Source organism: Salmo trutta, chromosome 33 (genome assembly GCF_901001165.1).
Source record: "Salmo trutta chromosome 33, fSalTru1.1, whole genome shotgun sequence".
In the NCBI taxonomy this organism is placed as follows: Eukaryota; Metazoa; Chordata; class Actinopteri; order Salmoniformes; family Salmonidae; genus Salmo; species Salmo trutta.
In genome coordinates this window covers 33279972-33349718 of record NC_042989.1, presented here as the reverse complement: position 1 = coordinate 33349718, position 69747 = coordinate 33279972, and the positions used below count along the sequence as shown (strand labels likewise).

Genomic DNA, 69747 nt, shown 5'->3' with positions numbered 1-69747 from the left:
CCCCACCCTCCCTTCGGAAAATCAGATCACACTTCCATTCTGCTCCTCCCCACCTATAGGCAGAAACGTAAACAGGAAGCACCCATGGTAAGGACTGTTCAACGTTGGTCTGACCAATCGGAATATATGCTTCAAAATTGTTTTGATCACGTGGACTGGGAAATGTTCCGGGTCGCCTCTGAGAATAGTATCAACGTATACACTGACTCAGTGACGGGGTTCATCAGGATGTAGAGGATGTAGCTCTCACTGTGACGATTAGAACTTATCCAAACCAAAAACTGGGGATAGATGGCAGCATTCGCCCAAAACTGAAAGTGCAAACCGCCGCATTTAAAGGTCCCGTGATGCAGTTCACAGCAGCACTGACTGCGTCAGAGTTTTGAACGACTCTTTCCCCCTTTTGTTCCATACTGACTGAAGACCTATCTAGCCAGTAACTAGCTAACACCAAACACAGATGAAAGGCAAGACATATAATTACAGAATCTTTGCCATGGATGAATAGTGTAAACTTAAAATTATATTTCTTGACACCCTACAGTGAAATTTTGACACCAGTAGAGTAGCTATCTAGCTATATAAACCCCGCCCCTCCGCAAACACGCCTTCTCTGATGTTGGTTACAAGGCGGTACTTATTTAAATTAGGTAAAGAAATATCATGTCACTATTGGTGTATTAAAATGAGAGTTAGGGTGATGTCACCCTATCCCCTTAATAATCCAGCCTCCTGAATCCAAGTGTTTGACATGGGGGAGGGGACCAGTAACTTTATGATCAAACTTTATCAATGTAGAAGCAATAGTAATTTTTCATACTTTGGTCATCATACTTTGTTTCATCTGGTTTAATCCAAATATCATCAAACTTCATGAAAAACATGATTTTGACTGTTCATGACCTTTAACCATGGCAGGGTGACTGGGAACATGGACGTGTACAAACAGACTAACTACGGCCTCCATAAGGCAATCAAAGAGGCAAAACGACAGTACAGGGACAAAGTGGAGTTGCAATTCAACAGCTCAGACACGAGACATATGTGGCAGGGACTCCAATCAATCACGGATTATAAAGGGAAAGCCAGCCACGTTGCGGACTGCGGCGCCTCACTCCTGGACAAACTAAACACCTTCCCTTGCCCACTTCGAGGAAAACAACATTGAGCCACCGACGCGGGCCCCCTGACGCTCACAAGGACAGTGTCCTTTAGTTCTCCGTGGCTGACGTGAGTTAGTCATTTAAGCGTGCTAACTCTCACAAGCCGCATCCTCAGAGCATGTGTAGACCAGCTGGATAGAGTGTTTACGGACATATTCAATCTCCCAGTCTGTCGTCCACATGTGCTTCAAGATGTCCATCACTGTTCCTGTACCCAAGAAAGCGAAGGTTATTGAACTAAAGTGGAGTGCTATGAAAGGCTAGTTAAGGACCATATCAGCTTCACCTTACCCGACACCCTAGACCCACTAAAATTCACATACCGCCCCAACAGATCCACGGACGACTACAAAGTGCCGCATCCTACCTAGACAAGAGAAATACCTATGTAAGAATGCTGTTCATTGACTGCAGTTCAGCCTTCAACACCATAGTGCCCTCCAAGTGAAGGTGGGCAACAACACCAACGCCACGCTGATCCTCAACACGGGGGCCCACAGGGGTGCGTGCTCAGCCCCCTACTGTACTACCTGTTTATGACTGGGTGGCCACACATGTCTCCAACTCAATCATCAAGTTTGCTGATGAAATAACAGTGGTAGGCCTGATTACCAACAACGATGAGACAGCCTACAGGGAGGAGGAGACAGCGGAGTAAAATAACCTTTCCCTCAACGTCAACAAAACAAAGGAGCTGATCGTGGGCTACAGGAAACAGCAGAAAGAGCACACCACCATCCACATCGACGTGCCGCAGTGGAGTAGGTCAAAAGCTTAAAATGGTCCCTTCACACAGACAGTGTGGTGAAGAAGGTATAACAGCGCATCTTCAACCTCAGGAGGCTGAAGAAATTCAGCCTGGCCCCTGACATAGGGCCTGTTCACCCCACTACCATCTAGAAGGCAGGGACAGTACAGGTGCATCAAAGCTGGGACCGAGACTGAGAAACAGCTTATCTCGAGGCCATCAGACTGTTAAACAGTCACCACTGGCCTTAGTCACTGTTCTAGCCGGGCTATCTCCTCGGTACTCTACCCTGCACCTTGAGACTGCTGCCCTATGTACATAGAACCATGGAACACTGGTAACTTTAATAATGTTGACATACCACTTTACCTACTTCTTATGTATACAGCTCTGGAAAAAATTAAGAGTCCACTGCAAAATGATCAGTTTCTCTGGTTTTACTATTTATAGGTATGCGTTTTGGGTAATATGAACATTTTTGTTTTATTTAAATAAACTACTGGCATTTCTCAGAAATCCCAAATAAAAATATTGTCATTTAGGTCATTTATTTGCAGAAAATGACAACTGGTCAAAATAACAAAAAAGATGCAGTGTTGTTAGACCTCGAATAATGCAAATAAAATAAGTTCATATTCATTTTTAAACAACACAATACTAATACTAGTCCTCCATCCACACCTTGATTGACCTGGCTGTGTGGCATGGAGCATTATCCTGCTGGATCCTCCACCAAATTTAACAGTGAGAGCGAGACCTGGAGAGGCCTACATGCCACAGTGTCTCGCACCCACTGTGAAATTTGGTGGAGGATCGATGATGACCTGTGGGTGCTTCAGCAAGGCTGGAATCGGACAGATTTGTCTTTGTGAAGGACGCATGAATCAAGCCACGTACAAGGTTGTCCTGGAAGAAAACTTGCTTCCTTCTGCTCTGACAATGTTCCCCAACTCTGAGGATAGTTTTTTCCAGAGAAACTGATAATTTTGCAGTGGTCTCGATTTTTTCCAGAGCTGTATTTATATTAGGATCTCTGACATTGCTCCTTCTGATACTTTTTTGTGTGTGTATCGTTGTTGTTTTTGTATTTCTAGGTATTACTGCACTGTAGGAGATAGAAACACAAGCATTTCTCTGCACCTGCGATAACATCTGCAAATCTGTGTACGCAACCAATAAACTTTGATTTGATTTGAGATGAATTGAACATGGCATTATCCAGGATACAATGTGGACCAGTCTATGTGGTCTAAAACTGGCTTTAAAGCTTCTGTTGCTGTTTTGGATCTGCTTCCAGCAGTTCTGACCTACATTCCTAATCTACATTTAAAGAGCTTTTACTAATGCAATTGGATTCATGCAAACCATGCAAGTCATAATTGAAATGAAATTTAAGTAATTAAAGCTGATAATGTCTCAAATATAATAATCTGATCTTCATGCACAAGTGCCATGCATGTATAGCCATGGTAAAAATGGTAAAACTATGCGAGGGAGTTAATTTTTCCACAAGCCTTTTACTCATGACAAATTAATTCAACTGTAAACACACTCGCTAGCAAGCATACTCGAGCCAGTAGCATACTCGAGCCAGTAGCACACTGGACAACCAATTAAAATGTTTAGACCTATCTTCTCGTCTTAACGGAAAAACACGTAAGCCTACTTGAGTTGCAAGGTAGCCTACCTAATTTGCTGAATGAAGGACTGCAAATGCCATTTGAGTTGAGCCATGACTCGTGTTACCGAAACAGGTATCTTTCTCATCAATAGGCCTGCAACTATTCACCGTTTACTCCCTTTTAACAGGGTGTAATTTACTTAATATTGGTATTTGAGACATATTTGAGACAGAGCATTAGAAAGCTCAAATTCTTTCCTTTTTAACCATTACATCCTCTGTGTTTGATTTGTGAGCTTAAACTTGATATGATGGGCAGGCTTCTGTTAAACATTAAACAAAGTAGTAGACTAATGAATACGCTATTTGCCTTCATCAAAACATTATTTTTGTTGCATATTTTAGTCTGGATCTTGCCCAGGTTTAGGGGGGTTGTAACCAATGATTTATATAAACCCTAGATTGTTGATGCTATGTATTGGCCAGTGACATATATACTGCTCAAAAAAATAAAGGGAACACTTAAACAACACAATGTAACTCCAAGTCAATCACACTTCTGTGAAATCAAACTGTCCACTTAGGAAGCAACACTGATTGACAATACATTTCACATGCTGTTGTGCAAATGGAATAGACAACAGGGGGAAATTATAGGCAATAAGCAAGACACCCCCAATAAAGGAGTGGTTCTGCAGGTGGAGACCACAGACCACTTCTCAGTTCCTATGCTTCCTGGCTGATGTTTTGGTCACTTTTGAATGCTGGCGGTGCTTTCACTCTAGTGGTAGCATGAGACAGAGTCTACAACCCACACAAGTGGCTCAGGTAGTGCAGCTCATCCAGGATGGCACATTAATGTGAGCTGTGGCAAGAAGGTTTGCTGTGTCTGTCAGCGTAGTGTCCAGAGCATGGAGGCGCTACCAGGAGACAGGCCAGTACATCAGGAGATGTGGAGGAGGCCGTAGGAGGGCAACAACCCAGCAGCAGGACCGCTACCTCCGCCTTTGTGCAAGGAGGAGCAGGAGAAGCACTGACAGAGCCCTGCAAAATGACCTCCAGCAGGCCACAAATGTGCATGTGTCTGCTCAAACGGTCAGAAACAGACTCCACGAAGATGGTATGAGGGCCCGACGTCCACAGGTGGGGGTTGTGCTTACAGCCCAACACCGTGCAGGACGTTTGGCATTTGCCAGAGAACACCAAGATTGGCAAATTCACCACTGGCGCCCTGTGCTCTTCACAGATGAAAGCAGGTTCACACTGAGCACGTGACAAAAATGACAGAGTCTGGAGACGCCGTGGAGAACGTTCTGCTGCCTGCAACATCTTCCAGCATGACCGTTTTGGCGGTGGGTCAGTCATGGTGTGGGGTGGCATTTCTTTGGGGGGCCGCACAGCCCTCCATGTGCTCGCCAGAGGTAGCCTGACTGCCATTAGGTACAGAGATGAGATCCTCAGACCCCTTGTGAGACCATATGCTGGTGCGGTTGGCCCTGGGTTCCTCCTAATGCAAGACAATGCTAGACCTCATGTGGCTGGAGTGTGTCAGCAGTTCCTGCAAGAGGAAGGCATTGATGCTATGGACTGGCCCGCCCATTCCCCAGACCTGAATCCAATTGAGCACATCTGGGACATCATGTCTCGCTCCATCCACCAACGCCACCTTGCACCACAGACTGTCCAGGAGTTGGCGGATGCTTTAGTCCAGGTCTGGGAGGAGATCCCTCAGGAGACCATCCGCCACCTCATCAGGAGCATGCCCAGGCGTTGTAGGGAGGTCATACAGGCACGTGGAGGCCACACACACTACTGAGCCTCATTTTGACTTGTTTTAAGGACATTACATCAAAGTTGGATCAGCCTGTAGTGTGGTTTTCCACTTTAATTTTGAGTGTGACTCCAAATCCAGACCTCCATGGGTTGATAAATTGGATTTCCATTGATTATTTTTGTGTGATTTTGTTGTCAGCACATTCAACTATGTAAAGAAAAAAGTATTTAATAAGATTATTTCTTTCATTCAGATCTAGGATGTGTTGTTTAAGTGTTCCCTTTATTTTTTTGAGCAGTGTATATATGTTTAGCTCACGAAATATAATTTAAAAGCATGCATTAAGGTGACTGTAATAGTATAAACGTGGCAAAAACAAATTTACACAGTAGGCCTAAGACCTGATAAAGATATACCACCGTTCAAAAGGTCCTTCTTTTCAAAAAAAAACTAAAAAAAACATTGTCAATTAAAATAACATCAAATTGATCAGAAATACAGTGTAGACAGTGTTAATGTTGTAAATGATTATTGTAGCTGGAAACAGATGCCTCACAAGTCCTCAGATGGCAGCTTCATTAAATAGTACCCGCAAAACACCAGTCTCAACGTCAACAGTGAAGAGGCGACTCCGGGATGCTGGCCTGTACCCAGTCAACACACTGGGCTCAGGCCTATTCCGTTTGACACTTAGGGGACTAGACATGGACTCGGACTCAGGGAGCTCAGGCCGAGCACTTCCCGATTCCAGTAGAATCATATTACTCTAGTCTCCGCATTGATGCGAGTAACCAGTCTTGTTCAGTACATTGCAATACATCCGGGTATCTCAAGCACACCGGTAAAAACACTGGAGTTGCAGTAATTAACATTTACCAACAGATGGCATCACCGTGCCATTTTAGACCCATACCATCTTCCCTTTTATAAAATAGGAGAGCAGCTGTCAATTCCTTAACAAAACAAACCTAGTAATAATTTCCAACATGAACAGTTTAGTTGTTTTTTTTCTGAATTATTTTCTTCAGGTAACAACCTACAGATTAAGTATTTTTGGTGGCTGGGACAGACACCCGCAGCGTGAAAAGACGGGGCTTGTCTGCGAGGACTGCGGGTTCCTGCACAGGCGTCACCTGACTGTATACGGGGAGTATTGATGGGCGAGGGAGTGGCCGACCTGTGATCACCTGGCTCTTCACCCAGTGCCTCAGGCCCCATGTGACTTGCTGGGGTTCCGTCTTTTGTCATGCGACCCCTATGACCTTCAGGGTTCTGAATAGGTGCTGGCTCAGCAATCCGAAGGTCAACCCTGTTACGATGGTACAGTGATCCATTCACTTCAACCAAGTAGGAGTATGGTGCCACTTTCTGTACACAGGATCCGAGTCTCCAGAGGCCCGTCCGGTCTTTTTGCAGAGGTTCTTTGCGATTTTGACTGCCGACTCCGCCTTCCCATTAGGTTTTGGGTGTCGTGGCTTCATTCGCACTGTTTCACCCACCCTGAGCTCAGGTAAGTCTTTTGCTGATTTGTCATAGATGAACTTGGAGACCTGTCTTCTGTGAAGTAGCTTCACCAGCACATCTGTCTGTCACCACACATGGCTCCAGGAGAGTGCTGGCTACTGGCAGAGCTGCTTTTAAGCGCCGTGCCATGAGGCGCTGGGCCGGGCTGCTATCCATGCCTTCTGTCGGGGTATTGCACCACTGCAGGATTGCTTTCCAGGCATCTTTGCCCTCTCGCAGAGCTTTTTTGCAGAGGTTCTTTGTGATTTTGACTGCGGACTCTGCCTTCCCATTAGGTTTTGGGTGTCGTGGTGATGAGGTGATGTGCTCAAATTCCCATTCTGCAGCAAATTTTCGGAACTCAAATCCAGTGAATTGGGGTCCATTATCTGAAATGACCCTATCTGGCTGGCCATAGCGGGCAAACTGAGCCTTGCAGCGTTTGATCGCTGTCTCTGCTGTGAGGTCGGGGAGGAGGTCTATCTCCCAGAAGTCTGAGTAATGATCGACTACCAGCAGAAAGACTTTGCCACTGTGCTGGAAGAGATCTAGACATACTATCTGCCTGGGGCGCATTGGCAGCTCCTCTTTGACTGGCCAATATTCTCTGATGGCTAAAGCAGTTTCTTCCTTGCAGTCGGGCCAGCCCATCAGAATCACAGACCTCAATGCCTGGAGTTGCTCGTCCCTGTCTGTGTGCTGTCTGATTTGTATAAGGTGCTGGTCCATAACACTGAGGTAGTCAGCCTGGTTGATGTGTTCAACATCCACTTGCTGTTTGTAAGCTGCCACATGTTGTTCATGCGTGTGTGTGTGTGTGTGCCTGATGCAGTAGCCCTGCTGAGCGTGTCACTCACATACATCGCTGGCCCTGGCTTAATCACCACCTTGAGGTTGTAGTTTTGTAGGGCCAGTAGCATGCTCTGCAGTCATTTCAGGGCATTCAGCAGAGACAGCCTTCACTTTCTCAGGATACACCTTCAATCCGGTGGAGGACAAGATGTACCCATGAAAGCGGACCTCTGGCACTTTAAACTGAAGCTTTTTTATGCTTAGCCTTAGCTTTGACCTGTCTGCATCTGTCCATCATGGCCAGCAGCTTGGCGTCATGGTCACATTCTACCTCCTCATCACTGTCCCCATAGCTCACTAAGAGGATGTCATCTGCTATGGGTTCCATGGCACTGAGTCCCACCAACAGCTCGTGCTGTTTCCGCTGATAAACCTCTGGAGCCACAGAGACCCCAAACGGGAGCTTCAACCACCTCTTCCTGCCCCAGGGTGTCCAAAAGGTGGTCATGTGTCACATCCTGACCAGTAAAAGGGGTTATTTGTTATAGTAGTTTGGTCAGGGCGTGGCAGGGCATGTTTGTTTTGTGTGTTTTGTGGCTTTGATGTATGTTCTATATTTTAGATTTCTATGTTCATTCTATGTTCCCTATCTATGTTTTGTATTTCTGTGTTTTGGCCTGGTATGGCTCTCAATCAGGGACAGCTGTACTTCGTTGTCGCTGATTGGGAGCCATACTTAGGTAGCCCTTTTTCCACCTGTCTTTTGTGGGAAGTTGATTTTTCATTGCTGTTAGTAGCCTGTGAAACTGTTCATTCGTTGTGTTGCTTCTTGTTTTTGCTAGTTCACCGTTTATATTATTAAAATATGATGAACCCAACCCACGCTGCGCCTTGGTCTCACTCTAACGACGGACGTTACAGAACTTCCCACCACAAGCGGACCAAGCAGCGTGGAAAGGAGGACTGGGCATGGGAGGACATCCTGGACGGCAAGGGATCCTACACTTGGGAAGAGATCCTGGCCGGAAGGGATCGCCTCCCATGGGAACAGGTGGAGGCACTCAGAAGAGCGGAGGCAGCAGGAGAAAAGGACCAACGGCAACGGTATGAGGGAACACGGCTGGCAAGGAAGCCCGAGAGGCAGGACCAACGGCAATGGTACGAGGGAACACGGCTGGCAAGGAAGCCCGAGAGGCAGCCGGGGCACATGGGGAGTTTGGCAGAGTCAGGTTGGAGACCTGAGCCAGCTCCCCGTGCTTACCGTGGCATGCGTTGTACTGGTCAGACACCGTGTTATGCGGTGGAGGGCACGGTGTCTCCAGTGTGTGCTCATAGCCCGGTGCGCTATATCCCAGCCCCCCGCAAGTGCCGTGCTAGAGTGGGCATCCAGCCAGGAAGGAGTATGCCTGCGCAGCACATCTGGCCACCAGTGCGTCTCCTAGGCCCAGGCTACCCTGCGCCTGCTCTACGCACGGCAGCAATCAGTCCTCTGCACAGCCCAGTTCACCCTGTGCCAGCACTCCGCCCGTGCAGGGCTACAGTTACAACCCAGCCAGGACGGGTTGTGCAGGCTGTGCGCTACAGACCTCCAGTACGTCTTCGAGACCCAGTCTATCCTGTGCCTGCTCCCAGAGCCACGCCTCCTGCATGTCTCCCCAGCCTGGTGAGTTCTGTGCCTGCTCCCAGAGCCAGGCCTCCTGCATGTCTCTCCAGCCTGGTGAATCCTGTGCCTGCTCCCAGAGCCAGGCCTCCTAAATGTCTCCCCAGCCTGGTGAGTCCTGTGCCTGCTCCCAGAGCTAGGCCTCCTGCATGTCTCTCCAGCCTGGTGAATCCTGTCCCTGCTCCCAGAGCCAGGCCTCCTGCATGTCTCCCCAGCCTGGTGAATCCTGTGCCTGCGCCCAGAGCCGCCAGAGCCACCCGCCAGTCCGGCGCCAGAGTTGCCCGCCAGTCCGGCGTCGGCGGCGAGGGACCCCGCTCTAAAGGCGCCACCAAAGTGTGGTGAGCCAGTGGTGGAGCGGGGTCTGCGTCCCGCTCCTGAGCCACCTCCATAGGGGGGAGGATTGGAAAGGGGTGGGTGTAGCACAAGAACTGTCGTTGACGGTGGCCACCCTCCCTTCCCTCCCTTTAGTTTGGGGTTATTATTTTGAGTTTTTGTTTCAGGTGCATTCGGGGACTGCACCTTTGGGGGGGGGGGTACTGTCACGTCCTGACCAGTAAAAGGGGTTATTTGTTATAGTAGTTTGGTCAGGGCGTGGCAGGGGGTGTTTGTTTGGTGTGTTTTGATGTATGTTCTATATTTTATATTTCTAAGTTCATTCTATGTTCCCTATCTATGTTTTGTATTTCTATATTTTGGCCTGGTATGGCTCTCAATCAGGGACAGCTGTACTTCGTTGTCGCTAATTGGGAGCCATACTTAGGTAGCCCTTTTTCCACCTGTCTTTTGTGGGAAGTTGATTTTTCATTGCTGTTAGTAGCCTGCGAAACTGTTTGTTCGTTGTGTTGCTTCTTGCTTTTGCTGGTTCACCGTTTATATTGTTAAAATATGATGAACCCAACCCACGCTGCGCCTTGGTCTCACTCTAACGACGGACGTTACATCATGTAGCTGCTGGGCTTGTCGAGCTTGCACTGCAGGAAGGCATCTGTGGTGTCCACGAGCGTGAAGACTGGCCTTCGGGAACTTGTAAAGAACATCCTCCAACGTGGGCATAATGTAATGTGAACGTCGCAGCCTGATTAACTTTTTCAGGAGTAGGGCCATTTGAAGTTTTTATTTGGCAGGTAACTTAGTGAATACCTTTGGTAATGGTTAATCATGGTTAATGGTTCATCTATGTCTTTACAGTTCCTGAATCATGTCAATGACCTTATGCATGGCCACTACTGCAGTGGTTAGCCACCCACTCAGTTACCAGGGACCTATTCTGCCACATCCCAAGGAAAGGAGAGTGAACCACCCCTCCTTAAATCTATAGCCATTGACTATGATACACGCTAAGAAAATAATTACATAAAATGGTTCTTCGGTAGTCCCTATAGTAGAACCCTTTAAAGAATCCCTTTTTGGTTCCAGGTAGAACCCTTTTGGTTCTAGGTAGAACCCTTACCTGGAAACAAAAAGGCTTATCCAATGGAGACAGCCAAACAACCCTTTTGGAAGCCTTTTTTCTAAGACTGTAATCTGATCTTCAATGTGGACAGAGGAGCAAATGCCTTTGCTACCACTCATGCACACCAGTGTAGTTGCTAAGTTACATGTGAGTTGAGACATTTAACATAGACAATGAGACATTTTTTGTAGATTCTGACTGTTAAATATACAGCATTTTACTGTGCGTTACTGTTCTGTGGTGTCTTGCATGTCTACATTATGCCAATAGGTAATTTATTTTCTTCTATTTTTATGCTTACAGTAAGTGTCATGAAAAGCCAAAAAACTCAGGAGGTTGATGTGTTGCGGGCCCTCTGGAAAGTCCTAATATACACCCCTGACCGTCGTAATGAAGCTGATTCTCTTCACAACAGATCTGACTCATCACACCACTCTTGAAGAAGGCCACCCCGCTCCAGTTCGCCTTCTGTGCTCAGAGATCCTTGATGAGGATCTACCCCATCACACCATTCATCATTAATACTATGCATGCAATGTCTGTGGGTGAATCTTGAAACAATTACTGTATGCAGATGTGCAAAAAATTGTGATGTAGATTTGTTTTTGCCATTGCTTGATCTAATAGGGGCGGCAGGTAGCCTAGCGGTTACAAGGTAAAAATCTGTCTTTCTGCCCCTGAACAAGGTAGTTAACCTACTGTAGGCCGTCATTGTAAATAAGAATTTGTTCTTAACTGACTTGCCTAGTTAAATAAATGTTAAGAATATGTTGCAGATTTCAACTTTCATTGGTGCCTATGGAAACAAATAGAAAGGTAACGAACAATGTATTCAATTTCCAACTTTATCCTCTGCCATACTTTTTGCAGCAGGTGGGCATTATCAGGTTATGATGAGGTCTTAACTATGACCACATAACATAGTGGTCAGAGTTAACAATTATGGTAACAATTATGGCCAACTGGTCGTATGGTGGTCAGAAAAAATATGTCATATTCTGGTCAGTAAAAAGATGTACAAAAAACAACGTCCATTTCAACCAGTTTGTGACCAGAAGAAGACGTCTTTTCAACCAAGTTTTGCCCACTGGGTAGTCTTTTGAATGTGAAACATTTTAGTGCCTACAGCTACTATGATATAAATGGAGCTATGAATTTGCTATGACAGCAAAATTCAGATTAGTTTTCTCAACTCCATAAGTGGAAAAGTGAAGTTATATTAATAAATATTCAATTAGCTACTGGGCATTGACGTGGATTTTTTTTACAAAACAAAGCAACAAATTGAATTCCAGAGAATCATAGAGCTGTCACTCCCTGATCTGTTTCACCTGACTTGTGCTTGTCTCCACCCCCCCATCAAGTGTATCCCATTTTTCCCCCATTATCCCCTGTGTACTTATATTTGCGTCCACTGTTGGTCTGTTGCCAGTTCCTCTTGTCAAGTCTTACCAGCATGTTTCCCGTATCTCTAGTTTCTGTTTTCTAGTCCTCCTGGTTCTGACCATTCTGCCTGCCCTGACCCTGAGCCTGCCTGCCTGCCATTCTGTCCCTAATTGAAGCTGCCTTGGATTACTGACCTCTGCCTGCCCTAAACCTTCCGTTTGCCTGCCCCGTTTTGTAATAAACATCTGAGATTTGAACTGTCTGCCTCCTGTGTCTGCATCTGGGACTATCCTGAGTCGTGTTAAGAGCAACAAATTGAATCCCAGAGAATCATAGAGCAATAAATGTAATTCCAGAGAGAAATAACTCCAACACTGGAAGCTGATATGCAATTGGAGTAAGCTCAAAGAGCTTCAGGCTCGAACCCAAAGAATTTATAATGGGGTCTGTAGTGGTTTAGACTAGAGACAGAGCTCTTGTTTTCACCTCTAAAAGGCAATTGCCAGGCAGCTATTTTTGCTAATCCTTACGACACATTACATTTGATAAAAGTAGTGTTTAGAGTAAGTTTCTGTAAACTAAGGCTTTTGATAATGAACAGAATTAACTATTTTTGGTATTCTGAATCGTATACTGTATTCTTTCTCCAAGTAACTCAAAGTTTCTTCCAACTCCAAAGTTAACTTCTCTAACTGTGTATTGAGGGATACAGTGCTTTTCTCTCTACCTAAACTCACCCAGACACTGACGTTTGCTTTCCACATCTTAATCCCCACAGGGATTTGGTGAGACCTGAATCAGAGGGAGAGAAAGACAGTGAAAGAGAACAATGGTTTGGGAAGAAAACATCCTAAACTTACCCCGTAGTCCTTACAGCTGCCTCTGTCTGGGAGCCCCACCTAGCAAGTCCACATCGTGACAAGACTGGGTCGGGGCCACCTCGGACACGCACCCTGATAGATAAGCCAGGTGACAAAAGCAAGGAGTTAAAATACGATAGAGAAGTACCTACATCACTCCTCCTGGAAGTCATCTGAAATTAATCAGATTCTTTTCTTGATTCCTTTTTGTTTTTTGGAACCACAGGGTTGAGAATTAAAACGGTTTGGTCGTGAATTTCTAAAGTTAGGTGTAGCTAGTGCTTTGGCACCATTTGGTTGTTGAATCTTTTGTAGCATGGTAATAATCGATTGTATTTTGCTTCTGGTTGAGTGATCATTTGATTCTAATTGCAAAATTGCATTGCATTGCAAATTGAGCATAAAATATATATTCTGTACATGATATTATCCAGTGTTTATCAATTAATTTGAAGCAAATTAGCAACATTCAGATCCTTATTCAGAGATAAGGGTGCTTGTGTGAGCCAAAGTTTGATGAATTTACATAGGACTTCCACTTCATAGTCATATACAGCATCAACAAGACAACTCTCAAAATCTTACATTGCAGTTCCATGGCATTAAAAGTGTTTGTAACATACAAGAGATAACAGGGCAAAATAAATGTGGAACAATATACAGTACCAGTCAAAAGTTTGGACACACCTACTCATTCAACGTTTTTTTTCTTTATTTTTTAAAATTTTCTACATTGTAGAATAATAGTGAAGACATCGAAATGATGAAATAACACATATGGAATCATTGTAGTAAGCAAAAATGTGTTAAACAAATATATTTTTGATTCTTCAAAGTAGTCTTGATGACAGCTTTGCACACTCTTGGCATTCTCTCAACCAGCTTCAAGAAGAATGCTTTTCCAACAGTCTTGAAGGAGTTCCCACATATGCTGAGCACTTGTTGGCTGCTTTTCCAGCTGTTTTTCCTTCACTCTGCTGTCCAACTCATCCCAAACCATCTCAATTGGGTTGAGGTCGGGTGATTGTGGAGGCCAGGTCATCTGATGCAGCACTCCATCTCTCTCCTTCTTGCTCAAATAGCCCTTACACAGCCTGGAGGTGTGTTGGGTCATTTCCTGTTGAAAAACAAATGATAGTCCCACTAAACCCAAACCAGATGGGATGGATTATCGCTGCAGAACGCTGTGGTAGCCATGCTGGTTAGTGTGCCTTGAATACTAAATAAATCACAGACAGTGTCACCAGCAAAGCACCTCCACACCATCACACCTCCTCATCCATGCTTCACGGTGGGAACCACACATGCGGAGATCATTGGAACCAAAAATCTCAAATTTGGACTCATCAGACCAAAGGACAGATTTCCACCGGTCTAATGTCCATTGCTCATGTTTCTTGGTCCAAGCAAGTCTCTTGTTCTTATTGGTGTCCTTAGTAGTAGTTTCTTTGCAGCAATTTGACCATGAAGGCCTGATTCACGCAATCTCCTCTGAACAGTTGATGTTGAGATGTGTCTGCTACTTGAACTCTGTGAAGCATTTATTTGGGCTGCAATTTCTGAGGCTGGTAACTCTAATGAACTTATCCTATGCAGCAGAGGTAAATCTGGGTCTTCCTTTCTTCCTGGGGTCCTCACGAGAGTCAGTTTCATCATAGCACTTGATAGTTTTTGAAAAAACTTGAAACTTTCAAAGTTCTTGAAATTTTCCGCAATGACTGACCTTCATGTCTTAAAGTAATGATGGACTGTCATTTCTCTTTACTTATTTGAGCTGTCCTTGCCATAATATGGACTTGATCTTTGACTAAATAGGGCTATCTTTTGTATACCATGTCACAACAAAACTAATTGGCTCAAATGCATTAAGAATGAAAAATTCCACAAATTAACTTTTAACAAGGCACACTTGTTAATTTAAATGCATTCCAGGTGACTACCTCATGAAGCTGGTTGAGAGAATGCCAAGAGTGTGCAAAGCTGTCATCAAGGCAATGGGTGGCTACTTTGAAGACTCAAATAAAAAATATATTTTGATTTGTTTAACCCTTTTTTGGTTACTACAGGATTCCATGTGTTATTTCATAGTGTCGATGACTTCACTATTATTCTACAATGTAGAAAAAAAGTACAAATAATGCAAAACCCTTGAATGAGTGGGTGTGTCCAAACTTTTGACTGGTACTCTATAGGTATACAAATTTCACATAAAGATGCCTGGGGCCATATGTGTGCAGGGACCATCATGTATTTATTTTAGCATAAGATAGCACTTGCACAGATGCACATTAGGGCACGGGTCAAAACTATACGATACGGAACGGTGGAGGGCTGATATGTCAGGAATAACACCGAGTAAAAATTCCGAGCCCACTCCAGGATATGACTCAGGAACTGAGAGCAGCCTGAGATCTCCATTGAAAAGATAAATAAATAAGCATATCCAATAGATTGCCTCACAGTTGAATCAAACAGCAATAGGTACAACAACAGGATTTACTCTGGGGTTGGGTACGGTCAGATACTTAGCTACTTTTCATTTTCCTTTTGAAATGTATTAGGATTGAACATGATTGCTAGCTGTGAATGAGAGGAGGTGAGTATCCAGCCTGGAGCGCTGTAAGCTGGATAATCAATTATAATAAATGTATTATGTAATATATAATACATTTAATTTTTGAACATTCAAGCCTATATTAATAATGAACAGAATGTGATTATATTATCATAGTTGGCTCTCTTATAAAAGTCGACCATCAACTGTATTAGGAGAAAAAAACTCATACCAGACGCCATTGTATTGAAAACACTAACACATCAAATATCTCTATTCACTAACCTCCAACATGATGATAAACACTAGACAAGCGGTCCTATTCTAAACAAAACGTAATCTGTCTATAATACAACAGTAGCAGGCTATCGTCTTTATTCCGTCCAGCTAAATCAGCATGGAACTCTGTGCCCAATAATCTGTCAGAAAACAGCTATCTGATGAGGGAAGTAATGTGAGTGTATAAACAGATGACTTAGGGGGGTTGTTGGTTCAACTCCAAGGCATACAATTTCTGTGCCCTTAAACTGATTAAGTTTGGCAAATTTGAATAGATGTATATCTGAATAAGCCCTAGACAGGGTGCCAGAGTAGAGACAATGAACAGCGATCATAAAGTTCATATGTACTTCCAAAGATCCATTATGGGGCAACAGCATCCAATCTGTCAGTACAAACAGATTAGCCAATCGTGTGGTCCTTCCACGAGACGTTCAGCAGACATAAGATTCCAATTGCATTAGTCCTCCAGATTCCAAATGGTGAGCAGGATAACATTTATCTCTATCTTCAGATTTGTTTGGCCAAATTTAGACATGAGCATTTGGAACATGTGGCCATGATAGGTCAATAAAGCAGGATTGTCCCAAGTGCAGGACACAGTTGAATGTTGGCTTTAATTCCCTCTTTTCAGGTGAACTCAAACAAAAAAATGGCTAACGCAGCACTTACACGTAATCACAGGATAGTCTTTTTCATCTGCCCTCTTTTATGATTCTCGTTCAGGATGGCAGTGAACTTTTGACTTTCAACAATCAAGTGATATGCTAATACAGCATATACACACAGACTGATCCTTTTTCATCTGCCCCCTTTTTGTTTTTGTTAAGGACAGCAGTGAACTTTTAACTTTCAACAAAGGGTGACACCTAATCTGCATAACCTGTACTTAGAATATATCTTTGGTCTCTGGCAAGGTAGCCTAATAAAGGCAGCGCTAGTTTGGGGAAGCTTTGTGACTGTAGTCCTCATACGAGGAGAGAGCTATTTTCTATGTTCTGCTCAGTAAACACACCACTGCATTATCTGTGTTCACGCATAAACCTCTAAGTATTAAGCAGAATTTCCCATTCACCTTACCACAATTTGTTTTACTAGAGGTGTTTACCAGAAAACGAATTGAGTCATTTTCAACATGATTTAACATCAGATACTAGCTGATGTAATAAAACTGGTGCATTATTTTACTGAGCAAAACAAGTGAAGTGGGCCGAGCCCCTCAGCAGAGGAGAGTAGCGCCAGTTTAGCGGTGAAGAGGTAAACCAGGCTCACCCTTCTTTGGGGAAGAACACAGCAGAGAATAGATGTGTTCCTCACTCACTCAACCGCTGCCGTTCTCGCGTCTTCACCTGGGGTAATTCGGAATAAAAGGAGAAACTTAAACAAACAAAACACAAAATAAAACTGTTAAGTTGTAATAAAATGGGAGAGTAGCTAAATAAGAAATCAAAAGGATAAAAAAATTATCCGAAAAATATGCTGTACTATTTATATTGCCGGGAAATGGAGGGGCCAGGAAATAGCACATTTGCGTGAATTGCCAGTTGTTCGGTGTAAATGTTTTGATGTCACTTTACACTATTTGGTGTAAAGATGCCCAAATTGGAATAGCAAAACATCAGTCAAATAACTATATGATCTTAATAAAAGCAGTTGCTTTGTGTCTTTCATAAAATAATTCAGATCACTCACATTCAAGGCCAAACATGGAGGTCAAAATTAGTCTAATCATGACACGACTTGACACAACTGAATTTGAAATTGCTGATAATTGAATGAAGTATGGTTGAGTTTTATTGAAATGTAACAAGAACATTTTTATAAATACAAACACATCAAAGAGCAAATTGTCTTGGCGATTAAGGTTTTGCCAGACCCATTATCTAAAAGGGCAAATTTGAGAGAGTTGTAGTAATACGTTTAGAAAAACACAGTTTGTCTACTTCTACGAATGCTTAACATACAACTTTTACGTAACTATTCCGGTACATGAAAAAGTGCAATTTTCCTCTCCTTTTTTCCCCACCTCTGCAACAAAACTGAAAATAAAGCTTTCAGTTTAAAGCCTTTATGTACAAGCAAAGTCCTATGCCTACCTATCAGAAATCTGGGAGGGAAAATGTCCAATGGGGAGAGGGGTCTGGGAATGGGTTGGTGGCCAGTCACTGAACGATTCTCATGATTGCAAATGCTTTCTCAAAGAATTTTTCTCTTCTTTTTTTTTATGATCGTCCAATTTTTCCTGTAAATGCCAGCTTAAAAAAGCTAAACAAAAAAATCTTAAATTTTAAAAAGAATAAAATAATGGTAAAAAATGTCCCAAGTAGCCACAAGCAAAGCAAAAAAGGATTAGCACAAATTATTAAGCAAGCTTATGTATGTACATTCATATTTTGCTCCATATTGGTACTGTAGTGCAACAAATCCATATTTCTAATGTTATTTATGCATTTTGATTCATTTTTTATTTTTTTTCTATTTCTTTTGAATGTGAAGGGTGATATATACACACAGCCAATCAAAGGTTGCTGTCAAAGCCCAATCCGTTCATGTTTTGTCTACTTCCATTGGTGCCCATAAGAATCTTGGTAAAACTCCTGGTTGTCATTATTGTAACCATAGTTACCAGAGTAGTCGCCACCTTGTTGCAGGGGTTGCTGGGCAATGGGTTGGGAGCCCCAGTTCTGGTTGTTGGTCTGCCGGCGCTTGGAGTCCGGTTGGTTGTAACCGTCAGCCTTCCTCTTCCCGCCCAAGTTGTCCCCGCGGTTTCCCCTGGCCCCTCTGATGCCGCGGCCCCTCTGCTGGGGCGGGCCTCCCCGGCTCCCACGGCTTCCCCTCGGTACACCCATAGGAGCCCCCCTTTGGACGTAGCCACCTCTGCCACGAGGGGGTGGTGCTCCTCGGCCTCTAGGGGGAGGGGGGGCACCTCGACTCACCCTGCCCCCCCTTCCTCTCGGCACGTAGACATCATCGTATCCCCCATAGTAAGGGTCATCGTAGCCACCTCGGTAGTCATGGTAGTCGTAACCACCACCGTAGTAATCATCGTAGTAGTCCTCGTAACCGTAGTAGTCTGGAGGGTAGGCATAGCCACCTCTCCCACCTCGGCCTCTGCCTCGCATGGGAGGCGGCATGCGTGGAGCAGGATAATAGTAGTAATCATCATATCTGTGACAACAACAAAGCAAACAGGGACATAGGAAATAAGATAAATGGCATATATATAGAACAGGAAAAAAATATCATAATACAGTCATACCAGCCACTCCCAGCGGACTGGGCGTGGCTAGGTGCGGTCAACCTCTACTCACCCTGTGGTCCTAGTTGGCTGTCTCTGGGCCTGCCGCTCTTTCCTCTTCCTGTCCGGAGGCTTTGCCAGAACAATCTCTATCTCCTCGCCTTCCAATTCTTTGCCATTCATTTGCTGCATTGCCTAAACAGTGATGGGTTTCCCCAAGTGAATTTCCCAGAGATTCTCTACAAGCACAAGGCAAACACATAGCATGCATACTCCAAGGAGGTGTAGAAGATGCCAGTACTCACCTTCACGGCAGCATCTCTGTCCTCAAAGTGTACAAAGGCATAGTCCTTCAGCTTCTTGACCCGCTCCAACTTCCCAAACTGGGAGAAGGTTTTCTCTAGGAGCTCCTCTGTGACTGGTGTAGCCAGGTTCCTCACAAACAGCACCTTTACCTGGTGGAAGACCAACACAGAGAGTTTAGAAGTTGTTCTCTGGCATAGGACGGCCAGTTCTCTCAGTGTAATGTTTCTACATGAAAGATATCTGGGTATTTCCTCTACTCCCTAGTATCTGTGATTTAACATCCTTGTCTGTAGTCAGACACTAGCTTGATGGAGGGGGGGGATCTTCAGGACCTTACCTTTGCCATAATCTCTGGGTCCGGTTCGTCTACTGGATCTGCCCACTCAACAGTAACAGGGTTCCCCCACACCTTCACCTTGCCACTCATGAGGCGGCGACGGGCCTGGGCTGCAGTTTTGTGGTCCTCGTATTCTAAGAAGCAGAAGCCACGGTTCTTCTTTTTATCATCTGGCTGGTGGTAGAGTATCACCTCCACAAGGCCCTCTGGTGGAGGCACACATATGTGCATGGTCAAAAAGAATCACAGGAAAAGCCTCCATTACACTGATTATATAATATGAGTGTAATATGATTGACTAGGACATGAGGTCACCGGTAAGAATAGATTCATGAAATCATTTGGGATGAATGTCAGAACACACAGGGCTGCACCAACTAATATACGGTATGAAGATAGGGAAAGAATGGCAGATCTTTATATCTAGGTGGGGTACCCAGGTATTCAAGCATGAATCAGAAAATCTCTATGAAAGTATGTAAGAATCTCCAATTTCCTTGTACTTGTCAGCCGATGTTTCAAATATAAAACCTTATTTAGATTGAGGCACCAAAAAAGATGACATAACAATGGTACTGATTTTCTCTAACCTGTGACTTTGCTGAAATCTTCCAATATGCTTTCTCTTGTCTTGTTCTTTGGAATTGACCCAACAAACAGACGATTGTTTGCGACAGAGATGCAGACACCCAGGTATTTGCCCGACCGGATTTCATAATTATCACACTAGAACAAAAATATAAACAAAAAGTGTTCTCAAAATTGACCCCCACACAGATAAGTCATGCAGTTACACTTCCCAGATAACTCTGGCATGATGATACACAGTGACCAACCTGTCTACAACGTTCATGGCTAGCAAAGCAAACACCATAAATGACCAAGTCATGCTCTTTACTTGTGGCGATTAAAAGGGGAAATCTTACAAGCTTGACGGCCTCTAGGGCAGCATCTTTATTGCAGAAGGTGATGAAGGCATATCCTCTGTTCTGACCCGAAAGGAGGGGGTCCATCATTAGACGCAGGTCCCAAATGGGCCCGGCTTTCTCAAACAGAGGCACCAGCTCATCCTCATACAAGTCTCTGGGGATCTTGCCAACAAATACCTGCATTGATAAGATCAAATTGGCAAATTACAAGCATACTGTGTAGCTTTGATTGTATTCAATGCATTTTTGACTTGGACAAGATGGAGCACTCTAGAAACTTTAGAGGTCGATTTGTGAAAAGGCATATTAGATAATATTATAACTTTAAAGGCTGAGTAAGATGTTTCAGAAGCTTGTAGATTCATTACTTACCAACAACAGCTGCAAATCCCAATAAAACTACATCAAGTTTTAAAGTTGACTTTCCTTCCGTTGTCTACCTATACTAAAAATGTTGTGGTTCAAAGTGCGGTATTTATTTTGTTCCAATAGCACCAATGTTTGCTAGCAAGTTTCTAACTGCATTGTGGCATTAACTAACCATTAATTACTTACATATAACAGATTTTAAAAAAAATCTGACTTATTGCACCTTAAAAATGTTGAACCGTAATAAAATTGCATTCGTTTCCATAAGGTTGCGAATATTTTTTTCAACAGCCCAAAATTGAGAGGAGGACACCTCCTTAACAGCCAATAGCCTGCATGAGAAGACTGACAGGCAATAGAAAATAGGTTGTGCTTCTTGCCTCTGTTCCGATTCCAGGCTGGGCCCCTGAGTACACCTCGTCAGGTGGAGGCCCCCCATACTTCCTCTGTCCTGTGGTGACGTCCAAAGTGTAACCTGTTCTTTCCAGAAGAGCCTAGACAGTATCAAAGACAGATACATTCACTCAGAGACCTTTAGTCCATATGTCCATCATTGTTAAAACATAAGCTTATGGCACTTAATGGGAAAAGAAGAAACAATTTGTTCACCTTTATCTTAGTCTCATCAGGACCCTTTGTGGATTCTTGAACTTTACTTCCTTGCTTTTCTCGCTGTCTGTATGTCTTCATCACACCACAGAGAAATGCACTTTTGTTCTGAGAGAGAGAGGACCAATAGCGTTTAGTGTAAATCACTTTTATACCTTGTTGCGTCTTTGTATGACTACTCTTGAGGGACGATGTGGACAGGACCACTCACCTGCACATGTGACAGGTCACTCTCCCTGAACTGCTGTAACACTGACAGGGCTCCCTCCTCATTGAACTCCCTCAGGGCGTCGATGGCTCTCTCGTCCAGGTCAGCGTAAGCCACCAGTCCTGGGATGCACACACACAACCACACAACACACAGAGAGAGACAGAGACAGAGTGAGACAGAGACAGAGAGAGAGAGAGAGAGAGAGAGAGAAAACATTTTATTTAGGCCGAGTCTGCGGATCCATAGGTAACCACCCCGCCCCCTTGTTTTTTTTGCCCCGAGAGCTGAAGATCCAATTTACGTTCTTTCGCGTGTATTATTTTACAGACACATTTTTTTTAACATAGCTGCTGCTCAACCTCCCCCTTCACATTTCTCTCTTTACCCACCCTCTTCTGAACCCTCAAACAATTTGATCTACATGATCATGTAGGCTTCGTCTCTGCCTCATATTTATGAACATGCAGCTATTTGAATGAACATTCCCCCCAAAAAAAGAAAGTTGGCTAATTTAGGGTGTAGGCTACAACCTTCTCTGTCTGTTGAAACTAAGGATAATGCCGTAGCACAAGCAGGGGCGCAGTTTACACAATGCATTGGGGCAAAAGAATCTGCGTTTTAGTCACACGTGTACATCTCTAATAATGTCATCTTTATAGTTATGCTTCCATACTGTAGCCTGAGAAGCTAAAAAAAGAACACTGCTACTTTGACTGCTTGTCTGCCCCCTGCTTTGCAAATGTTTGCAGTGACGGTGAACAAAATAACATTAAATCGCTATTTAGACTGCGTGTCTGTGTCTTGCTCATGTTTGATATGCTGTCTAAATTGCTGCATGTACAGCCTCTTGACAAAAGAACATCAAATCGTTACTTAGACTGCCATTTTGTGTTGTGCTTATGTTTGCAATAGCCTACTGTTACAACAGACAAAAATGTTTGCTGTACAATAAGTTGATCATGTCTATTGTACAACATGTCAAAGTCTGTAGACTACACCAGGCAAAGATGTCCGATCATCGACGGGGAGAGAAAGGGGCAGCGGTAACATAAAAAAATCTACATAGAGAATGCTGTACATGCGCAGGCCCTCTCTGACCTTTAGTTGTCGGGAAGAAAGGTTCAGGAAAAGTCGGATCAGCAGCCACTCCGTTCTATTTATAGGGTCACAACTAAGTCATACATTCCTGGTGAGAGTCACTGAAACATGATGATGACGCCCGGGGGAGAGGGCTCTCTCTGTAAGTCACCATTGCACAGCTATGAGCTCAACGCTCACTGACTCCTTCACTCAACGTGACTTACATCATACCACCGACCACGGTGGAATCCTTTGGTTGGTGGTCTTCTTGAGCTTGCAGAAATATACATTATGATGTCTTAAGAAATATCATGCAATGCAATCAAGAAGTAGTGTGAACAACCCCCGCCCTTTTGCACTTACCAGTCTGAAATATATTATCCAGGCTCTCCGCCACTTTCTGTGGAAGGCCTGCATCTATGAGTGTCTGGTAGTTCTCTGTGTGTGTTACAGTTATGTCCATTGGTTCGTCTTCCTCCTTAACTGGAGCTGAACTGCCATTCACTTCAGCTGCCATTCTCCTTTGGGTCAAATGATGTGAATCAAAAGAGATACCAGGGGACTAGACACCACATGAAGAAGCAGGCCTATACATCACCTATGCTGCGCATTCACAAACAATATGTAAGACATAATAATACAATACTAGCTACTCTACAATGAGCAGAATACTATTTACTGCCCAATTATGGATATGAACATGTTAGGTATTGGGTAAAATGCAACTGTGATGTAATAGGCTTATTTATTTTCCATTGCCACCTGACCCACCATTAGCTAGCTAGCTAATGTCATCATCATGCAAGAGTCCAATAAACCTCCACAGCAGGGAAAGAATTATCAAGCCTATGTCGACAGAAACTCAGTGGATACATTTTTAAATGTGAATAATAGAAATACGGAAAGTTCAGCTTGGTAAGTTAGCTAGCTAGCTCGCTATCTATCTACAGAGTATTGTTATAGAGCCAACCACTGATGTCTGACAGGGGGCACTGTATTGAAGCCACCAAGCAGCCATTATTCATACTCCTCCATGATAAAAAAATATTATTTTTAAATAATAGATTTTGGAAGCTATAAAGATATTTATTAATGTCTACAGGCATTTTTGCAAAGTATATTCTATTACAGACACCTTAACACATATTTTTTTATTATATTATGTGAACTAAACAAAAAAAGTAAAAATATCAAATTAAAAAATAGATTTAATGTAGGTTACTTTTAGTCAGTAGTTCTGAAAGTAGCACTCACGAGCCAAAAGTGGTCCCCAAAGTTGTGTACTACATCACATATGTGCACTGAAATATGTGCACCATGTCATTGCTCTCTCTCTCTCTCGCTCTGCTGTATGTGCATCTAGCTAGATGTTACTCAAATGGCGAGGGGCTGAAGCTCATTGGCTAGAACTCGAATTGCTAGGGGGCTGGCACACGTGGGGGGAAATGTAGGGAAATGGTGCAGAGATTTTGTGGCTAATGGGGAACATGCATAAAGATGGCAGAATTCAGATATGATGTCATTGGCCTTGTTCGAGAAGATCAAAACTGTAATGTATCATGGGCAAATTGTGATTGACTGACCTACAAATAATAATGAGTAGTTATTTATGGTTCAAGGTTCTTTGTAGATCAGTCAGTCAAACAAGCCCATTGTCTTAGCACTATATAGTGAGTTTTTAAACTACTGCGCACAATATGGTTCAATGTACCAATAAATCAGCACAATCTACGTTTTACTTTTTCCAAATGGCCATACAAATAAGAGCACAACAGAGAGAGCTATGTACAATACTGCTAATTTAGCAAAACGAGGAATTTGTGGTAAGTATATGAGAAACACCATCTTTATACACCTCCGCTATTGAGGTAAAACAGTAATTCTGCTCATAGATTATGCACGCATGAACTACACATTGACACATCCAGACCAAAGCGGGTGGATTAAAAAATACTTAGTCGCCAAAGTTCCCGGAGCATGTCTGTAAAACTTCTTCGGGATCGGTGTCCAGTCCACGGGACAGTTGAGCTAACGTAGGCTAATGCGATTAGCATGAGGCTGTAGTAACAAGAACATTTCCCAGGACAGACATATCTGATATTGGCAGAAAGCTTAAATTCTTGTTTATCTAACTGCACTGTCCAATTTACAGTAGCCATAAAAGTGAAAGAATACCATGCTATTGTTTGAGAGTGCACAGTTTTGAACATGGAAGTTATTAATAAACAAATTAGGCACATTTGGGCAGTCTTGAAACAAAATTTGGAGCAGATATGCGATGGTTTATTGGATCAGTCTAAAACTTTACACATACACTGCTGCCAGCTAGTGGCCAAAATCAAAATTGCAGCTGTGCTGGAATAACACATGGCTTTTCTCTTGCGTTTCAAAGATGGTACCAAAAAATAAATAAAAGGTTGTTTTTTTCTTTGCATTATATTTTACCAGATCTATTGTGTTATATTCTCCTATATTCCTTTCACATTTCCACAAACCTCAAATGTGTTTCCTTTCAAATGGTACCAAGAATATGCATATCCTTGCTTCAGGGCCTGAGTTACAGGCAGTTAGATTTGGGTATGTAATTGTAGGTGAAAATTGATCCTTAAGAGATAACCAAATACTTAAATACATGTAATTTTGTCCTTGTAACGTCTTACTAAAATACTGTAGAATTCAATTCATTCCTGTGGAGGTCTGCTGCTGAGAAGTACCAATATGGCAACCGGTGGCTTCAAAGTCTCTCATTGGCTATTATATTGCATCCGCAATACAGACTTTACACATCATTGGAGCAAACCAAGCAGGAGTTAAGTGCCAGTGTAATGTGATGTTATTTTACCCCCTAGCCCAACTGTCCATTGTATACTCTTTATATACACACACACACACACACACACTTGTGTCCCACATGTACCTTTGTATTGATTTGTCAATAACGGTTGCATACTGTAAAACCACACACACACACAAATGAGTGCCAGTGTCGACCAGACAGCCACCTGGATACTTTTTTCGCGCGCTATATTACAAGTATGAGGTAATACACCATTCACGTGCTAGATTGCTAACCGAGATGGTTAGCAATTCATCTATGAAATTCAAGCACGATATTACAGTAACGTTGCTTTTAACTGAAAAGTGCGACAAGTAGCAAAGCTAGTCGTTTGAAATATATTTTGCATGTGGGAGGTACATCTGGCTAACGTTACTACTAGCTGGGTTGCACGATGCATGTCTGGCTGGTATGTCTGAGACGTGGGCTCGTCTGTAGTACACAAAGCCAAGCAGACCCGCCCCCCTCGACTGAGCATAATTGGCAATTCGCTTACATTAATACCAGTACACACGCAATTAAAAATGAGATCAAAAGGCAGGGATTCAATTCCATTTGATTTCAAGTGTTTTCCCCCCATGATTAACTAGTGTCCAACACCGGGGCCTAATCGCTCTAGCTAGTTGCTACAGTATCGCAATTTCAACAGCCCATTTTGCTAATCCTTCCCGATCAAGAACAACAAAACCTGGAAGCACTTACCGCTCCACAAATCCCAGTATTAAAAAAAAAAGTTAAAATTGTCACAGTATGCCAAATGTGAACAAAAGTGTTCCGAAAAATGTGATTCTTGTTTATTTGGGTTTGCACATCGGAGAATGACCGTACTGGCGCTCGTTCACGCCCCTTTCTCGCGGTCAACCCGACCCTGCCAGCCGCGCGCACGCATTTGATCCACGGGGTTTCCGACAGCATTTCACAAGGCGTTGAACAAGGACTAACGCCATAGAAATATGTTACATTATTAACGCATTTAGCACTGATTAATAATCACTTGTTACACGCAAAATGTGTCCGTTTTGAAAAATGTACAACCTGGATATTGCTCCAATTGTAAATAAAACAGCATTTTGTCTAGGCGTGCTTCCATTGTGTTCTAACTTTGATTTGAAGTAATACTGTTCATCTCTAGCAGTAGGACTGCATCTCAAGATTCATTACATTTCCTTCTCAACTTCATGCAACTCAAACACACCAAAAAAATGAATCAAGCGAGTCAAACTTTCTATAAACATTTATTTATCTTTATTGGCCACCACGAACCAGCTCAGACAAGGACACCATATTGTTTCAGGACAGCAGTGTACTTTGAAATCGTGCTCTCCACGTTCTTCTCTGCCAGCTTTGACAGCTTGGTCACTGTCTTTTTCTTGGCGTACCGGATCTTGGCCTTCTCCTTCCTCTTCTCCTCCAAGGTGGCTGTGATGGCCTGGTACTTCCAGCCGACCTCGTGGGCCAGACGCCCGAGGAGGGCGAACTGGGGAAGGCAGGTTCACACAAAGTAGAAAAAATGTCAAACAAATCATTAGCCCAACAACCCATATAAAGGTCATAAGAATAGTTTCCACTATTTAGGGTTATAATTATTATTTGGCTGTTGTCTCAGATGGTAGTGCATGTAAAGTATTCTCATGGTCGTTAAACTCGAATATTTACCGATGTAAACATCACTGACAAGAATAGATGGGTACCTGGCTAAATACATTTCGGCCAATGTCTGGCTAGCAAGAATGTGGCTAAACATTAGCTAAACTACAGTGTTGCCTGCAACTTTTGACATCTACCTACTAGTCAATGAAGAGTTGATCAATTCAGTGCTGTTATTTGCTAAACTGATTTTAGGCTTACCTTGCGAGTGGGCTTCAGACGGACAATCTTAAGGGCAGCAGGTACGACCATGCGCTTCCTCTGTGGAACAAAATAAATGTCAGCTCCAAAAGCAACAGCAAGTTCATTAAAAGGGGTAAGACATTCACTTCTCATATTCTCAAAGTCAATACTCAAACAATGTAAGTATTAAAAAGTAGCATCACCAACAGCACAAGATCAGAGTTATGCTGGATGATTGAAACACTCACCTTGTCATAAGGAGGTGGGACACCATCGAACACCTTCAGCCTCTCCAGTGCAGCCTGTCCCCTCTTGGTTTTGTGAGGCAGCATGCCTGTTGGGTTCCAAGGGGGATCAATAAAGTTCGGATCTTACTAGGCAATTAGGTCAACCCACATAGGATAGGCAATACTCTGTAGCACAAGGGAAGCCAAGGGAAAAAAATATATCTATACTTATGGAGACAGTGTCACACACAGGTTCCATGCCAATTTTAAAATTGTAAATATGAAATAGGTATAAATGCCAAATGTGCAGAAACTTCCCTCTAACTGTTAACTTCTTATGGCTTGGGGGCGCTATTTTCACATCCGAATGAAGTGTGCCCAAAGTAAACTGCCTGCTACTCAGGCCCAGAAGCTAGGATATGCATATAATTGGTAGATTTTGATAGAAAACTAAAGTTTCTACAACTGTTTGAATAATTTCTGAGTATAACAGAACTGATTTGGCAGGCGAAACCCCGAGCACAATCCATCCAGGGGAAAAAATTTGAGGTCAATCTGTTTTCCATTGGTTATCTATGGTAAGCCCGTTAATAGAAATATGCTTGCAGTTCCTATAGCTTCCACTAGATGTCAAAAGTCTTTAGAAATTGGTTGTTTTTCTTTAGAGAAATGAAGTACGGCTTTTCAGAACGAGGGTCCAGCCTAGAGCTCTAATGTTTTGATTAGCGCGACCTAGAACACGCTCTTTGTTTTCCTCCGGTATTGAACAGTTTATCCCGCCTTAAATTTGATTGATTATTTACTTTAAAAAAATACCTAAAGTTGTATTAGGAAAGTTGTTTGAAATGTTTGGATCAAGATTACAGGTAACTTAAGATATTTTGTAGTCATGTTGCGTGAGTTGGAACCGGTGTTTTTTTATTTTAATCAAACGCGCCAAATAAATGGACATTGGCGATATAACGACGGAATTAATCGAACAAAAGGACCATTTGTGATGTTTATGGGACATATTGGAGTGCCAACAGAAGAAGTTCTTCAAAGTTAAGGCATGAATTAAATCGTTATTTCTGACTTGTGTGTCGCGCCTGGCGGGTTGAAATCTGATTTTCATGTGTTGGTATGCTGGGCGCTGTCCTCAGATTATCGCATGGTTTGCTTTCGCCGTAAAGCCTTTTTGAAATCTGACACGGTGGCTAGAATAACAAGAAATTCAGCTTTAATTTGGTGTATTGCACTTGTATGAAAGTTAAATATTTTTTATATTTTTTTTTTGCATTTGGAGCTCTGTCATTTCACCGGATGTTGGTCAAATCGATCCCGTTAACGGGATTTGAGCCATAAGAAGTTAACAAACACCGGCACAACATTGTGGCCCTGACTAAACTCAGCAATCAGATCCGAAAGTTTGTCTCATCAAAATGATCAGCTTCGGGATAAGTGTTCATCACAGTCAAGTAGGAACCATATGTTGTGCAAGGTGGGAGTTCAGAATGTGCATACTTCATGCCACTGAATCACCCCATAGGGACCATTTAAATCAATGTCCATAAAGGTCAGGTCCAAGGAAGCCCCTGGACTAATAAGACAGGCAGCTGAAAAACACCCAAAATTTGAGCTAGAAAAAAATCCCAGTTTAAAGAAGGGGCTGTGATCTTACCCCTTACGGTCCTCCAGAAAATTCTGCTGGGCGCTCTGAAGTGATATGGTCCACGTGAGGGGTTGGTGTTCATCCTCTTACGCAGGAAAGCCAGGTACTTCACTATTCATAAAGATAGGCGCAATACATTCAAGCTATGCCAGTGTCTAAACCGTTACACAACAGCCCCAATTTCACAACTCTGGTCATACCATATTGCTTTATGTCTCAGATGGTAGTGCATGTAAAGTATTCTCATGGTCGTTAAACTCGAATATTTACTGTGGTAAACATCACTGACAACAAGCAAATCTTAAGATTTGGCTCAAAATAGTTACTATGAATCAAAGGTAGGACATCAGAATCACACAACACATTACAATTACACCAAAGGGGTTAACCTGAATATATACAGTGTCAATAACTTACATTTGTTACGGTAGAAGTTTCCAGAGATGTTGATACCCTCACATCTCACAACTACCACCTTGTGGCCTGAAACGGGAGAAATCATGACTTACATGAGTTATCATTGTAGTTAAGCAATGTAGGTTAAAAGCATCACTGACAGTTGTAGCAAGCTAGTCAAACATAACTAGGACCAAATCAAGGTGCAATTACACATCAAGTGACATGAAATTCTTGGATTGAATATTGATCAAAGTCACAAGATGGGTGTTAATTTATCGCAACATGACTCACCAAGCAGAACTTGCTTCGCCACAATGGCAGCGAGACGACCAAGTAGATGGCCCCTGCCATCAAGCAGCAGAACCTGGCAGGGTAAGACGCACATCAAGTAATTGAGAATAGCTGCACACCACCTGTGGTTCAAATGATTCAACAAAGTTGCCTAAGTCTCAGATCGTAGTGCATGTGCAGTATTCTCATGGTCGTTAAACTGACAAGCAAAACAAATTAACTTGGATAAATACATTATAGCTACGGTTTAGGGCCAACATGGCCAAATCTGGCTAACAAAAGCATCCAGTGCCTTCAAGTAAAGATATAACATTCAAAATGGGTATTGTTTTTGTGCATCTCTGTGCAGCGTTCCAGCGATTCCATGGCAAATTTCATGTTCACGTGAATCTGAGCTACAGCCATTCAAGCAGGGAGAAATTAGGCTCGTATGATGTAGCATCGAGATGAAGCTACTCACTAAACTGTTAATAGGAAAACGACTATTAGATCTAAAACGTCCATCATACATGTCAGATATCAATATTGGCCGATGTCATAAGGCAGGAAGGAGGTTATACTCTCGAAGGAGCCATTATTCATATTTTTTGTTGCATTCCTACCTCAAAATGTCTAATTCAATAGGGGGTTTAAAACATTTCTCCCATTGGTTTGCATTTTCAGTTCCGGTTGCATTGCGCCATTGCGAATGCCAGAATCCACTCTGAGGCACATCAATCTTCATGCTGAAAATCGTGAGATTGTAGAATCCTAAATTGACAGTGCAGTTTGAGCTATTTTACAGCTAACTACTCCACAACACGCTGATAATGACTTGGGTATTAGTGTGTTGCTACGTTTGCTAGCTAGCCCATAGAGAGCATTGCATTGTGGGGTTAGTCGATTTGAGCTGCAACAGATATCCACATGTTGCTACCAACCTTATCACGATAAAATTAAACATTCACAAAAAAAATAGTTAGTGTTAAGTAACCCTTTAAAATTATAGGAATGAGTGGTTTCGGGGGGGATTTCATTTTAACTGGGTCTAAACATTAACTCGCGTCAACGTGGCCCGTGGCTTACCCAACTAACGTTATAACGTTAAATAGTAAATTCAGTGTTAAGAAATCTTCAAAACTAGACGCATTTGACCTTAACACTTCGCCAAAAATGCCAACGAACCAGGGATTTATTCTGAAGGGTTTTTGTAGCTAACTATCCAGCCTAGTCTGAGTTAGCTAAATAGCTATAAGAACGCAACGCGGCTAAGTTGCGTTAACCAACATATGACATCCTGGATGTGTCAAATAATACGACAAATGCTACGACATGATCTCCACTAGTCTTCATTTACAATGCACAGAGATATTTAACCGGAATAAAATGAATCTATATGGACGTATTATTTACAAATATAGATATGTTGGTTCTTGAGCGCTTACACACCTTATTGAACCGGTCCGCCATGATGTGCGAAAAGAAAGACAGACGGGTTGTCCCGCTGTAAAAGACAGGGGTTTCTAGGCGGAGCTAAAGTTTTAGAGGAAATGACGAGTGTGTTCATTCTTCTTTACGGGATTTATACAGGGCTTTATACGCAGTGTACAATGTGCTAATTGCCACCCTCTGGACAGCGTGAGGATTAAAGAAATCATTGCTCTCCCTAGACATGTGTAACCGATGAAATCGTTACCCATCGCGCCACCAAAGCCGCGGCCCTTGTTATTAGCGCAGTTAGCGGTGGTGCGCCCTAATAGCGTTTCAATCAGTGACGTCACTCGCTCTGAGACTTGAAGTAGGGTTTCCCATTGCGTTGCAAGGGCCGCGGCTTTTGTGGCGCAATGGGTAACGATGCTTCGTGGGTGTCAGTTGTTGATGTGTGCAAGGGTCCCTGGTTCGAGGGTTGGGGCAAAGAGAGGGACGGAACCTACACAGTTACACATGCAATGGTCCCTCTTTATCTGGGTCCATTGGACACTAACAGACTGTTGTGGCTGCTTTGCTTGATGTATTGTTGTCTTTACCTTCTTGCTGTCTGTGCCCAATAATGTTTGTACCCTGTTTTGTGCTGCTACCATGTTATTCCCATGCTGTGTTGCTGCCATGCTATGTCTTAGGTCTCTCTTTATGTAGTGTTGTCTCTCGTCTTGATGTGTTTTGTCCCATATTTTTATTTAATTTATTTTTAATCTCAGCCCCCATCTCCCCAGGAGGCTTTTTGGTAGGCCACCATTGTTAATTCGTTTTTTTTTTTTTTACTGACTTGCCTAGTTAAATAAATCCATACAGTCAATGGGTTAGATGCATGTAAATATCAGAAATAGACACGTCTAATATGTATAATACTCCACAACAAGCATCCCGGTCACAACTTGCAAACTTGTTTACGTGCTGCTGTGCGTTTTGTTGTCGATCTTACTTTGCTACCTGACTACTTCACGGTTTTTACTTTTTCATTACCGTATATTTTTAGTTTTTCCGTCACTCAACTTTTTCACCCCGGAGGTTTTATCTGGACATGGTTCGTCAGGACTTCAAAATTCTAATTGCAGTCGTTGTACTTATAATATACAGGAGAACGATCGCCTTACGGCGAGGATAGCTGTGCTGCAAGCCCAGCTTCAGACGCAATCGTTAGGCAAGGGTAATTTCAGTGTAGGAAAGGATGAAACAGCGTCTGTGCCACCAGTAAGTACAGATAGTAACGTTAGTATAAACCCCCTCGCACGGTCCCCGCAGCCGGACAACTTTCTCATGGCTTCTGGAGGGAAACGCTGTAGGAATGCTCAACCGGTGTCGCTTATTCAGCCGACAGAAACTTTCAACCGGTTCTCCCCATTAAGCGAGTCGGAGTCGGAGGCCGAAACTTCTCTGGTCTCTGCTCCTCCCATTGTGGGGTCTGAGACGCCGAAGCCTCTCACCATTAGCGCTGACAAATTGAAAACCCTTGTCATTGGCGACGCCATTACCCGCAGTATTAGACTAAAAACGAATCATCCAGCGATCATACACTGTTTACCAGGGGGCAGGGCTACCGACGTTAAGGCTAATCTAAAGACGGTGCTGGCTAAAGCTAAAACTGATGAGTGTAGAGATATTGTTATCCACGTCGGCACCAACGATGTTAGGATGAAACAGTCAGAGGTCACCAAGCGCAACATAGCTTCAGCGTGTAAATCAGCTAGAAAGATGTGTCGGCATCGATTAATTGTCTCTGGCCCCCTCCCAATTAGGGGGTGTGATGAGCTCTACAGCAGTCTCACAACTCAATCGCTGGTTGAAAACTGTTTTCTGCCCCTCCCAAAAGATAGAATTTGTAGATAATTGACCTTCTTTCTGGGACTCACCCACAAACAGGACCAAGCCTGGCCTGTTGAGGAGTGACGGACTCCACCCTAGCTGGAGGGGTGCTCTCATCTTATCTACGAACATAGACAGGGCTCTAACTCCTCTAGCTCCACAATGAAATAGGGTGCAGGCCAGGCAGCACGCTGTTAGCCAGCCTGCCAGCTTAGTGGAGTCTGCCACTAGCACAGTCAGTGTAGTCAGCTCAGCTATCCCCATTGAGACCGTGTCTGTGCCTCGACCTAGGTTGGGCAAAATTAAAGATGGCGGTGTTCGCTTTAGCAATCTCACTAGTATAAAGACCTCCTCCATCCCTGCCATTATTGAAAGAGACTGTGATACCTCACATCTCAAAATAGGACTACTTAATGTTAGATCCCTCACTTCAAAGGCAGTTATAGTCAATGAACTAATCACTGATCATAATCTTGATGTGATTGGCCTGACTGAAACATGGCTTAAGCCTGATGAATTTACTGTGTTAAATGTGGCCTCACCCCCTGGTTACACTAGTGACCATATCCCCCGCGCATCCCGCAAAGGCGGAGGTGTTGCTAACATTTATGATAGCAAATGTAAATTTACCCCCCAAAAAAACAACAACGACGTTTTCGTCTTTTGAGCTTCTAGTCATGAAATCTATGCAGCCTACTCAATCACTTTTTATAGCTACTGTTTACAGGCCTCCTGGGCCATATGCAGCGTTCCTCACTGAGTTCCCTGAATTTCTATCGGACCTTGTAGTCATCGCAGATAATATTCTAATTTTTGGTGACTTTAATATTCACATGGAAAAGTCCACAGACCCACTCCAAAAGGCTTTCGGAGCCATCATCGACTCAGTGGGTTTTGTCCAACATGTCTCTGGACCTACTCACTGCCACAGTCATACTCTGGACCTAGTTTTGTCCCGTGGAATAAATGTTGTGGATCTTAATGTTTTTCCTCATAATCCTGTACTATCGGACCACCATTTTATTACGTTCACAATCGCAACAGATAATCTGCTCAGACCCCAACCAAGAAGCATTAAAAGTCGTGCTATAAATTCTCAGACAACCCAAAGATTCCTTGATGCCCTTCCAGACTCCCTCTGCCTACCCAAGGACGTCAGAGGACAAAAATCAGTTAACCACCTAACCGAGGAACTCAGTTTAACCTTGCGCAATACCCTAGATGCAGTTGCACCCCTAAAAACTAAAAACATTTGTCATAAGAAACTAGCTCCCTGGTATACAGAAAATACACGAGCTCTGAAGCAAGCTTCCAGAAAGTTGGAACGGAAATGGCGCCACACCAAACTGGAAGTCTTCCGACTAGCTTGGAAAGACAGTACCGTGCAGTATCGAAGAGCCCTCACTGCTGCTCGATCATCCTATTTTTCCAACTTAATTGAGGAAAATAAGAACAATCCGAAATTTCTTTTTGATACAGTCGCAAATTTAACTAAAAAGCAGCATTCCCCAAGAGAGGATGGCTCTCACTTCAGCAGTGATGAATTCATGAACTTCTTTGAGGAAAAGATCATGATCATTAGAAAGCAAATTACGGACTCCTCTTTAAATCTGCGTATTCCTCCAAAGCTCCGTTGTCCTGAGTCTGCACAACCCTGCCAGGACCTAGGATCAAGGGAGACACTAAAGTGTTTTAGTACTATATCTCTTGACACAATGATGAAAATAATCATGGCCTCTAAACCTTCAAGCTGCATACTGGACCCTATTCCAACTAAACTACTGAAAGAGCTGCTTTCTATGCTTGGCCCTCCTATGTTGAACATAATAAACAGCTCTCTATCCACCGGATGTGTACCAAACTCACTAAAAGTGGCAGTAATAAAGCCTCTCTTGAAAAAGGCAAATCTTGACACAGAAATTATAAAAAACTATCGGCCTATATCGAATCTTCCATTCCTCTCAAAAATTTTAGAAAAAGCTGTTGCGCAGCAACTCACTGCCTTCCTGAAGACAAACAATGTACACGAAACGCTTCAGTCTGGTTTTAGACCCCATCATAGCACTGAGACTGCACTTGTGAAGGTGGTAAATGACCTTTTAATGACGTCAGACCGAGGTTCTGCGTCTGTCCTCGTGCTCCTAGATCTTAGTGCTGCTTTTGATACCATCGATCACCACATTCTTTTGGAGAGATTGGAAACCCAAATTGGTCTACATGGACAAGTTCTGGCCTGGTTTAGGTATTATCTGTCGGAAAGATATCAGTTTGTCTCTGTGAATGGTTTGTCCTCTGACAAATCAACTGTAAATTTTGGTGTTCCTCAAGGTTCCGTTTTAGGACCACTATTGTTTTCACTATATATTTTACCTCTTGGGGATGTCATTCGAAAACATAATGTTAAATTTCACTGCTATGCGGATGACACACAGCTGTACATTTCAATGAAACATGGTGAAGCCCCAAAATTGCCCTCGCTAGAAGCCTGTGTCTCAGACATAAGGAAGTGGATGGCTGCAAACTTTCTACTCTTAAACTCGGACAAAACAGAGATGCTTGTTCTAGGTCCCAAGAAACAAAGAGATCTTCTGTTGAATCTGACAATTAATCTGGATGGTTGTACAGTCGTCTCAAATAAAACTGTGAAGGACCTCGACGTTACTCTGGACCCTGATCTCTCTTTTGAAGAACATATCAAGACTGTTTCAAGGACAGCTTTTTTCCATCTACGTAACATTGCAAAAATCAGAAACTTTCTGTCCAAAAATGACGCAGAAAAATGTATCCATGCCTTTGTTACTTCTAGGTTGGACTTCTGCAATGCTCTACTTTCCGGCTACCCGGATAAAGCACTAAATAAACTTCAGTTAGTGCTAAATACGGCTGCTAGAATCCTGACTAGAACCAAAAAATTTGATCATATTACTCCAGTGCTAGCCTCCCTACACTGGCTTCCTGTTAAGGCAAGGGCTGATTTCAAGGTTTTACTGCTAACCTACAAAGCATTACATGGGCTTGCTCCTACCTATCTTTCCGATTTGGTCCTGTCGTACATACCTACACGTACGCTACGGTCACAATACGCAGGCCTCCTAATTGTTCCTAGAATTTCTAAGCAAACAGCTGGAGGCAGGGCTTTCTCCTATAGAGCTAAATTTGTATGGAATAGTCTGCCTACCCATGTTAGAGACGCAGACTCAGTCTCAACCTTTAAGTCTTTACTGAAGACACATCTCTTCAGTAGGTCCTATGATTAAGTGTAGTCTGGCCCAGGGGTGTGAAGGTGAACGGAAAGGCTGGAGCAACGAACCGCCCTTGCTGTCTCTGCCTGGCCGGTTTCCCCTCTTTCCACTGGGATTCTCTGCCTCTACCCCTATTACGGGGGCTGAGTCACTGGCTTACTGGTGTTCTTCCATGCCGTCCCTGGGAGGGGTGCGTCTCTTGAGTGGGTTGAGTCACTGACGTGGTCTTCCTGTCTGGGTTGGCGCCCCCCCTTGGGCTGTGTCGTGGCGGAGATCTTTGTGGGCTATACTCGGCCTTGTCCCGGGATGGTATGTTGGTGGTTTGAGATATCCCTCCAGTGGTGTGGAGGCTGTGCTTTGGCAAAGTGGGTGGAGTTATATCCTACCTGTTTGGCCCTGTCCGGGGATTTCATCGGATGGGGCCACAGTGTCTCCTGACCCCTCCTGTCTCAGCCTCCAGTATTTATGCTGCAGTAGTTTATGTGTCGGGGGGCTAGGGTCAGTCTGTCACATCTGGAGTATTTCTCTTGTCTTTTCCGGTGTCCTGTGTGAATTTATATATGCTCTAATTCTCTCTTTCGCTTTTTTCTCTCTCTCGGAGGACCTGAGCCCTAGGACCATGCCTCAGGACTACCTGGCTTGATGACTCCTTGCTGTCCCCAGTTCAATTGGCCGTGCTGCTGCTCCAGTTCCAACTGTTCTGCCTGCAGCTATGGAACCCTGACCTGTTCACCGGACGTGCTGCCTGTCCCAGACCTGTTGGAACCCTGACCTATTCACCGGACGTGCTACCTGTCCCAGACCTGCTGTTTTCAACTCTCTAGAGACAGCAGGAGCGGTAGATCTCAAAGATTGGCTATGAAAAAGCCAACTGACACTTACTCTTGTGTTACTGACTTGTTGTACCCTCGACAACTACTATGATTATTATTATTTGACAATGCTGGTCATTTACGAACATTTGAACATCTAGGCCATGTGCTGTTATAATCTCCACCCGGCACAGCCAGAAGAGGACTGGCCACCCCTCATAGCCTGGTTCCTCTCTAGGTTTCTTTCTAGGTTTTTGGCCTTTCTAGGGAGTTTTTCCTAGCCACCGTGCTTCTACACCTGCATTGCTTACTGTTTGGGGTTTTAGGCAGGGTTTCTGTACAGTACTTTGGAGATATCAGCTGATGTAAGAAGGGCTATATAAATAAATTTGATCTCCTTCACAAAGTGTCAGCTTCATGTTTTCATACATGTATTGGCTTTCATACATCTATAGCAATTAGATAAACATGACTATTGTGTGTCCCTTTCACAAAATGTCTTGCATAGCAACAGCACAGCATCAATACAATGAAAATCAAACAATATTACAAACATGTGGATAAGGTTCATGTGGTGGGGGTGGGGGTGATTTCTGTGCTCTGGCGGATGTGTACATGGGATCTGTATCTGCGGCCTGATGGTAATAGCTGGTATCACCTTCAAGTAGCAATGTTGCATGATTGTTTCTTCCATGGAGGATGTTATGGCATTGGCAAAACGGAGAGTTGTGTACGGACACCAATTCATGGGATAAGTTTCAATAAAAGACATGGCACCAAATTGTCTTCCCTTTGCCATTCATATTGCCGGAACCCATTTAGACAGTACAGCTACACTAGTTGTAATCATCCTTCTGTAATGTGGCAAACAATCATCCTCCATAATGGCACCCCACATCTCAAATCTTAATTTTAGCACAAACAATAATTGAAAGCAATAACCATGACAAAACAATAACCATTTCAAATAAATGTTTAATAACCTCAAGCATATACAGAACAATCAATCACATATACACAGCTGCCCAGAGACAGTGCAGGCGATGACTAGGATTTGGCAATAGAGAATCCCTGGCCTTTATTCTAATGGAGTGAGTCTCAGTCATCGTGCTTCAGTTTCCTAATTTTTCCCTTGTGACGGTCAATCTCACTCTGCAGCCTCGAAATCTCCTTCTTGTGGTGGTCAATCTCCTCTTGGTGATGCTGCTTTAGTGCAGCCAACTGTTCTTGCTCTTTACGCCTGTAGAGGGAGATTGGAAAGTGTTAGGTACAGTGAGGACACAGTATGAATACAGGCCAGGCAGACTGCCACAAAGCCTCGATAAATATACAGTGTCAATTTTGGCAAACAAATAGGTCTACCACCTATTGGTCGTACAGTATACTGTAAGTCCCAACTAACCGGAAGTACATTTCCTCCTCTGCTGCCTGTTTCTTTCCGAGGGCTCCTCCTGCCTCTCTGACAGATCCTCCGCCGCCACCTCCTTTCCCTGCACCTTTGCCCAACTCACCCAGCTGGTACATGGAGAAGATTAATCAACAGGTGAACATATAAGAACAACAAGATGTTCCTTAGTAGAACTATTTATGAGATTGGTATATTGTGTTATGCACAACCTTTGTTAAAGAAAAAAACATGACCTTCACATTGCATAAAGCTGTCATTTTACAATGGTAAAGGCTAGGCTGTTATCAGCATACAGTATATAGAAGTAAAGGGTTCTCACAGAGATGGAAAGAGGTATAATCTTTGCATCTGTGCCATTATGGCGTCTGACAGCATGGGCAGCGAGAATGAGCTACCTCCATTTTAAAGTAGTCAATTATTTTTCTGTTTGAAAAAAGTGCAAAGCTAATATTAGTGATTAACCACCACCTGCAGTGCTGGAGTCCTGAACCAAATCTTGTCATTGATATGTTGTGGCCACTAGATGCTGGTATCATAGTGGAGATAATTTCATAGCACCCCATTTGAAGGGGACAATGCTCTGATCATTGACTCTCTGCTCCCAAACCATAGACATCCCAGCCCAATTTACTACTTTAAAATGGTGGAAGCCATCAATGGCAATGTCCATGCTAAAACTGGTTATTTCCAAGTTGAGTCCTCTATACATCTCTATGGGTTATCCTCATGAAGTGTCACGTGACATGCAGCTAAGGCACATATTGAAGTGGGGAGGTTTTTGCACGTGGAACACTGTAATCTATGTCAATGCATTGCAACGTGTTAGGCTATGTAGCCTCAAATCATGCATACACTAATTCTTATGTCCCAATGAAAAACTCCCCCCTTTAATGTTGACTGAAAAGACCAACATAATTGACCAGAGAACGTAAACACTGCCTTTAAAAAAAAAACTCTGACCATTGTGGGCAACAACTGTAGCGTCTGAGAATTGCTTCAATAACCATTCATAGATGGACGCATTCAACCAAATTCCATACACACATTAGACCGAGGTGTATGATTGACCTGCTTACAAAGCTATTTCGCTTCATAGAACGGCGTCAGTACAGTCGTTTGCTACAATTTGTATCAGAACATTCCAAATACCAGCTAAACATTGTAACATACTGACTGACATAGTAACAAGAGCATTACAAAGTGTCCAAGGCCATCGCGTAATCACTTGACAATTGAATACGACTCGTTTCATTTTAACTTTGGACTGTATTAGCAGCGAGACGTGGTTGTCTAATCATATGTGGCGCATTTTTACCTGGTCAGATGCCATCCTTAGCTGTGTGGTGAGGAGACTCCTAACATCAGCTCTCAAAAACCTTGCCATTTCGTCCCAAAAAACAACTAAATTTAGACCGTTTGCCCTTGTCTACCAAAATAAACCAAATCAGGGCCTAACCATTTAATACAATGGGGGTGTTTGTGGATGAGAATGAACTGAGTCTTTATTTTTCTATGAAGGATCAATAAGATACAGCGAAATAGATGACCATCTGTGAAAAGTAAGTGGGTTTTTACCAGTAAGAACGTTTTAATAAATGGTGATCTGCCTCAAACAACAATTATATTTGAAAAAACGTTCACCCCTATGCGTAATGGTACGGTCTCATAACGGACAGTATGATACCAAAGATGTTTTATCATATTTACAAGATAGTCGAGTGACCGCTCTTACAAGGGAAATACATGTCCTCAAAATTGAAGGCAGGCTGAATGACGCAAGATCAGTTGGGACCATTTTATAAAGTCGTTTTATGTCAAAGTTGCCGAAATGCCACGTGCGTCTACTTACATGTGCATTCATAACAACCTAACCATTACAAAACTTATATTCGATAAAATGAGCAATTACATGTTTTGTTGACCAAATTCGACACTCTCATTGACCTCCATACAAAAATTCCTCACTTTCAGGCCGGCGTAAACTCCTTCACTTTGCCTTTCTGATGACACCGCTATAGCTAGACCGTTTGATATAGATGGACTGCGTACTACGTAGTGGCGTCGGGAGTGGCCTTTTGTTGATTGCATTCGTCTACTATGAGCACTTCTGCTAAATTATGGCTTTGATGACCACATATGCATGTTGTCAAACACACAGTAGGCCTACACCACAACTATTTGACATTTCAAAATTACATTTTCTATTTCGAAATTAAGGATTTGTATTTATAGCCTACTATTAAACAAGTTCAGTCATCAGAAAACAAGCAGGAAAGCCATGCATGACTCTTTACCCAGTAGTAAATCGTTTGGGTAACTGACATTTTCCATGGCCTATATTCCAAGTATCACACTTTAGAGGCAGCGTGAAAACAAAACGTTTGTTTTATGCTGTAACAAGTGATCAGTTAAAAGGGCAATCAGCAGGTGCAACAGCAATTTTTGGCCTTAAGTATATTAATGATATACACATTGATTTTTGAAGAATTAACTTATGCCTCATGAGCTTAGTTCATCTGTTGTACTGCATCAGAACCCAAAATGTAAATTTGTTTTATTCCAATGTTTGTAAACAAACTAAATGTAACACTATATAGCCTCAAAACATGGTTAAAACTGTACATTTAATATAATGTATGGCCAGTCCTTTGAGAGTGGTTACATTTCTCCAGCCCCATCCCTCAGCTTTTTACCGAAAGAGATGTGGGGATCAAGAACACTTTGTTTCAGGTGCTGACTGCCACTTTAAAGTCAGTAATGAGATTATGTGGCCTGTAATTTACTGTAATTGGTCCCTTATGCAGGCTATGCTTACTATGTGTAGACATAATTATTGTTTTGATAGCCATAATCTACTACGCTATACAAGATATTGGGCTAAAATATGTACCCTTAGCCTGGTCTCAGACTAGACGTAACATAGTAAATGTAAATCCAGGACACTCATTAGTATGATATGTTACGTTTGGCATGGTTACACAAGATAGATGGTTACTAACGAAAGTAGGGTGGTTGGTCGGGGTGGGCGTATAATGTGAATGTCTAGCAAACCAAAAGTTGCGAGTTCAAATCATCACAGCTAACCCTTCCCCCAACTCCTAAACTTAACCCCTAACATAGCTAACATTAGCCACCTAGGTAGAATTCATAAAATAACACAGTTTGAAAATTCATAACATAATACGAAATGTAATTCATAACATATCATACGAAATGGGTGATGGACATCCACAAATAAATACCAACGAAACATGAGTGTCTCAAAACTAAATGAGTGCCTCAAATTTACGTACACAATAATATCGTACACAATAATATGAAAAGCTTTGAGACCTGGTTGGCAGCGATATGACTATACAAATGGGCCATATCACAGTTAGTGCAGTAGTGCACCTGTCACTATATGTGACTCACTACCCATAAAAAGGTCGAGACACAAATTGGAAAAGACAGCTGCTGTAAGGGACTTTATTCACAATGCTGCAAGAAAAGTATGTCCTTCTATAACAAACCAAACACTTGATTCATCTGATGTAGCCCCCCCCCCCTTCAGTCAAAACTGGGTTCACTATCACACCTCGCACACACAGGAACCAGAAGAGAAGAAACAAAACAATAACACATTAACAGTAGAGTCCAAACCACATTCACATATTACAAATGCATTCACTTTTTTCTCCCTTTGCCATTAAGCTATTCAATGATTTAAAAGTACAGTATGGTCAGACCGTTAAAAGTGCATTAAAAAAACAGAAATTGTGTTGTAAAAAAAAAACTTGGAAATGTAACCTTAATTGAAAATTCCTTTGGTCCATCATTGGCCCAAATATTACTTAAAAATATCACCACAAGTGACAGATCCCTGGGCACTCAAACCTTAATACAAGTAACTGCCAAAATAAAGGAAATACCAACAAAGTGTCTTAATAGGGTGTTGGGCTACAATGAGCTGCCAGAACAGCTTAAATTCACTTTGGCATAGCTTCTACAAGTATCTGGAACTCTATTGGAGGGACGCAATACCATTATTCCACAAGAAATTCCATAATTTGGGTGTTTTAATGGTGGTGGAAAACGCTGTCTCAGGGGCCGCTCCAGAATCTGCCACAAGTGCTCAATTGGGTTGAGATCTGGTGACTGAGACGGCCGTGGCATATGGTTTACATAGTTCATGTTCATCAGGCCAAGTCTAGGTCCAAAAGGCTCCTTAACGGCTTCTACTCCCAAGCCATAAAACTAATGAACAGTTAATCAAAAGGCTACCCGGACTATTTTCATTGACCCCTTTTTTTACGCTGCTGCTACTCGCTGTTTATCTATGCAGTCACTTTACCCCTTCCTAAACTCAGCAAAAAAAAAAAAAATCCCTTTTCAGGACCCTGTCTTTCAAAGATAATTCGTAAAAAATCCAAATAACTTCAGCTCTTCATTGTAAAGGGTTTAAACACTGTTTCCCATGCTTGTTCAATGAACCATAAACAATTAATGAACATGCACCTGTTGAACGGTCGTTAAGACACTAACAGCTTACAGACGGTAGGCAATTAAGGTCACAGTTATGAAAACTTAGGACACTAAAGAGGCCTTTCTACTGACTCTGGAAAAAAAACAAAAGAAAGATGCCCAGGGTCCCTGCTCATCTGCATGAACGTGCCTTAGGCATGCTGCAAGAAGGCATGAGGACTGCAGATGTGGCCAGGGCAATAAATTGCAATGTCTGTACTGTGAAACGCCTAAGACAGTGCTACAGGGAGACAGGACGGACAGCTGATCGTCCTCGCAGTGACAGAACACTTGTAACAACACCTGCACAGAATCCATACATCCGAACGTCGCACCTGCGGGACGGGTACAAGATGGCAACAACAACTGCCTGAGTTACACCAGGAACGCACAATCCCTCCATCAGTGCTCTGACTGTCCGCAATAGGCTGAGAGAGGCTGGACTGAGGGCTTGTAGGCCTGTTGTAAGGCAGATCCTCACCAGACATCACCGGCAACAACGTAGCCTATGGGCACAAACCCACCGTCGCTGGACCAGACAGGACTGGCAAAAAATGCTCTTCACTGACGAGTCGCGGTTTTGTCTCACCAGGGGTGATGGTCGGATTCGCATTTATCGCCGAAGGAATGAGCGTTACACCGAGGCCTATACCCTGGAGCGGAATCGATTTGGAGGTGGAGGGTCTGTAATGGTCTGGGGCGGTGTGTCACAGCATCATAAGACTGAGCTTGTCTTTGCAGGCAATCTCAATGCTGTGCGTTACAGGGAAGACATCCTCCTCCCTCATGTAGTACCCTTCCTGCAGGCTCATCCTGACATGACCCTCCAGCATGACAATGCCACCAGCCATACTGCTCGTTCTATGCGTGATTTCCTGCAAGACAGGAATGTCAGTGTTCTGCCATGGCCAGCGAAGAGCCCGGATCTCAATCCCATTGAGCACGTCTGGGACCTGTTGGATCGGAGGGTGAGGGCTAGGGCCATTCCCCCCAGAAATGTCCAGGAACTTGCAGGTGCCTTGGTGGAAGAGTGGGGTAACATCTCACAGCAAGAACTGGCAAATCTGGTGCAGTCCATGAGGAGGAGATGCACTGCAGTACTTTATGCAACTGGTGGCCACACCAGATACTGTTCCCTTTGATTTTGACCCCCCTTTGTTCAGGGACACATTATTCCATTTCTGTTAGTCACATGTCTGTGGAACTTGTTCAGTTTATGTCTCAGTTGGTAAATCTTGTTATGTTCATACAAATATTTACGCATGTTAAGTTTGCTGAAAATAAACACAGTTGACAGTGAGAGGACGTTTCTTTTTTTGCTGAGTTTACATATTACATCAAACATGGTCCAAGCACACCAAGACAGTCGTGAAGAGGGCACAACAAAACCTATTCCCCCTCAGGAGACTGAAAAGATTTGGCATGGGTCCTAATATCCTCAAAAGGTTCTACAGCTGCACCATCGAGAGCATTCTGACTGGTTGCATCACTGCCTGGTATGGTAACCGCTCGGCCTCCGACCGCAAGGCACTACAGAGGGTAGTGCGAACGGCCAAGCTTCCTGCCATCCAGGACCTCTATACCAGGCGGTGTCAGAGGAAGGCCCTAAAAATTGTCAAAGACTCCAGTACCCTAGTCATAGAATGTTCTCTCTGCTACCGCACGGCAAGCGGTAACGGAGCGCCAAGTCTAGGACCAAGAGGCTTCTAAACAGCTTCTACCCCCAAGCCATGAGACTCCTGAACATCTAATCAAATGGCTACCCAGACTATTTGCATTGTCCCCCCTCTTACTCTGCATTGTTGGTTAAGGGCTTGTAAATCAGCATTTCATGGTAAGGCCTACACCTGTTGTATTCGGCATGTGACAAATAAAATGTAATTTGACCACTCATGCCCTGTGGATTGGGCATCGTCATCCTATGGGGGCATAGTCATGGTAGCCAAAATAATGGCCTGCCCAGCATTTTTATACATGACCCTAAGCACAATGGGATGTTAATTGCTTAATTAACTCAGGAACCACACCTGTGAGGAAGCACCTGCTTTCAATATACTTTGTATCCCTAATTTCCTCAAGTGTTTCATTACTTTGGCAGTTACCTGTATAACTTCAACAATGATCCATCTCAAGCATAGTCTTGACTAAATCTGAAAAGGTGTGTATCTTTTGAAGATCTAGTGTTCACACACACACACACACACACACGTCTCATAATAAACAGTTGTAGATGGAGCCAATCAACAAGCAGGATATACTATTAATAATAAATTGATGGCCCATTCGCTGTACATCCTATTGTCACTCTTGATATTTTTTTCTCAAACACCCCCCAAAATGGATTGGATAGGGATAGTTCCACCCCTACTGGCCAGGGATAGTTCCCTCCCTACTGGCCAGGGATAGTTCCACCCCTACTGGCCAGGGATAGTTCCACCCCTACTGGCCAGGGATAGTTCCACCCCTACTGGCCAGGGATAGTTCCACCCCTGCTGGCCTAGAAGAGTTCCACCCCTGCTGGCCTAGAAGAGTTCCACCCCTGCTGGCCTAGAAGAGTTCCACCCCTGCTGGCCAGGGATAGTTCCACCCCTGCTGGCCAGGGATAGTTCCACCCCTGCTGGCCAGGGATAGTTCCACCCCTGCTGGCCAGGGATAGTTCCACCCCTGCTGGCCAGGGATAGTTCCACCCCTGCTGGCCAGGGATAGTTCCACCCCTGCTGGCCAGGGATAGTTCCACCCCTGCTGGCCAGGGATAGTTCCACCCCTGCTGGCCAGGGATAGTTCCACTACTGTACATCAAGGTTTTATGAGAAAACATTTGGAATGACAAATTCTCAGGGGAGTAAATGAAATTCAAATAAAACTTCAGTAAAAAAATATAAACCTTGCTGAAATATGAGAAATCCTTGATCAATGTGACCTGTACTAGCTGGAAGTGCTTAAACTAAAAATGTTTGGGTAATTATTTATGCCCACAATTGTATTGCATGTTCATGTTTCCCTATGTTACGGACGTCACGCTGCTTGCTTAGTGAGTACAGGTTCCTCCCGATTCGTCTCGCAGAGCTCGAACTCAGGACCTATGACTGGCTAGCACACGTGACCGCACTCCTTGACAACTTACAAACCGTTTGACTATCGGGAAAATGTATAAATCGATAGCTCCATCGGCGACATGTCAAGCTAGCTGTGGCATGAGCTTATGGTACATTCTTAACTCCATTACACCTAGAATAAGCATAGCCGATAGATCTTCTTGTCTCACACTAGATTTCTGAAAACTTTTGGTATTGTGCAAGTTTGAAACTGGGAGAAAAAAAAATTACCAAAAAAGGAACATAATGGCAAGGATAAAGGAGAACAAAAATAGGGAAACAGAGGAGAAATAAGGGAGACTACATCAGAGTGCCAGAAGAGGCCTGCGGAAACCCTTGGGGAGAGGCAGCGGGCGTGGCTCTCCTTTTGGGACTTGTCAGTCCTGCTTGGTGCTTCCCAGGGCCCTTAGGCGCTCCAGGAGGGGAGGGTGGGAGTAGTGCCACATGGAAAAGAGCCAGTCAGCCACAGGGAAGCCCAGGTTGTCTTTGTTGAGCTTGATGAGTGCAGAGTAGAGCTCTGAGGCTCGACCCATGCCCCGCGCAAAGGAGTCCGCCTGGAACTCAAACCTGCGGCTCAGGACAGTCAGACAGAATGACAGGACCTGGAGGTAAGAATGGGAGAAATATCAGTTTTCCTCAGTGGCCTGTAGCAGGTACTCATCTGCTCATCGCCAACTCAAAAACACTTTCTGTTTAAGCGGACTTAAGAAATATATTGTAGCTTTAGATGTATATTTCTTTGGCCAATATTTACTACTAGTATGCTCAACGTATTTTTGCCAAACAAACACTGGACTTAATGAGAATAGCTACCACAGCACTTGCAGGGCCAACAGATAGAAGTGTATTAAGAGGTCAGATAGACAGAGTGTACAAAATATTAAGAACACCTGCTCTTGCCATGACAGACTGGCCAGGTGAAAGCAATGATCCCTTATTAATGTCACTTGTTAAATCCATATCAAAATCAGTGTAGATGAAGGGGAGGAGACAGGTTAAATAATACTTTTTAAGCCTTAAGACATGGATTGTGTCTTTGTGACATTCAGAGGGTGTATGGGCAAGACAAAATACTTAAATGCCTTTGAAAGGGGTACGGTAGTAGGTGCCAGATGCACCGGTATGAGTCAAGAACTGCAACGCTGGTGGGTTTTTCACGCTCAACAATTTCCTGTGTGTATCAATGATCTACCACCCAAAGGACATTCAGCCAACTTGACAGCTGTGGCAAGCATTGGAGTCATCATGGGCCAGCATTCCTGTGGAACGCTTTCGACACCTTGTAGAGTCCATGCCCTAACGATTTGAGTCTGTTCTGAAGACAGAAGGGGGATGCAACTGAGTATTAGGAAGATGGTCTTAATGTTTTGTCCACTCAAGTGTAAATGCATTGTTTAGGAGACAGAGTCACTCACCTCATTGTATGGGGAGAAGATGAACTGGAATATGATCATCAACCCAATCAAAGTCGGCTGGCTGTTATAGAAACCAAAGGCCACGAACAGCTCCTTCCGTCCAATTAGCACAGCAAAGAGGAAGAAGCACAGGAAGGAGTTCATCTGCAAGGACAGAGGCAGGGGGGAAAATTGTATCGATAACATTTCTGCATCAACATGAAAGTGGCCTATTGGTATAGAGGTGATGTGCAGATGCATATCAAGGGAATTCCCAAACAAACCTGACTGATTACTATGTTTTTTACAGTGTGGCCCAACTTCCAATGGCCCAGCTCGTGGCCCAACACCGCCAAGACCTCTGGATTGTTGCAGCCTTGCTTCTTGTTCTGGAAAAAGAAAATAGAGTTAGAACATAACTGGTTTGATTTTTAAAAGAATTATGCATTAAATATTGACTACAACTTCTAGTACACCATGTTATGTTTCTATGATAGGACCACCACGACAAATTAGATTTATAACATGAAAAGTTGTAATGTGCTGGTGGTGCTCTAACCAAGACTACAGAAATGGTATGTATGGCTGAAGTGGTGCTCAGTAATACTGGAGACCTTTGAAGAAGAAGCTTTCTTCAGCAATAAATATTATTGAATGGAATCAAGTTACCTTCCTAAACCTTTTTTCAATATTTTATATTTATAACATTCTGACACCCAGTTCACTGCGTAACGGAGTAAGTCTGACCTTGAGCTTGGATTTGTCCTCGGTTGGTGTGTCAGTCTCTGGCTCTCCGTCCTTGTTGAGGGGAGAGTAGTCCTCCAGCAGGGTGTCGAACAACACTATGCGCTTGTTCTTGAAGAACCCATAGAAGTAAGCGTTACTGTGAGAGGAACGCTTGGAACCTGAAAGAGTAGGTCAAAATGGATCATTACAATACAACTTTATAGTCCATAAGTAACAGCGAACATCGGAAAGGTGTTTCTGCTATGTTTTCAACCCCTACACGTCACCACACACAGTTAAGACGAACACAGGGTCAAGCTGCAGAGTAGCGCCCATTATGCCTTGCTCTCCTCTGATGTTAAACAATTATAGATACAGTCTAAGGTGTTACATCTTTGGGACAAAACAAGTTATTACCTTCTACAACATAGACCTTAGTGAGAGGGAAACTGATAGACTTCGACATGCTTTCAATCTCTTCCTTCAGCTCACCCTCTGGCAAAGGGGTGAACTTGTCAAATAGGGGCGCAATGTAGTCCGCATAGATGGTCACCAGAACCTAAGAGAGAGAAGGAACAACCAGAAAGAAATACATTTGTAATCTATTAGGATGTATTGGATATTAGTTTAGCTCCATTAATTCCTCCCCAGAGCCTAAACAACTGTTGTTTGAATATTCCCATCCAGCCAGTTATGAGGTGAAAGGACTGACAAGTGAGACACCCAGTGTGAAGAGCCAGGCGTAGATGAAGAAGAAGTCTCCACCAATCTTGATGATGTAGAGGAGCAGTGAGGTCACAGGCAACAAGATACACTGGGTCACAATAAACTTCTTTACAGCATCCTTTAGGAAGAACCCCAGCGTCTGGAAGGAGGACCATAGACGACAACAAAAACAAATAAACTGGGTGTTAGAAACCATGCCAGTGGAAAAAAGTAATTGATTCAATCTAGGAAACTGTCTGTATAATAAGAATGTCCTCAGAGAGTTGACAGTCTACCTGCTGATTGAAGCCATGCTTCTCCTCAATAACAAAGGTGTTGTAGATACTCCAGGGAAGGCCAGTGAATGCACTGAACAGGGTTGCTAGTATCAGAAACGAAAGAGACTGGAAAATCTAAAAGAAAAGACAGAGCCATGGAATGATTTGCCAAAACATTTGTAATACTGGACTACCAATTTTAACTGTGGACCATGCACACACCTCATACTCTGGACCCAATCCAAAACGAGCAGTCACTGTCCCAGCAACTTTCCAAACAAAAGGGATTCCGCCAAATAGCAGGATCAGCTATGAGAGAACACAGCAGTGTTATATCGGGCAAAAAATGAAATTCCCTCTGTGTGGAGGTGGTACTCTCTGTCAGCAGATAAATTGAGGTAGACAACTAGGTTATAATATAACAAAGTAGGTCCTAACAAATCAATGGATATTTTAGTTGTACCCACCGTCCCCTCTGTTTCTGAATACAGTCCAGACCAGAAACTGAAGTTGCTCTTGTCTAGTTGATAAAGGCGTGACTTCTCAAAGGTATCCGTGTCCATGATCTTTCCCAACTCGTGTGGTACGTGCATGGTCAACCTGTATATTCTCCGCTGGGTGTTAGAAGAGACACTTAAACATAATGGTTTTTTCTATTCAACATAGCTAATCAAAAAAATAAATGTCCATGTTACAGAATGATTAGTGGGGCCTCGAGTTGCAGTTGGGCAATTCCATGTTAGTGGAATTACGCCAAACAAAAACCATTGATTTCAAAGTTTAACAAACCATATAACTCTACGCACAATGAGAACTTTAAACAATTCACACAGTATATAAAATAAAAATATTTACTGGAAAAACTGCAGATGCAAAGTTTGGTATCAGAATTAAGGTAACATCTCCCTCAGTGTTATTCTGTTACCAAACTTTATATGTGCAAAGTTCTTTCTGTAAACGTATTTCTGTAAAAAAAAAAAAAAGTGGAAATTGTTAAAAATAGTTCTTGTGGATAGAGTTATATGGTTTGTTAACCTTTTAAATCAATGATTTTTATTTAACTAGGCAAGTCAGTTATTTCTTATGACGGGCTACACCTGTCAAACCCGGATGACGCTGGGCCAATTGTGTGCCGACCGAATGGGACTCCCAACCACGGCCGGCTGTGATACAGCCTGGATTCGAACCAGGGTGTCTGTAGTGACGACTCAAGCACTGAGATGCAGTGCGTTAGACCGCTGCGCCACTCAGAAGCCCAGTTTAGAATACATTTTAGAGCATAAGTCTGTTACCATTGAATTGCCCAGTATAAAGAAGACGTCACTCCCGAAAACAGCTTTGTTCTTGGTAAAATATTGTAGACAAACAACAATGACAACAGTCAGCATGCGGCCAGCTAGCCAGCAGTGAAATGCAGTAAAGAAAGCCTTGTTATTGACAAAGACACCGTTAAGAAACAAAGTAAAGTTCAACAATTACCTGTCTGTAGGCAAGGTAGGCCTCCCATAGATACACCGTCCATGAGAACACCAGAACAGCATAAAATATTTTATTTTCGATTGGTAGGTTAAGTATCGTTTCCATCTTTATTCTGGCCTTGGTCTCTATTTAAAGTTAGCAAGCTAGCTCGCCTGCATGTGTTGCTAGTTGGACTCACTGGTTGAACCCGTTGTTCACACGCCTTCCAGTCTTTATTCAGAAGATAAGACTGTTTATATTTAAATAACTTAGTATGGTTTATATCCCCAGTTTAAATTGACTAGCATCCAGTCCACTCAAAATGATAGCAAGCTCATTCGCATCCAGTTCCCATTCATGCTAAATGTTCTTCTTCGATAAGGTTTAACGGCGGTTGGCATCCAATAGAGGTTGCCATGCTAAATGTCAGTGCAGCAGTTAATTTTGTTCCCAGTGAAACTAAACCAGTCGTCTAAATAACTAAGGTTCCATGCTCACTATATTATCTCTCAAAATATACTGAACAAAAATATAAAAGCAACCATTTAAAATATTTTACTGAGTTACAGTTCATGTAAGGAAATCAGACATAGGCCCTAACCTATGGATTTCACATGACTGGGCAGGGGTGCAGCCATGGGTGGGCCTGGGAGGGCATATGCCCACCCACTTGGCAGCCAGGCCCAACCACTGGGGGGCCAGGCCCAGGCAAACATAATTAGTTTTTCCCCACTAAAGGGCTTTATTACAGACATAAATACTCCTCAAAATGCATGTGTGTGTGTGTGTTTTGTGTGTGTGTGTGTGGGAGTGTCAGTGTAGTATGTGTGAGTGTGTGGTTAGAGTCCAGTGACTATACATCGAGCCTGTGCAAGAGAGTCAGTGCAAGAAATAAGAATAAATTAGAATAAAATAAGGGGGTCAATGCAAATAGTAATTTGATTAACTGTTCAGCATTCTTTTGGCTTGGGTGTAGAAGCTGAAGCCTTTTGGTTCCAGACTTGGCACTCGTGTACTGCTTGCTGTGCGGTAGCAGAGAGAACAGTCTATGATTTGGGTGGCTGGAGTCTTTGATAATTTTTAGGGCCTTCCTCTGACACCACCTGGTATAGAGGTACTGGATGGCAGGAAGATCGGCCACAGTGATGTAATGGGCCGTACTCACTATCCTCTGTAGCGCCTTGCGGTCGGATGCCAAGTAGTTACCATACCAAGCGGTGATGCAACCACTCAGGATGCTCTCATTGTTACAGCTGTATAACTTTTTGAGGATCTGAAGTCCCATGACAAATCTTTTCAGCCTCCTGAGGAGGAATAGGCATTGCCATGCCCTCTTCATGACTGTCTTGGTGTGTTTGGACCATGATAAGTCCTTAGTGATGTTGACACCAAGGAACTTGAAGCTCTCGACCCGCTCCACTACAGCCCCGTAGATGTGAATGGTGGCATGCTCGGCCCTCCTTTCCTGTAGTCCATGATCAGCTCCTTTGTCTTGCTCACGTTGAGAGAGAGGTTGTTGTCCTGGCACCACATTGCTAGACCTCTGACCTCCTCCCTATCGGCGTTGTCGTTGATCAGGCTTACCATTATAGTGTCGTCTGCAAACTTAATGATGGTGTTGGTGTTGTGCATGGCCACGCAAGTCGTAGGTGAACAGAGAGAACAGGAGGGGATTAAGCACGCACCCCTGACGGGCCCCCATGTTGAGGGTCAGCGTGGCGGATGTGTTGTTGCCTACCCTTACCACCTGGGGGAGGCCCTTCCAGAAGTCCAGGATCCAGTTGCAGAGGGAGATGTTCAGTCCCACGGTCCTTAGCTTAGTGATGAGCTTGGAGGGTACTATGGTGTTGAACGCTGAGCTATAGTCAATGAACAGTATTCTCATGTAGGTGTTCCTTTTGTCCAGGTGTGAAAGGGCAGTGTGGAATGCAATAGAGACTGCGTCATCTGTGGATCTGTTGGGGCGGTATGCGAATTGGAGTGGGTGCAGGGTTTCTGAGATGATGGTGTTGATGTGAGCCATGACCAGCCTTTGAAATCATTTCAAGGCTACAGATGTAAGTGCTAAGGGGCGGTAGTCAATTAGACAGCTTACCTTGGCATTCTTGGGCACAGGGACTATGGTAGTCTGCTTGAAACAGGGTCAGGGAGTTGTTGAAAATGTCAGTGCAGGGCCTCCCAAGTGGCGCAGCGGTCTAAGGCACTGCATCGCATCACTACGGGTTCGATCCCGGGCTATATCACAACCGGCCATGATCGGGAGTCCCATAGGGCGGCGCATAATTGGCCCAGCATCGTCCCGGTTAGGGGATGGTGTTTTACTTGGCTCATCAAGCTCTAGTGATTCCTTGTGGTGCGCTGGGCGCCTGCAGGCTGACCTCGGTCGTCAGTTGAACAGTCTTTCCTCCGACACATTGGTGCAGCTGGCTTCCGGGTTTAGCGGGCGGGTGTTAAGAAGCGCGGTTTGGCGGGTCATGTTTCAGAGGACACATGACTTGACCTTCGCCTCCCAAGCCTGTTGGGGAGTTGCAGGAATGAGACAAGATCGAAATTGGGGGGAAAAAGGGGATAAAATACAAAAATAATAAATACTGAGATGTAGTGAATGTCCCAGCTGGTCAGCGCATGCTCTGAGTATGTGTCCTGGTAATCCGTCAGGCCCTGCAGCCTTATGAATGTTAACATGGTTAAAGGTCTTACTCACATCGGCTACAGAGACCGTGATCAGACAGTCATCCGGAACAGCTGGTGCTCTCATGCATGGTTCAGGGTTGGTTGCCTCAAAGTGAGCATAGAAGACATTTAGCTGGTCTGGCAGACTCACATCACTGGGCAGCTCGCGGCTGGGTTTCCCTTTGTGATCTGTGATAGTTTGCAAGCCCTACCACATCCGAGCAGAGCCATAGCCAGTGTTGAAGGATTCGATCTTAGTCTTGTATTGACGCTTGCCTGTTTGATGGTTCGTCGGTGGGCATAGCTGGATTTCTGATGAGTCCGGATTTGTGTCCCACTCCTTGAAAGCAGCACCTCTAGCCTTTAGCTCAGTGCGGATGTTGCCTGTAATCCATGGCTTCCTGTTGGGATATGTACGTACAGTCAATGTGGGGACGACATTGTCGATGCACTTATTAATGAAGCAGGTGACTGATGTGGTAAACCCCTCAATGCCATTGGATGAATCCCGGAATATATTCCAGTCTGTGCTAGCGAAACAGTCCTCATAATAATGAGTGACATGTTTATATGTAGGTCAGATTTTTTCCCTGTATTCATTGCTGTACCTTTTTTGGTACTGTACATGTGTATATACAACTCATGGGGAGGGGGGCAAAAGTGTATTATGAAAGCAACTAATGGCGTTGTGATGAAATTGTATCTTCTTACTTTACACATGCTAATAAATACATTTATATAAATATATATATATAATAATACCATGAATGTAAAATGACTGAAAACAAAGTAATTTGGAAAGTAACATGATTATGAGCTTGATAAACATCGGAGCAGCGTAGCCTAGTGGTTAGAGCGTTGGACTAGTAATCGAAAGGTTGCAAGATCAAATCCCTGAGCTGACAAGGTACAAATCTGTCGTTCTGCCCCTGAACAAGGCAGTTAACCCACTGCTGTCATTGAAAATAAGAATTTGTTCTTAACTGACTTGCCTAGTTAAATAAAGGTTAAAATAAAAATAAAATGTGTAAACAAAGTCAACTGAGTAGGTAAACCTATTTTGGATTTATTCCATGCTATGAACATTACAGATAATCAGTAATATTCTCCTGTGGGAAGGCATTGATTTCAAGCAATTAGAGATTTATTTGTTGTAGTATGGCTGTATGACCGATTACTTAGCCCTTTTAAGTGGTGCCTATCATTTTGTTAGTACAAGAATGAAAGAGACAGCAGAGATATTATTGAAAGAAAATATATTTAGAAAACAAGTGTTTTCTCATGCCAATGAAATGCTGTATACACATAGGTGTCCTGCACAGTCTAAATTGCAGGGTCAATGAAATAACCATTTAAATGTCTCCTTTGGAGGGGAGTCCATGTTGTCTTTATGACCTATGCAGCACTCTCCCAGTCTGAAGAGCTGTTGGTGTGTACAGAGCCCTTGGTCTGGAGAATGTTTTGAGAGCAGTGTGGGGAGGAACAAGATGGGGAGGTTTGATGTGAACCATGGTTCATCAAGGTTCTCTTCATAGCAGTCACTTTCAATTCAAGCCGCTTGACTTTGATCAGCGGGGGGCTTTGCTGCCTTTTTCTGGACCTTCGCTGCACCACCTTCTCCCCTGAGTTCTTCCAGCTAGCTGGACATTTGGTCACCCAAGTCCAGGCAGCCTTAATGAAAACGTTGAGAATGTAATACATCAATAGCCTATAAAAGGATAATTACTACATTTTAAATTAACACATAACTATTAATGGACAAAACATGAACATGGGATTATGAGTGGCTGAATCAAATATTTGGTTACAGAAAATGAGTTTGTGGCCTCCTTTCATGATCATTTGACTGCTAAATCATTCCCTAATGGTAATGCATTTTGATTAAACATAGCATCAAGCTGCTTGAAGTAGTCAACTGCCACTCCGATGGTGGTGGTGATGCCCACTGGGCACACACCGGTTGAATCAACGTTGTTTATACGTCATTTCAAGGAAATTCCGTTGAACCAACCGATGAATAGACATTGAATTGTCTTCTGTGCTGTGGGTGATGATGATGGATGAGACAGGAGTTAGGACCACACTTACCTGTGAAGCAAGTTCTATTCTGTCCCAATAGATATAACACAGGTAGGAGAGAGCAGCCACAAATAAAGCTGTGAAGCATTTCCATCCTTCAAAGACAGTCTGCGGCGACGAGACAACCATATTGAAAGTTGCATGTCTGACTCTGTTGCTACCAGTGAAGCCTGTCGTTAATGCACAACGCATCCTTGACCACTCAGATGATTGGGATTCAACTCCTTCAATCCAATCCATTTCAATCAACGTTTTGACATTTTAACTGGCTAGATGGATGAAATACACTGATAAAACGTGTTGTGGAGCAATTTTATTTCCCACAAATTGGTCGACATTCCAGCATCTAAAATGAGGTTCTAGTAATTCTATACGCATGACTTCACAAACGCTGCAGATAATTATGACAGGGCCTAGTCTTTCTCCACAACATTCCATCCATTATTTCCATTTAATGTTTTTCATTACATCATGTCCACACATTTGTGCTTAAGGCCTATGTTATCCAGAAATAAATTAAAATATCTGACATCTTAAAACGTCCCCTTTTTCTGAATATTCGGGATATGGCATAGACATAAAACGGTATTGAAAATAAAATAAAATTTACACTATAGTCGGAAATAGCCTAAACTTGAAACCAAATAATCTCAGAATTTATGTTGCACAGATTCAGGTCCCCGTGATTTGACGTTGACATATTTGTTTGGAGGTCCCTATAGCAACCATCTAAAACTGTCGTACGCCACAGGACCATGGACGAATTTCAATTATCTGAAGAGGTAGGTTTAAAGAAAAAACGCTACATCAAATTATCTTGGGGAAACATTTGAGGTCTTTCCGGGCTGCATGGTTCATGCATCGGTATATTGTTGCATTGTATCACATTGACAACATTATGTTGCTGTGACGTTATGTCTATTATTTGAGCGGGCCAGATAAACTGACCTCTAAAATCAGGTGGCTATATACTGTATGTGGGAAATAAAACAAGAGACAAAAACACCAAATGTCATACTGCAAATGTTACTTTCCTAGCTAGAAAAATTTATATTTTCGCTCCCTTTTCAGACTGCATTTGTCGTTGATGATATAACTACAATCATAAAAGATGTAAGTATTTGCGCAATTGGTGATATTACTACAATCATAAAATGTATTTGCAATTTCCTAAACAAGTGGTGATTGACATGTCGGTGTTAACTGAAATAAATACTTAGACTGTGGAGACAACTATTGGAAGCAGTGCCTATCAACAAAATCGAATAAACCAATGGACATCCAGTGTGGTGGAAACAAGTCTGAATCAACTGTCCAAACTAGGAAAACCCTTTAAATACATAGGTAACCCTTCTTGTTATGTTGTGTACAGTACATTTGTAAAATGTAAAAGTATGGCAATGAAAGGACCCAACAAAATCAGTTAATGATTTACGCATCTTTACTGTGTTCATCATTAGTGACTTGCATCATACTGCAGAAAAATGGAGCAGGCCTGCACACTGCCAGCTCTTGCTTCTGGGACAACACTATGGACAGTAAGCAACATAATGTTTTGCAGACAGTGTCTACAAAGCTAAGTAACAGCAGAGGCCCACAATGGTTTTTCATCATCTGTAGAATGTTGGAATGGGAACTATCACAATCTGTGTTTGTTTCTCTTCCAGGAAGCTGTACGGTGAGATGGGAGAACAAAACCACATACTGTATAGTCTGTGTCTTTGGGTTGGCTGTCTGACAACCACCATCTTCTATCTTCCCCTGTTTTGTAATCAGACATTTTCCCAACCCCAGTGAAACCAGTCTTTTGATTTTCAGTATAATCAACTAATAAATGTAGCCCTTGGTTTTGAATACAACTGGTCAATCATTGAATACACCCGTCTTATTCCTTATCATATTAAGAGGTTTAGCAGTTTAGCTAAGTTCATAAATCTGCAATAAACAGTTAAAAAGACATTGAAATTATCATTTTTTTCCTTTCTTCCCAAATGATGATTGCACATTATTGCAAACTGATCATTTCAGATTTAAAACCATTGAATAATGAACAGTTCAATACCACTTATATGCCTTTTTTATAAATATACCTTAAAAGGTAGTCTCAGCGATATGATGTATATGCAGAAAATAAACAGCATAGTGGGTCAATTTACACATCAACTAAGAGCATTGAAGTGCAAGGCTCAACTTCTCCCTTGTTTTGGTCCTGTTCCTACCACACTAACCAGTGTTTGTGCATCTGAAAACATATTTTAAATAGTTTATTTAACTTGGCAAGTCACTTAAGAACAAATTCTTATTTACAATGATGGCCTACCAGTGCCAAACCTGGACAACGCTGGGACAATTGTGCGCCACCCTATGGGACTCCCAATCACAGCCGGATGCGATACAGCCTGGATTCAAACCAGGGACTGTTGTGACGGCTCTTGCACTGAGATGCAGTGCCTTAGACCGCTGCGCCACTCGGGAGCCCAGTTTACCAAGCCACCAATTACTTCAACCTGGAAAAGTTAAGCTACCCTTAAGAAACATATAGTTTACTTAACTAAAGTTATTTTGAAAAAGTATACTGAAGAAAATATAAATGCAACATGCAACAATTTCAAAGATTTTACTGAGTTACAGTTCATATAAGGAAATCAGTCAATTGAAATAAATAAATTAGGTTCTAACCTATGGATTTCACATGACTGGGCAGGGGTGCAGACAATCATAATTAGTTTTCCCCCACAAAAGGACTTTTATTACAGACGTGCTCCATCAAAACATCTGTGGCATTGTGTTGTGTGACAAAACTACACATTTTAGTGGCCTTTTGTCCCCAGCAGAAAGTGCACCTGTGTAATGATCATGCTGTTTAATCAGCTTCTTGATATGCCACACCTGTCAGGTGGATGGATTATCTTGGCAAAGAAAACTTGCTCATTAACCTGGATGTAAACAAATTTGTGCACAACATTTGAGAGAAATAAGCTTTTTGTGCAATATGGAACATTTCTGGTTGATGAATTGATGAAACCAACACGTTACATGTTGTGTTTACATTTTTGTTCAGTGTTGTTCACTACAACCAAACTGCTTTGTGAAAAATGTTCATTCCTTAATCTGAAATGTCAAACCAGGTTTTCATCCAACCTTATGCAAGTAAAGTACCTCATGACAGGCCTGACAGAAACAGACATGGTTGGTAAACTAAAATGGGTTTTCTTCACAACTGGTGTCAATAAAATTAATTATGCGAGAGAAGTCGGTGGAAACACTTTTATGCACAAATATTGATATAACCATAATATTGAAGAAAACTTGGGAGTATCACGATGACGTGTGGTCCTTCCACTACGACTGGTCGGGAAATCATGCAGTTTATTAGGCTACAGATTAAATTAATTACGATAAACTTCACAGGGCGGTGAAAGTGCAAGGTGATGAGCTTGATGCTCATTTCCAATAAATAGAGGGTCTTATTCTGGCGATATTATCATTGATGCTTAGTTGCCATTTGACAAATAAAAATAATCTTGATCTTTTGTCCATAATAATCTCACTATACGTGCGTTCTAGCCAACAGTGTGCAGATAGATACTTTACCTGCACGCTTTTTGCTAGAGCGCACGTGCCACTTTGCTAGTGGGCACAATCGTTATAGAAACACTGTGAGAAAAGCCACTAAAGTAAAATGGGTTTATTTTCATAGATAGTGAAAATTTAGTGGACTATTTAATACTGACTAGTTCCCTGAAGAGTTTAAAGACTAATCAATGTAAAGGCATGACAAGGAAAATAAAGATAGACAATGCAATTTCATATTTTTGAAAGGGCCTATTCAAACATTTATTATTCTTATAAAGCATTACACATCTGCCCACTGCATTGAAAAAAAGAAAGGGGTCTTGATATTCAGAGGGGACAACATTTTTCCTCAAGTTATTAGTGGGCAAATGAGATGTTTCTGTCCCATGAAAGCTATTTTCAGACAAATTAATAGCATTGAAATGGTACAATGAGCTACACCGTTCTAAATAATATTTGAAAATGTTTTATAAAAAACTTCATTGTGTAGTGAGAAGACGCATATATATATATATATATATATATATATATATATGCACACATTAGAACGTTCATCACCTGACAGAAATGTAATACAAATACTCTAAAGAAGTTTTAAAAAATCAGGGGAAGGATCATTTTACACACGTATCTGTTGTATGTCAATTAAGGTACTTGAGCTAATCAGTTTGGCAACTTAAAAAGATACTGATAATATCAGAGTAGTAATTACATTAGAAAAAAAAAAACACTGGGATAGTCTTTATATTGGACACAAAGGTACTCAGTTCTACGAACTGTCGAGAAGTAGCTTATCATTAGTTTTTGTGGGGAAGAGGTCAAGCAAGGAGGTGGAAAACCTTGGCCTCTCAAGAACTACCACGGGCCTGAGGTACTGCAGCTGCTTAATGGCTAGGTCACCACAACCCGTCAGAGCCTTGTCCAAGATGAGGCGCAAGTTCTGGACTGATGTGTATTCCCCTGTCCTGGGAAGAGGCTGAAGTGGGGAAGAACGAGCCCGCCTGCTACGGGTAGTAGTGAGGCCCATCTGGCTGTTCTCCTTTACAGAACAGTTACGTCTGTAGGAATCCCGCCGCCGAGCAGACACCACAGGTGGTTCAGGCCTGTGGCTGTTGCAGTGAGAAGCCCGGGGCCTCACATCATCCTTAGTGCTCTCCTGTATGAACTTCAGGAAAGATGACTCGAATCCCATAGGTTTATAAGCAGCCAGGTCAAATGTGCGAGGGGGAGGGCTGTGAGGCTGGGGGTCCTTTGGAATGGGAAGGAGCTCAGAGAGCTCGTTCTTACGTTTAAGTGGCTGGCGGGCTTGAGGGGAGGGCAATGGCACAGAAATTGTTGGTTTGCCACCATCTTTGCCTGAACTGTCCATGAAGCCCTCATCAACACTGAATCGGAGGGAGGATGGTGGAGAGAGATCAAGAGCGGGCGGGTTTGAGGATTTTCGCCTTGGCCTCTCCTCTTGGCTGTTTTGAGTAACAGGCTCTTCAGTGTGCCCACTAGGTTCTCCATAAAGCAAGTCATCGGCACCCACCAAAACATTCCTCTCAGCAGGTGGCTCCTCTTTGAACCCCAGTGGGTCATGCTCATCAAGTGTGTCTGCTTCGATGGAGTGCAGACTCATAGGGACAGATGGACCACCAGGGTTATCTGGCTCTGCTTGATACTCCATCTTCAGAACTCCGTTAGGTGCCCTCGTCATATCAGGGCATGCAGATAATACAGTATTCCTCTGAATCAGCTCATCCAGTTGCTCTGCACTAAACACAAGCTTATCCTCATTCAATTCAAAAACATGATTGGTTAATTTGTGGCAAGTCAAATAATGACGGCGCATACTACGTATAAATTTGACTACAGAATCACAACCTTGCACCATGCACGGGTAGGCTTTACGTTGAGAACGATCTTGGCACATCTGCAAGGCCTCCTCATGGGAACGGAATACCATATCTTCAAACCTTCTGGATTTCTTTTCAGTTGACACATTTTTGCCGTCATCTTCATCTTGCTCTTGCTCTTCACTAGTTTCTTCAGCCTTAACATCTTCAGGAGACTTTGGGCAGTGTCTTAGAGATTGCCTGAGGGGTAGCTTGGTTGCATCTTTCTGTGGCGTAGATGTGATGATCAGCTTCTTTTGGCATCCAGTGGCTGACGTGTCCTTGTGAGTATTCTGGAGACGTAATACGAGTGAATCATAATAATTGAGGTGGCTAGAGAGTACATGTTTTTTCAGACTACTGCTTTGGGTGAACACTTGTGTACAGCCGTCATACTTGCAGCACAAGGTCGCCTGGTAAGGATGATCACTTTTTCTGTGACGCTTTAAGCTACTGGTCGCCTGGTTAGGATGCTCACTTTTTCTGTGACGCTTTAAGCTACTGGTCGCCTGGTTAGGATGATCACTTTTTCTGTGACGCTTTAAGCTACTGGTCGCCTGGTTAGGATGCTCACTCTCTGTGTGTCGCACCAAGCTACTGTTCAGGAGGTAAGAAGCATTACAGTTGGTGTAGCTGCACCTAAACTTCTGTAAAGCTGGGTCTTCTGAAAGCACGGAAGGATGTCCCATCACCTGCGAATGAAACTTCTTCTGGTGGCGATAAAGACTGGAGGTGTGGGAGAAAATAACCCCACAGTCCTTGAGCTTGCACATATAAATGCCGCCCTTGCCTCTTCGCATACCTCCGTCTTCCCTTTCCTCCTCTTCGAAGTGATCCTGCACAGAAGATGGAGCATGACTGCATTTCTTACGCTTGTCTCCAGATTTAGCAAACTGTACAATATTTTGTCGCATTATTTTCTTTTTTTGGTACTTCTGCTGCCAGGAGGGGTGTTGCCAGGTGGGGGTCTGAGATTTTTGTGTAAAGGAGGATGTTAGCTTGGTGTGTTCTGGGGGCTGTGTAAAGGAGACTATTGGCTTGGTGGGTTCTGGGGGTTGTTTTATGGAGACTGTTGGCTTGGTGGGTTCTGGGGGTTGTGTTATGGAGACGGTTGGCTTGGTGGGTTCTGGGGGTTTACCCTCAACCCGCTTTTTAGACCAACAGCTCATTTGCTCCACAACTGCCTCGCTAAGTCTATGCGTCTGAAGATAATGAACCCTCAAGTCCGTCTTCTCTCTATGGCATTTGGAGCAGAGGTGACACTTAAATGGCTTAAATGTCAGTGATTTGAGGATCTTCATTCCTTTCGCCTTCTTCTCTGAGAAATTATGCTTGTTCATGTAGTGGCGCATTAGGGTTGTGCTGGTCACACTTCTAAAGTTGCAATCATTAAGCTCACAGAAGTATGGTTTAGTAGAGGCTTGCAAAACAAAGGGGCTGACCTGGTCTGCATCTAAGTGTTGCTCTGAGGGTAGACTGTGGGCTACTGATGATTCAGTGTTTGATGTCAGTTTCACCCTCTTGCCAACAGCGGGTTGCGCTCTCTTTTGCAAAAACACAACTGGGGACCTGGTACCAAGACCCTGATGGCAGGATATCTTTGATGTGGATCCTGAGATTGGATGGAAGGGCTCACAAAATCCATTTGTAGAGCTGGAGAGAGTCAGACTAAGCTGGCTAAGCCCAATCAAAATCTCTCTCAAAGGGTCATTGTCCAGGCTTGAGGGAGATATTGCTGTGTTCTTAATAGAAGGACAAGCATTTTCCTGGCTTGACCCCTTCATTAGCAGACAAGCTGCAAGTTCATGTTTGTTCTTGTCATCGTTGTTCTTCTCTGTTTTTATCTTTAGACCTTTTGATTTCAAGTCCTTCTCTTTGACAAGATTTTTGCGTTCCTTATTCTCAGACTTGAAATGTTCTGGATGAACACACCTTAGGTGCTGGTGGACATCTCTAGCTTTGGAGAAGGTCAATCCACACCTCTCGAAACCACAAGTGAACTTTTTTCCATCAAAGCACACAGCAACAGATGCCATTGTGCCCTTGGGCTCCTTGCAAATCTGTGAGGAGGAGGCACTGCATGTAGAGAAAGTAGCATTGTTTTCCCCGTTGACTACCTCCTCCAGTACAGTCTTTATGTCACACGACTTTTTGGGGCTGGTTATCTCCTCTGTTATGGAGTCAAGATGTTTTCTTTTGGCCTTCCTCTGTGCCTCAAAGTCTTCCTCAGAGAAGGTAATGCCATGTGTGGCTAAATGCCGGCCAAATTCCTTTTTAGAAAAGTAGAACTTCTTGCAATCAAGGCTAGTGCAGCTGTATGCTGCATCACGAAAGTGCTGTGCTTCATGATGGTATACCTGCCCCAAGTCACAGAAAGAAAGACTACAACCTTTGAGCTCACACTGGTAGCTAAGTTGAAAGCCATGGCTCTGCTTATGTGTGACAAGCTCATTGGAGGTGCTGAAACGAGCACCACAATCTGTGACCATACACATGTAAGGCAGGTCACCGTAGTGCACACGCCGATGCCTGCGGTGGTGATAGGCAGACATGAAGTGGCGCCGACAGTAAGTGCACTTTTCCCTACGGTCTCTCATTTCACAATAATGTTTCACATTCTCGTCGCTAACATGGTCTTCTGATTTAAGGTGCACACCCAGGTACTTGGAATGCTTAAAAGTCTTTGTACAGTGAGTAGCAGGGCATGTGTATATGTCACGATTCTGCAATTCAAAATGAACGTTAATGTATTCAATTGTGATGTTATCCTCATGACCAGGCTTCCTGGGTGCAGATGAAGCTTGCTCTAAAATGTGCTCCAGAACATCAGGATCATGTGTGGACTGGTAGTACAGCATTAAGGATGGGTCAAGGGCAATCTCACCAGGCTCCAAGTCATCCAAGTCGTCCTCCTCCATTTCCTTATCCAAATCAACCCTCTTTTTGTCCTTTTTCTTCTGTCGAGTGCTTCTGGATGGCATTTGAAGGTGTAGTTTGGTGTGTGGGATAAAATCCTTTCTGCTCTTAAACTTCTTCAGGCAGACAGGGCAGGTGGAAACACCGTTTTCTTCATGCCGCTTAGAGTGAAGAAGGATTCGAGTCTCAGTAACAGATTTCTTACAAATCTTGCAGAAGAACTTGTATTTTTTCTGCAGTGAACCCTGCTCTGAGGTACCCTCAGCATCTGGCTTTGAAGGTGGTTTACTGTCCCGGTCATTTTCTTCATCTTTCTCATGACCATCAATGCTTCCACTTGTCCCATTTACATATTCTTTTGGCATATCAACAAATCCCGTCTCCACCTCCTCCTTTACATCCTGCTCAAGACTAACCTCCTCCTGCCCCCTCCCTTTCTCCTCTTCCTCCTCCGGCTCAGGTTCAAGCCCCAGCAGCATGATGCACTGATGCTTTAGTGTCTTCCAGTCCCAGAATTCAGGGTCGAAAGGCCAGTGGGCTTTAAGTGCCAGGAGCAGTTCACACCGCAGCGAGTTGGGGATAATGGCATTTTCCTGGTCATACTTCTGATCGGGCCGCAGATAGAGCTCTTGAAGGGTGCTGAAGGCCACATGAGAGAGGCCTAAGAGAAACTCTGTCAGCTGGCAGGCCCGCAACACCTCAAGATCGTCTGGTAGGAGGCAGGATACAGTCTTGCACACAGATATCCTCGTTTCTGTGTCCTCTTGCTTTGGGAGCTGTAGTGCTTTAACACATAACTCCACAGATGAAGCCAGACCCAGCTCCTCTGCCTGTAGAATAAACATGAGATCGTTTTTTCCAATGGTTTGACAGTGGCCTACAATTTAAAGTAACTGCCCAGTGAAAATGTAACTTAAAAAAAATATTATGTTAAGTCATATCCAAATGTTGTTGACTCGTCATATACTCGTGGCCAAAGTATAAAATAAAAAAATAAACACTTCAAAAACCCCACCTCAAACTTATCTCAAACAGACCGTTTAAAAAATGCTGCGATTTCCTCAGAACATGTCGTCATCTCACTGAGGATTGAGCTGGCCAATTAGCGGTTTACTTACATGAATATTTAATGACCAGTATAGACGGGTTGGCTGACAACGTCATGAAAATGATGCGCGCATTGATGTCTAGCAACAATGACAAAAATCTTCCTTGTGGGACATTGCAGATGGCTCATTTCAGCATGTATCTTGTATTGATACCATGTCTTGTTTTGACTGATCTCATGTCTATGCTAATATGGCTCAAACTCACTAGCTAACCAACAATTGTAACGATGTATTTCAGAGACAGTAAGTGCTCATTGAGCAAATGTATTTATGTTTTCATTAAACATTGAGGCTAATTATATATGTCGTCAACAGTGTAAGCCAACCGGTCCGTTTTACCCCATAGTTGCGCACGCGTTGCTTTTGTTACTAAACAACCAACCCGTCTATACACCCACATCATTCTGTTGTTGGGGTACGCCGACATCATTCCAACACAGAAAAGTTGCTTTTTAACATACTTAATTATCATTTTTTGGAACTAAAACGATTTAATTCATATTGTAAGTAATTATAGGTCATATTTCATAGAAATCTGCAAACACTGGGCAGTTACTTTACATTTTGGGAAATTGTAACTGATATTTTAGTAAAATAAGTTAACTTTATATTGCAATGACATATCAAAATCAGAGGTAGAAAAGTCTATTCTCCTACCTCTGTCCGGATGACACGCACAAGGAAGAGCAGATGGTAGACAGTCTTAGCAATTGCACCTAGCTGCAGGCAACGCTCCAGCAGTGATTCCAAAGATGGGTCGATCCTTCTCTGCAGCTTACTCCACAACAGTGTGAGCTCCCTAAAAGTCAGAAAAGATGAAGTAGCATAGAAAAATATAAAATTAGAACAAGACCCAAAAACACACCTGCGCAGAAATGAGAATTTCAATTTATCCATATGCTTTGCAAAACTCTTGACATTGACCACTGAAAACTCACCAGGAGCAGTACAGGCTCTGCTGCTGCAACTGTTGAGTTAGGAAGGTAGTACACAGGATGAAGGCCGTGTTATCCTCCCCCTCGGTCTCCAAATTGCATGTAATATCCAGCACATCCTTACAGTCCAGTCTGGATATCTGTGAGATAAATAAATAAAAGGCCAAGTCAGTGGCCTTCAGAAAGTATACACACCCCCTGACTTTTTCCACATTTTGTTGTGTTACAGCCTGAATTTTAAATTGATTAAATTGAGATGTGTCACTGGCCTACACGCAATACCCCATAATGTCAAAGTAGAATTATGTTTCTAGACATTTTAACAAATGAATTAAAAACAAAAACGCTGACATGTCTCGAGTTAATACGTTTCCAACCCCTAAATAAGTTCAGGAGTAAAAATATTCTTAACAGGTCACCTAAGTTGCATGGACTCACTGTGTGCAAAGATGGTGTTTAACATGATGTTGAATGACTACATATCTACATCACCCCAAACATACAATTATATGTAAGGTCTCTAATCAAGCAGTGGATTTCAAACAGATTCAACCAAAACCAGGGAGGTTTTCCAATGCCCCGCAAAGGGCACCTATTGGTAGATGAGCAAAAAAATAAATCAGACATAGAATATCCCTTTGAGCAGGGTGAAGTTATTAATTACTGCAAATATTGTACAATCCAGGTGTGCAAAGCTCTTAAACCTTCTTCTGGATTGGTGTCCCTTCCACGGGACGGTTGAGCTAACTTAAGCTAATGTGATTAGGATGAGGTTGTAAGTAACAAGAACATTTCCCAGGACATAGACATATCTGGTATTACAGAAAGATTAACAAGAATTTAAGCTAACTGCACTGTCCAATTTACAGTAGCTATTACAGTGAATAAAAGACCACGCTATTGTTTGAGGAGAGTGCACAATTTTGAAAATGAAAAGTTATTCATAAACAAATTAGGCACATTTGGGCAGACTTGATACAACATTTTGAACAGAAATATAATGGTTCATTGGATGAGTCTAGAACGTTGCATGTACACTGCTGCCATCTAGTGGCCAAAATCGAAGTCGCACCTGGCCTGGAATAAAATGATGGCCTTTCTTTTGCATTTCAAAGATGGTACAATTATTTTTTTTTTTTTAAACATTTTTCTTTGTATTATCTTTTACCTGATCTAATGTGTTATATTCTCCTACATTTCTTTCACATTTCCACAAACTTCTAAGTGTTTCCTTTCAAATGGTACCAAGAACATGCATATCTTTGCTTCACAGCCTGGGCTACAGGCAGTCAGATTTGGGTATGCCATTTTAGGCCTTTTTTTTTTTTTACGGGGTGGATCCTTAAGCGACTTACCCAGAAAGACTCAGCTGTTAAAGTTGATTCTAACATGTATTGACTCGGGGGTGTGAATACTTATGTAAATGAGATATTGCTGCATTTCATTTGCAAAATGTTGTAAAATCATGTTTCAATATGTAATTATGGGGTATTGTGTCTAAATCCATTGAATCCATTTTGAATTCAGGCAGTAACAACAAAATGTGGAATAAGCCAAGAGGTACGAATACATTCTGAAAACACCAACCAAAGGAGTTCAAACGAACAATACTGTCAAATTCACTAAGCCATCACATTTATTTCCTTACATAATAGCATTCTCTGAAAGCTATTTAAATAGCAGTATGAATAATAATGCAACTGAGCTGAGCTGAACAACACACTGACAGACCTCCATGATGGCCTCCTCGCCCGGCAGCAGTTGGCAGAGGAGAGAGACATAGGTCTGGCGGAAGGTGGTTTGGTTGGAGACAAGATGGCATTCAGCACAGGCCTTAGCCAGTACCACAGCCTTCGCCACCTCCCCCACTTTCTCCAGGTGTTTAACTCGCATCTCCATGAAGCCCTCCCCCTCCAAGGAGATGTACGCGTCAACTACAGGAACATGACAAAACAACAGATGCTAGCTGATTGGCTGACTGGAATCATAGTAAAATACATCAAATAGACAAGATGAGGTTTATTACAGTTACTGCTACTTTATTATTGCACTATTGACAATAGAGTAAGGTTGTGATAGTGACCTTCCTCTGCGGTTGTAGGATGACCGGTGAGAAGGGCGCTTAGGACAGGGTTACTCCACGCTCCACCCTCCCCTGTGATTTGGAGGAGGGCTTGTAGATCTATGCTCCCATACTCCAACAAGGCATCATGGGCCACCTGCAAAACCGGCAAGAACACACAAAAAAATGGGGTTGTGCCACAAATGTCAGGTGAGGTAACAGTGACAGCATGGTAAAGTAATAGGGCTGTGACGATACCAGTATTGCAATATTTTTTTCCACAGCAAAAAAAATGAAAACATGAAGCAGACCAGACTCTTTGGTAATTTAAAAACATGCGGTATATAAAATATTGTGTGCTTTAGCTTGGAAAATAAATATGACTCTGGATGACAACATGTTTGTTTCTAACATTAGGGACGTTTTCCTAAAGAAGTTATAATCCGCTGTTTGTTTTATTTCCTTGCCACGATACTAATGAGTATCGCGATACTGGTATTGTCCCAGCCCTATAAAGTATGTAATGCAGGACAGGTCCTCACTATATCAAGATTTGGATTGGAAATAAATAAAAAATCCCCACTGCAACTTGTCTCAATTCCCCCTGCTAATGTTTTGTCATGCTTTCACTCCCTTCTTCCAGAACACATTTACTTTCAATGTAAAACATTTATTCCCAACTTCCTATCAAACAGGCCCCAGGTGGTCAAGAACCACGGCACGTTATCAGACAGCACCAGTGTATAACGTAGTATTCTCCAGGGAACATTGCTTGGGCCACTGCCATTCATCAACAACACAGCATGTCAATAGTACCACCAAGCGATAGTAAATAAATCTCTTTATACTGCATCCACTTCTCTATAGTTTAATCAGTCGGCCAATCATTATTTTTCCTTCCATCTTCTCTCTCGCTCTCTCATTAGCTACTATTTCTTAACATCTCACAGCCCATCCTTTACCTGAACAGAGCGGTGAAATTGAACCCAGGCCTCATAAGGGATTTCGTTTTCAGGCACAGATAGCAACAGTTCAAAACAGCTCCTGGAAGCAAAATAACAGAGACAACGAAGGACAACTTGTGAAACTTCATGACACAACGTTATCTATTTCTAACATGCAGCACAAAGAAAAAACAATGAAGCCATGTCAGCAACAAAAGAAGGCTATGCATTGGAGCACACAGTAGAAAGGGTGGTGATCACTATACTTCTCTAGTTTCTAAATAATAATCTAGGTACAACCCTAACAATGTAAAGCACTGTTACTGAGTTGACTCACAGTGCTAGTCTCTTCAACACCAGGGCAACAGTGTCAGAGTCTGCAGTGAGATGTGGCCTTGCAGCAGCAAAGCAGTTGATGGCCAGGCAGTAGACCTCCAGGAGAGGAAGACCATGTTCCACAGAATTCCTGCTCCCAGCATAGTCCATCAGTGCCTGCAAAGACAGTCATGGAGAAGTCAAAAACACTTTCAATGACAAAAAAACAGGCAGCTGGGTTAAGGTTATTAA

General features: G+C 43.0%; 6 protein-coding genes, 1 long non-coding RNA gene and 3 other non-coding genes across 11 annotated transcripts in view; 1 reads left to right on the top strand and 9 right to left on the bottom strand.

Moving 5' to 3' along the window:
- Window positions 1-12741: 12741 nt before the first annotated feature.
- Window positions 12742-13053, bottom strand: LOC115172871 (uncharacterized). Its single transcript, XR_003871510.1, has 2 exons — window positions 12961-13053; window positions 12742-12892 (listed from the first exon to the last, which is right to left on the bottom strand). It is a non-coding gene; the product is annotated as an uncharacterized LOC115172871 (long non-coding RNA).
- A 4511-nt stretch (window positions 13054-17564) lies between these two features.
- Window positions 17565-26578, bottom strand: LOC115172870 (heterogeneous nuclear ribonucleoprotein R). The gene is made up of 11 exons (XM_029730685.1): window positions 26411-26578; window positions 23236-23393; window positions 21793-21911; window positions 21582-21689; window positions 21353-21466; window positions 20601-20780; window positions 20265-20400; window positions 19675-19880; window positions 19337-19486; window positions 19105-19226; window positions 17565-18961 (listed from the first exon to the last, which is right to left on the bottom strand). The coding sequence occupies exons 2-11, from the start codon at window positions 23387-23389 to the stop codon at window positions 18352-18354; spliced, it is 1899 nt and encodes a 632-aa protein (XP_029586545.1). The 5' UTR covers window positions 23390-23393; window positions 26411-26578; the 3' UTR covers window positions 17565-18351.
- Window positions 26579-26927: 349 nt separating this feature from the next.
- On the bottom strand, window positions 26928-31620 carry rpl13a (ribosomal protein L13a). 2 transcript variants are annotated; one of them, XM_029730684.1, is made up of 7 exons: window positions 31535-31620; window positions 30107-30179; window positions 29834-29899; window positions 29426-29527; window positions 27787-27872; window positions 27557-27616; window positions 26928-27185 (listed from the first exon to the last, which is right to left on the bottom strand). In XM_029730684.1, the coding sequence occupies exons 1-7, from the start codon at window positions 31553-31555 to the stop codon at window positions 26976-26978; spliced, it is 618 nt and encodes a 205-aa protein (XP_029586544.1). In that variant the 5' UTR covers window positions 31556-31620; the 3' UTR covers window positions 26928-26975. The 2 variants fall into 2 exon arrangements, with proteins under 2 accessions (XP_029586544.1, XP_029586543.1); XM_029730683.1 differs by lacking the exon at window positions 31535-31620 and adding an exon at window positions 30709-30845 and having other exon boundaries at window positions 30107-30228.
- Window positions 27305-27386, bottom strand: LOC115173064 (small nucleolar RNA Z195/SNORD33/SNORD32 family). Its single transcript, XR_003871560.1, has one exon. It is a non-coding gene; the product is annotated as a small nucleolar RNA Z195/SNORD33/SNORD32 family (small nucleolar RNA).
- Window positions 29150-29221, bottom strand: LOC115173062 (small nucleolar RNA SNORD50). Its single transcript, XR_003871558.1, has one exon. It is a non-coding gene; the product is annotated as a small nucleolar RNA SNORD50 (small nucleolar RNA).
- Window positions 29627-29708, bottom strand: LOC115173065 (small nucleolar RNA Z195/SNORD33/SNORD32 family). The gene has a single exon (XR_003871561.1). It is a non-coding gene; the product is annotated as a small nucleolar RNA Z195/SNORD33/SNORD32 family (small nucleolar RNA).
- Window positions 31621-38397: 6777 nt separating the features above from the next.
- Window positions 38398-40318, bottom strand: atp5if1b (ATP synthase inhibitory factor subunit 1b). The gene is made up of 3 exons (XM_029730682.1): window positions 40166-40318; window positions 38845-38957; window positions 38398-38682 (listed from the first exon to the last, which is right to left on the bottom strand). The coding sequence occupies exons 1-3, from the start codon at window positions 40232-40234 to the stop codon at window positions 38541-38543; spliced, it is 324 nt and encodes a 107-aa protein (XP_029586542.1). The 5' UTR covers window positions 40235-40318; the 3' UTR covers window positions 38398-38540.
- Window positions 40319-45996: 5678 nt separating this feature from the next.
- On the bottom strand, window positions 45997-51459 carry zmpste24 (zinc metallopeptidase, STE24 homolog). The gene is made up of 10 exons (XM_029730681.1): window positions 51031-51459; window positions 50019-50165; window positions 49774-49860; window positions 49570-49686; window positions 49281-49433; window positions 48986-49127; window positions 48590-48747; window positions 48127-48231; window positions 47864-48007; window positions 45997-47050 (listed from the first exon to the last, which is right to left on the bottom strand). Exons 1-10 carry the CDS (start codon window positions 51133-51135, stop codon window positions 46826-46828), a joined length of 1383 nt encoding a protein of 460 aa, XP_029586541.1. The 5' UTR covers window positions 51136-51459; the 3' UTR covers window positions 45997-46825.
- A 4999-nt stretch (window positions 51460-56458) lies between these two features.
- Window positions 56459-57723, top strand: dynlt1a (dynein light chain Tctex-type 1a). The gene is made up of 5 exons (XM_029730680.1): window positions 56459-56543; window positions 56833-56874; window positions 56982-57105; window positions 57222-57299; window positions 57429-57723. Exons 1-5 carry the CDS (start codon window positions 56517-56519, stop codon window positions 57497-57499), a joined length of 342 nt encoding a protein of 113 aa, XP_029586540.1. The 5' UTR covers window positions 56459-56516; the 3' UTR covers window positions 57500-57723.
- A 1848-nt stretch (window positions 57724-59571) lies between these two features.
- The window catches only part of rlf (RLF zinc finger), a 12317-nt gene continuing 2141 nt past the window's right edge, over window positions 59572-69747 (bottom strand). Inside the window, exons 2-8 of the mRNA XM_029730679.1 lie at window positions 69518-69672; window positions 69199-69280; window positions 68258-68393; window positions 67906-68108; window positions 66178-66314; window positions 65897-66038; window positions 59572-64960 (exon numbers count right to left, since the gene is read on the bottom strand). Coding sequence (XP_029586539.1) covers window positions 60107-64960; window positions 65897-66038; window positions 66178-66314; window positions 67906-68108; window positions 68258-68393; window positions 69199-69280; window positions 69518-69672 — 5709 coding nt within the window. The 3' untranslated portion in view covers window positions 59572-60106. The remainder of the gene's footprint in view (window positions 64961-65896; window positions 66039-66177; window positions 66315-67905; window positions 68109-68257; window positions 68394-69198; window positions 69281-69517; window positions 69673-69747) is intronic.

Bases quoted from the DNA above. Each gene is read 5' to 3' on its own strand.
- rpl13a (XM_029730683.1), bottom strand. From the start codon at position 30,830: ATGAAGATTGATGTGCCTCAGAGTGGATTCTGGCATTCGCAATGGCGC. The intron at 27,873-29,425 runs GTAAGATCACAG...GGAACCCAACAG, and splicing joins TTTCTGGAGGACCGTAAGGG to GCATGCTGCCTCACAAAACC. The intron at 27,186-27,556 runs GTAAGCCTAAAA...TGCCTTCCCCAG, and splicing joins GTCTGAAGCCCACTCGCAAG to TTCGCCCTCCTCGGGCGTCT.
- dynlt1a (XM_029730680.1), top strand. From the start codon at position 56,517: ATGGACGAATTTCAATTATCTGAAGAG. The intron at 56,544-56,832 runs GTAGGTTTAAAG...CTCCCTTTTCAG, and splicing joins AATTTCAATTATCTGAAGAG to ACTGCATTTGTCGTTGATGA. The intron at 57,106-57,221 runs GTAACCCTTCTT...GTTCATCATTAG, and splicing joins AAAACCCTTTAAATACATAG to TGACTTGCATCATACTGCAG.
- atp5if1b (XM_029730682.1), bottom strand. From the start codon at position 40,234: ATGGCAAGGTTTTTGAGAGCTGATGTTAGGAGTCTCCTCACCACACAG. The intron at 38,958-40,165 runs GTAAAAATGCGC...TCCATGTACCAG, and splicing joins TAAGGATGGCATCTGACCAG to CTGGGTGAGTTGGGCAAAGG. The intron at 38,683-38,844 runs GTTAGTTGGGAC...CTCCCTCTACAG, and splicing joins GAGGAGGAAATGTACTTCCG to GCGTAAAGAGCAAGAACAGT.
- LOC115172870 (XM_029730685.1), bottom strand. From the start codon at position 23,389: ATGGCAGCTGAAGTGAATGGCAGTTCAGCTCCAGTTAAGGAGGAAGAC. The intron at 21,912-23,235 runs GTAAGTGCAAAA...TGTGCATCCCAG, and splicing joins GGATAATATATTTCAGACTG to GACTGGTGGCTTACGCTGAC. The intron at 19,487-19,674 runs GTAAGGTCCTGA...GTCTTCCACCAG, and splicing joins ACCCAGAGATTATGGCAAAG to GTAAAGGTGCTGTTTGTGAG.
- zmpste24 (XM_029730681.1), bottom strand. From the start codon at position 51,135: ATGGAAACGATACTTAACCTACCAATCGAAAATAAAATATTTTATGCT. The intron at 49,687-49,773 runs GTGTGTGCATGG...CTTTTCTTTTAG, and splicing joins GATTGGGTCCAGAGTATGAG to ATTTTCCAGTCTCTTTCGTT. The intron at 48,008-48,126 runs GTTTGTTTGGGA...CTGTCCTTGCAG, and splicing joins AAAACATAGTAATCAGTCAG to ATGAACTCCTTCCTGTGCTT.